The sequence below is a fragment of the Lycorma delicatula genome, chromosome 2 (assembly GCF_047948215.1).
Source record: "Lycorma delicatula isolate Av1 chromosome 2, ASM4794821v1, whole genome shotgun sequence".
NCBI lineage: Eukaryota > Metazoa > Arthropoda > Insecta > Hemiptera > Fulgoridae > Lycorma > Lycorma delicatula.
In genome coordinates, this window is record NC_134456.1 from 27714931 (window position 1) to 27787019 (window position 72089).

At 28.3% G+C, this 72089-nt stretch overlaps 1 protein-coding gene across 1 annotated transcript; it reads left to right on the forward strand.

Moving 5' to 3' along the window:
* Positions 1-652: 652 nt before the first annotated feature.
* On the forward strand, positions 653-57598 carry LOC142319854 (uncharacterized). Its single transcript, XM_075357527.1, has 3 exons — positions 653-776; positions 36823-36995; positions 57044-57598. Exons 1-3 carry the CDS (start codon positions 653-655, stop codon positions 57596-57598), a joined length of 852 nt encoding a protein of 283 aa, XP_075213642.1.
* Positions 57599-72089: the final 14491 nt, after the last annotated feature.

Here is a 72089-nt window from a genome sequence, read left to right on the forward strand (position 1 = left end):
CCATCGATTGTATTTACTCGACTTTGAATCTGTATACTATGCTCTACTGATTGTGTTTTGCTCGGTCCTACAATCTCATTTATTTTGTATTTATTGATTGTAGTTATTCAACATTAGGTCGTTATATTGAGGACTGTTGAATGTGTTTTGTATCCCATTTATTTTGTGATTTCTTTTATTATTGGTTATTTTTTTATTTATTTTGTTGGATATTGTTGTATTATTATAATTTCTTAATATATTGTTCCAGAAAAGTAATACATACTATTGTTATTTGTATTCTTCGAGGAGTATCATTGGATACTTCTCCTCTTTCATGTAATTATTTATTATACGATTTAGTTATGGTTTCATTATTTGAGGAACCATTGCAAATAAAACGTTGAAGCAAAAAAAATATATATATATAAATAAAATAACATAAATACAGGATGGGATTATATATATATATACTAATTTGAATCTTTATTATTTAAAATAACAGATGAGTTAGTTATAAATATTGCATTTATGAGAAATGTAAACATAAGAAATGAAAGTTTGAAAAAGATATCTTGTGTAGTTATAGACATATTGTAGAGTATCTATCTATATTGGTGTTATTAGATACTAATGGTTTTATATCTATTTAAATTTCAGCCTGGCGACTGGGATGGCTAGCAGCTATCTCAAGGGCCCGGCAGCAATGCAACCAGTATTGCCCTCTCATCAGTTTCACGCACCAGTGCCATTTGCCTTACCGCATCATCTCGATTCTCCAGTAGGATACCCCCAAGGTAAGAAAACCATTTTTCTATAAATCATTATTTATCTTCTCAAACAGATATTGTTTATATCTAATTTAATTATAAGAAATAAATTTGACTTAACCATAAAAAATCTGACTGATCTACACAACTCACGATTTTCAAAATAAATCTTAGAGGACGTTTACAAATAACAATAGCTACATTATAAAAATACTTACGTTGAATCCATCATCCAACAATTATGCTTAAAAATTTAAAACAATGATTTTACAAAAATTAGTAATGGTTTTATTAAAAAAAAGTGCGTAATTGAAAAATTAAATTTGTTAAATAAATATCCTACAATGTTGACTATTTATTGTTAAATAACGATCTACTGTCCGATTAAATAATATTTTTTCAAGTTTAAGGATAAATATTTTGGAAATGAACTGTGAAATTATGATAAAGTAATTGCATAAAAATTCATACCTTTTTATTTTAATTGTATTGATTGCCTATACAAATTTTTGAGTTGTTTTTTTATGAAAAAAATATAAAAAAAATAAAGTTGTTTTGTTTATAAGTATAAAAAAGTATAAAAGTCTATAATTTAGTAGAGCCAGTTAAATAAAAGACTATGACGGTTTAGAATTTTTATAAAAATTTGAAACAAACTGGTCACGCATTTTACGATTTTTTACCCAAATTAAGATTCTGAATAAGAGCTATAAAAACAGGTCTTCGTATGGATTTACCTAAAAAATGTTCTCTAATAAAGTATACACATTTTTTTAAAAGACTAACTCAGTAGCTGGTCTAATGGTAAAACTCGTCGAAAATCAGCTCATTTCGAAATCGAGAGTTTTCAGGTTTGCAACCTAATAAAGATATTTTTAATCAGATTTGAATATTAGATCGTGGATACCGGTGTTCTTTGAGTGGTTGGGTTTCGATTAACCACACCTCTCGGAACGGAACGGAAAGTAAGGATAGAAGGAGTTTTTATATTCCTACTAATCACAGATCCTGGACGAATGCCCCTTGATGCTGTCTGTGTCTTTCGTTTAACGGGCGGGTCATTATTTATTTATTAGCGGTTATAGTTATTTTGCTTTATTTAAGGACAGAGTTGTTATTTTTGTTTCGGTCCTTTAGACCAATCAGGTTCTTTAGACCACACGTCTTAGGTATGATCATCCTTAATCTGTACAAAACTACACCTTACTGACACGTCATGAAAAAGGAACTCGGCTCCCTACACATCCCGAATCCAGAAAAAAAAAATTGTCCACGTTCATAATTGACCAAAGTTACAAAAAGTATTTTATTCAAAAATAAAATTTAAAATTTTAAAATAATAATTAAAAAATTATTATTATTAATTATTATTATTTTAATTTTAAAATAATAATTTTAAATTAAATTTAACTTTTTTTTTGTCTCGATAAATTAAAACTTGGGTATAGCTTACAATAATAATAATTTTAACTCTATCACTTTTCAAAAACCCATTAGTCTTATAATAATATTATAGCTTCATTAATACATAATACTCACGAATAATAATTATAAATTAATGGATTATCTTCAAAACCTGAAAAAAATGTTTAAACCGAATAAAACTAATTTTTTTGCGTATAAAAATGTTCAAATATATTTAAGAATAATCTTTTAATGAACAGTCAGTCATTTATTACTACTTAAATATATTATATTAATATATTATAAAAACTATATAAATATATTATATAGTATATTAATGTAGAATGAAATTAAAAGTGTAGTGCAGAACAGTATTAAGAATTAAATAAATATATTAATTTTAATACTAATGTATTTCGTAACAAAAAATTACCCTTGAAAATTATTCATTGTTAAGTCTGATACATTTCTCAATTCTTTTTTTTTTTTGATAACAATAAGAATACTCGTATTTAGTAGGCTACCCGACCGATACTGTTGGGGGGTTCCTGGGGCTAATCCAGTTTGCATCTCTAAAGAAGCCCTACCGTGTTCTTCCCCACTGCATCGGCTTCCGCATTGATCCGGCTTTCAAGTCATCGTCCTCTGGAATGTAAAACTCCTTCGTGCTGTGGTTACTTTATTTATAACTAGGTTTACATTACTGTGTTGCACGCTTTTCTACTCCTATAATAACATATTAACTCCTTTTCTTAATAGATTGTACGATTGTTATTTGAAATTAACTGTAGATTTTATCAAAAAGGGAATAAATTTTGACAAGTTAAAAGGATTTTAAACGATTATCGTGAATTTATAAAAAAATTGAGTTACAGCAGATAAATAAATCGTTTATAATTTTATTAATAGTATTTTTAGTGTTTCTTATTTATACATATAAATGCTAGATATAGAATAAATCTTTACTTAAATGTTCCTTGTTGTGAAAATTTTTGTTTACTTTTCTGGCTATTTCCGGTAAAATTATATATCGTACATTTTCGGTAAATTTATAATGCAGAGTTAATTTAAATCCAGAATTTAAGGTGGTAATAATTTTTTTTTAAATTCATCCAATAAAGTTAAAACAATAATAATTACGTAATAAATTTATATGGAAAGAAGCTTTTTAGAATACATCGTCAGTTCAATTAGCTTACGCATTAATAATTCATCGAATATAATAATGATTTTACAATTAAAATTCCTACGTTACACGAAAAGAACTTGTGATAATTTAAGAATGCTAAAAATGTGATAAATCTTAAGTTATCAAAAAACTAAGCGTTGTATTGGACACTAGGTAGCCTCGGATTAATTAATTTAGATTTCAATGGAATATTACGTTAGTATTATGTGTGATGACCGCGTTTCCATAATTCGCTTAATAGTGAGATGGGTGCCTTGTTAGTTGAGTGTTAATTTATATCATATTTTAGCAAGTCTTCAGATATCTACTTACAGTTTTGCTGATTCAGGGCTGGCAGTTGTGTCCTTTGTTAATTTGATTATTCTACTATTTTAATAACATGTAGCTAATTCATCTTTAGATCTTCAGACTAGGATGAGTTGTAATCCAATTATAAAAAGATAATTAATCATTAGATATTATTAAAGCGATAAAATAAAACTGGTCCAGCCGGTCCTAAAATCCTGTAGATTCAGCTTATCTCCTATACGAGATGACACTTACTAAATTTCTACTCCATTCTGAAGTGATTTGGAAGAAAAATACTCGTATTAATGTTTAACCAAAATAAGCTAATAAAAAATTGAGTAGGTACAAATGTCTACCGACTTGAGTCGATAGCATTCCGATTAAAGCTGTGTGAGCTGATGTGTGTAACAAACATTCAGCAAATGGTGAATCTTATATACAACTTCTTGTTTAGCCCTTCAGAACTTCTAATAATCGCTAGAAAATTGGTGGCTGTATTCCTGTCATCGAATACCATTTCCATTTCTAACCTTAAAATTTTGAATTAACATTGTTTAAAACCGATCGAAGATAATAGTGTAGTATTGGAAATTTCCATCATGATAATAAAATGTTTATTTTCATTTTGATAAAAATGAATACACATATCGCGATTTAAGATGGAAAAAATATTGTCATTCCTGATATCGATGTTGAGTATTTAAAAATAATAGTGACTGTTCGTTAGTTTTACATTTAATTTTTAAATAATGAACATGTTAACAAAATATACTTTCAATAAGAAAAAAAAATTGTGTAATTTTATTTTGTATTGATGAAATACGCAAATTACGGACTATGAATAGCAGTTTTTAGATTAATATTCCACGTGTTTTGAATGCAGTACGTACGGCACCAGACTTCAGCAGTATGGTAGATAGTAACTGTGTTTAATATAATATTATCTATAATAATGCACTGTATAATATAATTGTAAGCTACTTATTTCTATTCTTGAATGTACGACTTTAATAGATATTATGCAGGTAGGTCTATAAGTCGTTTGAAGGATTTCTCGTTTTAGATCATTATTTACCGATAAATATCTAGTTGCATTCCTGTTCTTTTATAGTTTTATTTTTGTCGTTTTGTATTAAACATTAGTTTATTCCTCTGTCATTCAGATGCATAGATCAACCGTGTGAGAGAGTAGATGTATAAAAAAAGATATGTGGTACAGTCAAGTCCTACTCGTTATTATTACTAACAGGTTATTCAGAATTTTGTAAGACGGTATTTGGGGATTTAAACCTGTCACTCCTTTGTAAAAGAGAGAAGCACAAAGTTTTCATAATCGTTAATTATAATTTAGTAGATAAATTTAATAATATACAAACCCTCTAAATTATTAACAATTTGTAACTCTCAAACAATAATTAAAAGTAAGGATACTAAAGTATCATTTGCGTAGTCAAAATAATATCATTTTTATAATAAAATTTCAACATTTTTATGTTAATCCAACACGTTACGAATTTTAATATAAAAAGGTAGTTAAATTAGAAAAAATCATCAATAAATTTGTATCATTTTACAATTTGTAACAATGTAATATATATATATATATATATATATATATATATATATATATATATATTAAATAAGATTGTTGGATAAAGGGAATTGGGGATTTATATTTTTTTTATATAAAATTAAAAATTAAAGTTAAATTAATTTTTAAAATTAATATAATTCTGTGATTGATTGCATAAGCGAGTAAAAAATGCACCACTACACTTTCAATATAACCTCAAATTGAGATTATGTTGTCTGTTGGCGACCTTAAATTGAGCGTAAGTAAAGAACGACTCACCAATCTTCTTCAAAATTTCACATACATTACTTCAGATACACTGTAACAGCACATCTAAATTTCAGTGAAATTGATTTCTTAGTTTTGGAGATTTTCAAGCCACAAGATTTTATACATAAGGATATACATATATATATATAAATATATAAGGAAATTACATTTTAAGTGAATATATATTATCATACTCATACCTCAAAACGAAAACCAGATTCAATTTCACCCCCTAATTCCACTGGGCGACCGAACGTAATACCGTACTTCTTCGAAAAGTCGGTAAAAAATTATTATGAAAATAATTATTTTTTATGTATGTAAATATAGATCACATATATAACAGTTTTTCTAAAATAATACATAAAATAAGATAATACACAATAAATAAGTTCCGGAAAGTTAAAATGTTAAGTGTAATCTCTACTAATATTAATTGTTATAATCTTGCTAATATAAACATCGTCTGAGCACTGTTTAAGAAAAAAATATAATTTATGAACTATGTTTTACTCCAAACACAAAGTAACTTTACCGGCTCTTAATAAATATTTATAAACCAAAACTCCGGAGCAAAAGTTCGTTAAATTTTACTTTGCAATGTATTTAAAAAAAAAAAGGATCCTGTTTGATATGACATAAAATAACAAGAGATATTCGTTTTTGTTCGTGATTACTAAACAGTAACAATCTATAGTAATGAAATTTATTTTATTTTTAGGGCATTTATGATTATAAAAGATACATTTTGCTTATTTATTAGTGTTTCTATAAAAATATTTAATTTTGCGCTCTCGTGTCTGTCTGTGTGTGTGTGTGTGTGTGTGTGTGTGTGTGTGTGTGTGTGCTTTATAAAAATCGTAACACCAATTTTATTTCCCTATTGAGTAAGGAAGCAATACAAGTTACCAAACGTAACCTTATTGCATAACTTCTTCAACCCTTATATACTATTGTTTCTAAATATCGAACGCATCTACTTATCAATTCCTAAAATTCAACTACATGTAATCTTACTTTAAAATTCTCTCATTTTCTCAATTCCTATTAATTAACTAGTCAACAAAATATTTTTCTGTGGTAAAATTTTGAGTTTAACTTTTGGGATTTAATAAAATTTCAGTCAAACATTAGTTAAACTTATTAAACTACTAGCTTTGCTCGCCCAACCGGCCCTTGGACAGCTCGCTTCGCACGCTATTACCGTCTAGCCAGGGGTTCCGTCCTCTGGACCTCTTCACTGTTCCTTACCATCATGGTTGTGAGAATAGTACTGATAAATAGCAATTACTCAGGTTTTATAGAGAGCCGAAAAAGAAATTAAATTACCAAAAACAGAATAGTAGTAACTAAACTATTAGTACACACATCTTTGACGAGGAAAACTTTACAAATTATTTCTGTTGTCGTGTTGTCAGAAATATAACAATGAAGTAAAAAGATTAATTTTTTTCTTTAATGAATATCTTTAATTGAAAACTTCATCCCTAAGGGGGCTAGAGGGCTCGACCTATTTCTTAAAGCTTTCCCTGGAATAATATGAATGTCTTCTATAAATTTCAAAGCAATAGGTCGGTTGTTTCTCGCGTGATGCGAGAAAAGATTAAAGTCAAACTTAAGTTAAGAGTGTGGGATAAATTGTTTTTTTTTCTTTTTTTTTTGAGGAATACTTCTTGAAAGATTTCAAACTAATTTTAAGTGTAATAAAAAGAACTCCATTAAATTACACTTGTTTACTGTTCACCTTATAAGTGGTTCAAGAATTCGGTAAAAGAAAGATAAAGGATAAAAGGAATGCTATACAGAACATTTTGAATCGATTGATACATACCGAGAGATACAGATGAACACAATGATGTGTTTCGGCATTATTTATAGGGGAGAAAATTCTAGTTCATACCTTAGGCTATATTTGTTGATTTCAGTGATGACCGTTTGGCAAGATGAAGAAAAGGTCTGATCGACCCTTGTCTGCCTGCTTCTTGATTTTTATTTCAGCAAACGAGGCTACTCAGATATCTGACACCCTTGAGACACGCAGGCTAACAAGAAAGTATCATATCTAAGATCTCATCTAACCTGCCAGCTAAGACCACATTCTCTGTTTACCTGTTCAATCTATTCTACAAGCATTTACAATTTACATCTATTATCTGTCATGCTGCGTCATCAAAATCAGATATATGTCCTTTAAAAGTGATTCATGAGATCTTATAAGTTCCTTTCAGTTTAATCTAAAAAAAAAAATTGTTAAGGTAATTTTTTTATTTATATGTTTTTTCTTTACAAACAAGTCTATGGATCCAAATTTCAATTCTAATGATTATTACGTTATATTTTAATCTACTTATACCATACAGTTAACATCATATGTTGTCATTTTACATGATTTTTTTAGACTGTTTAAAGTTTTACTAATTACAATTAATAAATGCAAATTATATAGTATTTATATCGGCATCAATTTTACGGTTCATGCCACCACCAATCTTTTTTCATTAAATAGTATGAGACTAAATAAAGACTAGACTGAAATATTTTCATATTGTTTGAAAACTTTAAATCTGTTTCAAATTATCTATTACTGGTGATTTTCATGCTCATTTTTAGTATTCTCATACTGAAACATTACTATAAGATTATTGCGTGTTATTTATCTGTTAAAAAAATTAAAGCGGTTTTCTTCTTACGAAACATTACTCTTCGTGTTCTTTGGCTAAAACCAAAAGATGATTAATTGTGGCACAAAATTATAATGTTGTTAAAGTGAATATACTGACGAATATATTATTTCAAAGAAGGCTATTTCTGTTATTTCGATATTAAATATTGAGAACATTGAAAGGCACTTTATAGTAAATTAAGAACATTATTAATATTCCATAGTGTATATTGCAGTAAGTATTATTTTATAATTAATTAGGAATTTATCTGACATTTTGATAAATGGTTTGTAGGTATAAATAGATTTAACAAGGTATAATAAGGTTTATAAGTTAATCGGTACGCATATTATTTATAATATATTTTTTAATAAAACGGAGAGATCTACAGTATAGAATTTATGACTACATCAAATATAAATTGTAATTTAGAGACAAATAATTTATTTTCTCTCTATAGACAAATTATTTTATTCCCTGACGTTATTTCTGTAACTAATCAGAGGCTGAAATGAAGATGTCAGTAATAATTTAAAGAAATTTTTTCATTGGTGTTCAGTAAATTGGTACTCTCATGTACAATAAACAGAAATTAAGAAAAAAATATTTCAGACCTGAAATTATAATCAAGTAAATTGAATTATATTCATATTCTTTTTCGTTGGTAACGTTTATAGCTGGTGAAAATACATTGAAGATGTTATGAAAAGCTACGCAACTCCTGCTTTTCAAAATCTTTTTTCTTTGGAGGCTCTGAAAGCAAACTGTTATCATTATTTATAACGCTGTTTTGAAATTAGAGTATTTTCAAGACAAATAATTTTCAAAATACAAAAGAATTGTAAGTCATAACAGTATATGTTTTATTTAATGCAAGCCTTCATTTTAAAAGACTGGTTTTCTACCTCTTCTAAGGTTGTGTGTGAAAAAAAACCTTATTTTTTTTATAATTAGTAAATTTAACTAGTAAAATTACTAAGGTTCGGATAATCATAACTATCAAATACAAGGATATATTTTTTTTGTTAAAACAAAGGTTTGCTCTTTATGAAACTGAGCCATTTTATACAGAATGATTCACGTAGTGTTACCGGCGCTTTCTGAGCTCATTTTATTAACAAACATAATGAAAAAACATCCTATAAACACGAGTCTGGAAACGCTCCGTTAGTGAGTTACGGCTAGCGAACGATTTCGCCTGATTCCAGGAAAAACAGTGAAATAAAAACCATACTGAAATTCTAGGAACTCAGACTAAGGGATAAACTTGATGTTTTCTTATAGTTTTTGACCTGAAAAAATAAAAAAAAAAAAACAAATAATAAAAATAGGTTCCAGAACCGTACCTCCAGTAGTTTTTACAATATCTGACGTAAAATAGAAATATCTTTTGACTAAAAATATTTTTTTTTTACGGTTGTAATACAAAAACTTTCTTAAATGACTAATAAATACGTAAAATTTATTATTACAACTTGTGCAGAATTTAATTTTGAGAAAATTGATATAAAATAGCTCAATAAGAAACAGATAAAAGTTCAAGAATCTTGATTTTATTATTGTATGAGTGTAATGCTGTTTAATTCATAAGATGTCTTTAAAACTACTTGACCTCAATTCTTAAAAACAGTTAAAAGGTTTTTTATTTAATAATTATCTCACTTTGTAAGGGAATTTTCAGAATTAATCATATTTTAAAAATAATTTGGGACCTGTTGGATTTCTTTGTGTGGTTTAAGTTTTAATGTGTATTAAATTAAGGTTTACTATGGTTGGTCTGTAGTTTTTGTTTACGGTCCCCGATTTTAATTAACGTATGTTTTAAAACAATTATGTTTTTATTTAAATTTGTTGTTTGATTTCTTTTTTGAGAATTCTTAATATGTTTAGTAAAAATATGCCTTTGTATGTTAAATCTATAGAGTAGTATTTAAAAAGTAAATATAATGATAACATATGACATAACATTTCTGTAATATTAATTTTTAGTGTAATCACTTTCCTAATTCAGTATTATATAATTAATGTAATATTAACATAAAAACTAATGAATTCAAAAAAATTTATTGAAAAAGTAAAAATAAAAAAAACTTAATTAAGCTTATCTTATAAAATACTTCATTAACTAATGATTAAAAGATCTTAATATGTGTTTTAATCACGATAAAGCCGATTGCTATATGAAGTGGTTTAATTTTAATGAAGTGTCTTATTTAATTTACCAGGTAAAAATAAAATATTTTTTAGTAAATGATTTTTTTTCACAACTAGTTTTTTTACAATCTGTTCCTAAAGTGGGAACCATAAATAGATCGTTTAATAATAATTAAATGATCTGTGGTTCTTAGTTAATTCCCGTCATTCAATCAATACTTATGGTAAAAAAAAAACAAAAACAAAAAAAAAACTAAAGTTATCAATAAGCTAAGTTCTTAAGTACAAGAATATATTTACATTCCGTGGTTTGCAAAAATAAATAAGTAAATAATCAATAAAAATGAACAAACATCCCAATAAATAAGAACAAAGACTTATGTATGTACACTCATACATAAATAAGTAAGCTCAATAAATCCCGTTTGTGAGACGATAGACAAATAAAAATATAGATAGTAACGAAAATAATGTATCAAGTAACTTTTATCAAAAGAAATCTATTTAATAGTAAATAGTTTTTTTTTTTTTAACGAGATAGAATTTTTTAATACCGATTCTTTTTGAATATGGTCATTTTATTGTTTATAGATTTATGGACGCTTGGATGTGCGTGAGAATATACAGATAAATATTTATTTCATTAGTAGGAATAAAATTGTCACTTAAAAGAAAATTTATAGTTATTGTATTTTTATGTTATAAAAATTAGTACAATTGAACAGATTCTCAGAAAGTATCAGAAAAGATTCATAATCTGTATTTTACCGGTATATACATGTAAATCAAAGTCAAATATTTAACTCAGAATTAAAAAAAAAAAAAATGAGATTATTATTAGATCTGCCTGTAGCAGAATTAGTTATAAATTAACAGCTGAACGAACAATTCTTGTTGATGTTTAGGTGTACTTTCTAAATTGATTGACTTATTATTATCTCAAAAAGTAGTTATTGAGATAGTAACAACTTAATGGGTGGATTGAGAAGTTAATAGGCTTCAACATGAAACGCCCATCCATACAGGTTATATATAACTATTTCAAATGCCAAGTTTTTACTTTTAATAAAACATCGTTTAAACTAAAACAGTTCAATAAACTGAAAACATTTTTTGAAAAAGTAAGTTGGTTAATAAATTATAAAATTAACACAATTTTATTCAGGATGGCTTCCTACTACTAATCAATAAACTTTTGCCAATTTTAGTTCGCCCTTGCCTTGTTTCAGACTGATTATGGCTGAGACAATACTGACATTATTGATCCCTACCGTAAATTTACACCGATAATAATTTTGTTTGGTTTCAGTTAAATTTAAATATACTTCTTTATCGAGTTTAAAGCTAGGTCCTGTAATATCACAAGAAAACTTCAATGTGCTAAGAAAACTTCAAATTTACTCAATAGGGCAATGGTTGCGTGTGAAACAAATGTTTCACATATTTAGTATACGAAAAGCCCCATCTTACAATTCCAGCAACATTTTTGTCATCCCTTGCCGTAAGGGTTGGTCATATCAAAACTTTTTTCAGACAAAAGTTTTAGGCAATGTTTGGAGGACTAACGACCACCTTAAACCGACTCGATACTGTGCCTATTAAGGAAGGTATGGTTTTTTTGTCTTCGGAACTTCATTTTCTTCACCCTCTGGAGCAATGGTTGGTTATATCAAAAACCTTTACTTAGATAAGTTTTAGGTTCTTATCTAAAGAATAGTAAGAACTTTAAAATTTTACTTAATAAGAAAGAGTTATAGCTATAGCTAAGAGTTATAGTTATTTTTTTGAAAAAGCCACCCCATTTCTACTGTTAACAAACTCGACCGAGATTTTGGGTCGAGTTATTTTTAGGGAACAAATTGAAAATGATTGGCGCAAAATTACGCAACCATTGTCGTATTGAGTAAATTTGAACTTTTCTTAGCACCGATGAAATCTACCTCCGCCTTCCGGCGTGCCGAAAGGGATTTTTTTTTTTAATATTATTTTGTCAGTTGTTTATTTTGTGATATTACAGGACCTAGCTTTAAACTCAATAAAGAAGTATATTTAAATTTAACTGAATCCGAATAAAATTATTATCGGTGTAACTTAATGGTAGGGATCAATAATCAGTATTGTCTCAGCCATAATCAGCCTGAAACAAGGCAAGGCTGAACCGTCAGCTCAAACGGTTATATATATATATATATATATAAATAAACGTTTGAACTGACGGTTGTTTTGGGGTCTGGGGGATGTGAAACGGGAACATATGTCGAAATTTTCCGAAAGTCGAATCATGGTACCCATTACAATAGGTAGCTTTTTTATGAAATCTACCTAAAAATCATTCAATCAATAATAGATTGATTCAAATTCAAAATATTTCTTATAAAAAGTTTACTATCGGGACACATAATTTAGAAGTGTACAACCTATATCGAATTGAGGCTGAGATTGAACATGAAACCAGAGTTTTTTCATGATGTAGAGAATGAAAAAAAAGTGAACGAACACCCGCTCGCTTTTTAAGGGAAAAAGCATAGATAAGAAAAAGTTTAGTTGCTTTTTATGAACTATTATATTTTCTGTTATTTTTTATTTGTCTGTCATCTGAGCTGTATAATGCCCTTTAAATCTTTTGCAGCGGTATTTTAGACAGTTTTATGTTTTTTTATTCTTTTATTAACGAGTTTATATGAAGTCCTTTACACCTCATGCAATCAGATATTAGTTTTTTCGAAATGGCTGTGTTATCTATGTGTTGGGGTGGTCCGTCATGACATAAGATCTCTACATCATACGCAGTGATACAAAAGTTAACTTTTTAGTTTTAGGTTTTTAATTATTTTATTAAAGATACTGTTTACACTTTACACTTTCTGCATCGATTTCGTGGTAAATTTTAAAATGAGCATTTTATTCTAAAATGTGAGAAATCGTGAGTACGCGCGTGGAAGTATGTGGGTAGTATTCTATGTGTATAAATTATGTCAACAACATGGTTCCAAAAATAATAGTTCAAGCTAATGCAGTTCACAGCAGCCGAAGCCTTTTAAAGGATTAAAAAAAATAATACTAAAAGTTAAATTATAGAAATAGTCAAAGAATTCAGATATATAGATCTTGAAAAATGATCAATACATAGTGTTTCAAAACTATAAAAAAAAACCATATAAATAATCAGAATATATACAATAAAAAATGCTTTAAAAACCTAAGAATCAGACATAATACAGTAAAAAAATTAGAAAATTAATGTAGTTCATGTACATGTGCTTAAATATGAACAAAAATACTAAAAATACTATTCATAAAATCTTAGGAATTGTATAAAATAGCATACAGATTATTTTTTCCAGGTATTAAAACCAATTTTATTTTATTTTTGATAAATAATTTAATTTAAAAGATATTAACTGAGAAAATCTTTCATCTTTATTAAATTATCCCTCGCTCACTTTCATATAATTCGTAATTATTATTTTCCTGTTACCTTTTATTTTTCTTTTTAATAAAAGATATTTAAACAAAACTAAATGAGAATATAACTAAACACAGTGAAAAGTGGCTGTTCTTAATAATAATACTTCAGTTTAAGCGTTGTATGTTTAAGGTTGTTTTTTGATTTAGTCTAGTGTAAACGAATGTGTATGTTAAACGATAAGAGTATGCGTGGAATTTCGCAAGAGGGTTTGCTGAGCACAAAGGAATGAATAGTCTACTTGCCGGTCCACTTGATTTCACGTTTTAGTGGTAAAGTTTGATCGTATTGTGTTGCTCTGTATCGTGAAGTATCGTGATGAATAATGGACCTAGTACAAACAACGCTTTGTATAAACTTCGCTCTCAATTTTACTAATGAACGTTTCACCTGTTTTCTCAACAAAACATTTCAACTAAACAAAAATAAAAGTATCACAAACAGTAGACCCCAGCCGTGTATTATAGGGTGAACAGTTTAACATTATGTAGTCAACCGTACTACAAATTTGAGAGTCTATTTTCAAACTAAAACAGAAAATTATGTATCCTCCGTTTTACAATTCAGGTCTTCATACTAAAACCAAAATTTTATATGTATTAAATAAATAGTATTTAATAGGTTTACACAAATAATATTTTTAATTTGCTACAAAAATATTAAATAATGTCGATAAAGGATTTTCTTATACATTTGGTACCGATATTGATTTATATGTTACCTTACAACCAAGGTTATAAAGTTTTTATTCTTATAGCATAAAGATATAAAATTAAATATTTTCGAGAATATAGATAAATTATTATTCAGGCGACTATAAAAGAGAACAAGATTTATTGTTTGTGTAAAATTATTAAAATTTATAAAAATAATGTAACATTTCTCATATAGTAACAGAATATGATGATAAGCCTGACAAACGCATTTGCAAGCTTAGATACACACTTATGTACTGAGTAAATACTTGTGTAAACGGGAGGGGAATTGTTAGCATTATGTCGGTAGTGATCTATTAATTACTTTTTTGAAAAATATTTTTATGTTTGGGCCTTTTATTTTCTTTTTAGTTTTGAAATACCTAGTACCTTTTCCTTACAGAATTAAAAACAAAATTGGCAAAAATTTAATAGGTCATTGTAATACTACGTTCTAATTTGTTCTGTGCGCGCGCGCGCGCGTGTGGGTGTAAGCATGCGCGAACGTGTCGTATGATAAACTACAAACATCTGTTAGGTTATTGTTTTAAATGGATTTTTTTCGTGATATAATTATCCTATCGTAGAAGAAACCGAAATTTATTTAAGCCTTTTCCGTTTAGTTGAACACTGAATTATTATGAGTATATATTAGTTTAAAAAAATCAACATTTTCGCTAAAACCAAAACTTTAGACAATAAGTTTTTTTAAATTATAATTGTATATTGTTTATTCAGTCTGTATATTTACTCGTTCTTGCGTATTAAAGTTGATTTAATCGCGTATTTACCACGTTTTTGTAGAAAGAATAATTTACGATGCTTCATAAAGTACAAATAGCGTACAGAAAAATTTGATTTTTTTTTTAATCAAAGTTTGATATCTTATTAGAATCGTTTATTAAAAGTTTTTCTGGTAAAATATAATCGAATTTATGTTTTGATAATTAGCCTGTTTATATTTTTAAAAAAAAGTATATTTTAAAATAATATATTATTATATTAATTATATATATATTAATTAATAATACATATATAATTATTATATTATTTATTGTTATTATATTTATATTATTTTATAATATAATAAAAACATTTAAAATATTAAAAAAATAAAATCTAGAAGGAAATTTTATAGATTGAAACACTGTGACACATTAAATAATTTTTATCGCCGATATTAAGAATTCTTAATTCAAGAATTCGTTGGAAAAAAAGACAAAATATATTGGGTTGTTTTTACAAAATAATTCTCAGATGGTACGTAATTAAGAAATAATGACCAAAGAGTAAGTTAATGTAATATCCGTTACATGGCACACTTAACGGCTCAATTATTATTTATGGCACAATTAGCGATTTCCAAGACTGTTGAAAACAAACAGTTTATAGCATGTCTTCTCAGTTATTTAATTGTTGTGGTTAAATGTATGGAAATGGCAAAATGGATAAAATCGAAATTCGAGCAGTAATAAAATATTTCATTGCGAAAGGTTTAAACCCGACAGATATAAAAAAGGAGTTAGATTCAACATTTTATAAATCTTCTTCATCGTTTTCGACGTTAAAATAGTGGGAAGCTGAATTTAAACGCGGTCGAATCTCCATCATTCATGATGAGCGTTCAGGACGCCCTGCAACCGCCACGACCGATGAAAACATCGCAAAAATCCACAATGGGTTATTAAAAGATCAACGATTGAAGATACACGAGCTTGGAGAGATTGTAAAAATATCAGTAGACCATACTCACATCATCTTACGCGAGCATTTGGGTATGAGAAAGTATCAGCGCAATGGGTGCCGCGTTTGTTAACGGTTGACCAGAAATGCACTCGAATGAATATTTCTCAGCAGTGTTTGGACACGTTAAACCGTAATTCAACTAAATTTTTTCGACATTTCATTAGTGCTGATGAAACGTGGGTCCATTATTACAGCCTTGAGACGAAGCAACAGTCCAAACAGTGTCGAAACCGGTGGAAGCGTTCCAAAAAGTGTCAGCGGGAAAAGTCATGACCACTGTTTTTTGGTATGTTTGTAATATAGTGATCATAGACTATCTGGAAAAAGGAAAAACCATCACCGGAGAATATTACGCAGCATTTTTTGAGCAATTGAAAGAGGCCATTAAAACCAAACGTCCATATTTAGGAAAGAAAAAAGTGCTTTTCATCATGACAATGCACCCGCACATATGTCTTTTGTTTTCGCTGCTAAAATTCACTAACTGCGCTTCGAATTACTTCCACATGCATCATATTCGCCAGATTTGCTGCGAGTGATTATTTCCTTTTCCCGAATCTGAAGAAATGGCTTGGCGGGCCAAGATTTGCCTCAAATGATGAAATCGTAGCTGAGATAGACGCCTATTTTGCAGAAATTGAGATATCGTATTTTACTGAAGGAATAAATAAGCAGGAAAAGCGATGGACTAAATGTATTACTTTAAAAGGTGACTATGTTGAAAAAAAAAATTGGCAAGAAATTTTGTGTTTTGTTTCTTTCCAAGGTGCCCTCGTATACATTTAGAATTTAAAGAAAAACCCTTATTATCTATCGATTTATTGTTTTATACTAGTAAGATAATTCAATTTCACAATAACCAGTCTAAACTTTTAATAACTTTAATAGTTTTACTTTTAATAACAGTGAATTTGTAATAAATAATAGGGGTTTGATATATAATAATCTAGCCATAAAATTTACAAAAAATATGTTTAATTTCATTAAACATATAACATTCGTTATACATTTAGAATTTAAAGAAAAACCCTTATTATCTATCGATTTATTGTTTTATACTAGTAAGATAATTCAATTTCACAATAACCAGTCTAAACTTTTAATAACTTTAATAGTTTTACTTTTAATAACAGTGAATTTGTAATAAATAATAGGGGTTTAATATATAATAATCTAGCCATAAAATTTACAAAAAATATGTTTAATTTCAATATTTGGCAATTTCTTTATATTTTCCTGCTAATTTTATTTAAATCTTACCTTTACTTTTTCTTTCCAATTTAATCAATGTTTTGGTAGCCTAATTACATTTTCTTGTGATTTAAAGTTTAAATTAATAACAAAAGTATACTCGAAGTAATTCTGATCTCTTTTATAAGTTAGGTAGATAAAAAGTATAATTATTAGAATGATCTGTATCGTTCAATATGAGACTGGCTTTATTTAAATTTTAATCAACCAAATTTCATAATTAAAATGAGTGTTAGAACCAGAAATTTTTAAATTACATCTACAATTGCACTTGAATGTATATAATTCTAATAAACAAAGTTGAGCTAGTTTTTTTTTTTTAATTTTATAATAAACCAATTTCTAGTATTTAGATTAAATTGCTACAAATTTTGAGTTTATATAATTTTAGTTCTTTTGACGGTTAAACTGAGCCGGATGAATAGTTTTCTGAAAGGAAAAGTGTTCAAATTCTACAATCTGATGGGTTAATTTTTTTTTGCTCAGTTAATTAATTCACTACATACGCTTCATGAAAATTGTCTTGCCTAACCGAGATGCAAATCCGACACCGAATGAAAGGTAGAGGGCTACCATTCCAACCTGGAGATCGGCAAACTACAAGTAAATAAGAAATAACCGATAAAACACTGCTCAAACACATTTGGACATTAAGCATATATCACAAAACTGTATTACGTTACAGTATGCTTTCAAGATTCCAATCAAAAGTGCTTCAAATCATCAACATCTCACTATGATAGTCACCAAAATATACAGAGATGATGAATACTTCCATAATTTGCAGGCGATTAAACATTTTAACGTGAATGCAAACAAGAAAACCACGAAAACTTAGAACCTGCTAAAGTTTTTTGACAGTAATGGAACAATTAGAAGACTGAACAATTATACACTAAGGTTTATTGCAACAAATTATTCTACAGAACCATATTTAATTGATACTTACATTTAAGGGAGTATTTCTGTGTATAAATTAAATATCTGGCACATCTATTTATTGTTTTAAAATTATATTATAGTGCTAAAAATGTAATTAAAAAAAATAGGAAATACGTAAAAATTAAATAATTAATATCTTATGGTTTAAACTTTGATTGTCTTTAAAATTACGTAGTGAAAATTGGTTTGGGATATTAATTTATAGTTATCTATTACCATCGTTGGCTCAGTATCAACATTTATACTTTCGAAAATAATTAAACTTTTTCTATAGTTCATAGACGATACGGGTTAATAAAATAACACTCGATGAAGCCGGTGTCGGCGAGTGTGAGGATCGTACGTTGAAAGTTAAAACTACTCGTTCCCCTTTGTATATACACATACACGCTCTAGGCAGAATTTGAAAAGAAAACAGAGTGGCCTCGAAAGGAACCAACAAGTGGGGATGAAACAATTACCCCGATCCCCTCGGAAGTGCAAAGTGTTGTCAACATCCGTTCTAATCATGAAGACGTGACGCTATGGACCCTCGATTGATAACATTACTCAGGCGCGTCATTCTATTTACATTTAGCTACTACTGCACCACGCCATGCCGTTCTCATTGATTTCCATTTAGTGCCTTTCGCTTCGATGATGATAACGACGCGCTCTACTCGCTTTCAGATTCGATTCAATATTTTATAATGGTATCAATTTTCCAGAGATTTAACCGATTTTCCCATATATAGGGTATACATTTTTTCTAATTTCTCTGAAACGGAATTTATCATTGAAACACAGTGATTGTCAATAAAGCAAATAAAAATTCGGGGAAAAAATAAAAATGGGCAATAAAAATCTGTACCCGATTAATTCTTTGAAGTGTTTATATATTTGATTTTTTCAGCTGTAATTTAAATTAAAAAAATTCAATTTCTTTTTTATCTGAATCATAATTTTGACTGCTAAAATTCTTCAGAGTTTTTTAACGAAACTATAATCATAGACTGTACCGATCGGGAAGAGCGAACGAAATAAGTCCTTCTCGTCTAGCTAAGGGATTTGCCCCCTGGACCCCCCTGTGTTCATTAAACTGATGTTTGTGAGAATAATAATGATAAATAAAAGTTAAAGCCTATTCAACTTCTAAAAATTATCATTTATTCTAATTTCTTCAGAGCAACACTTTGGTCAGTAAAAGACCCACTTACTGGTTTTTTGATTTTCCATGCCGGCTCACAAAATACATAATCACACTTACAAAGTTAAATCACCATCGCAATGTTACCAAATATCATAAGATATATTAGCGGCAGGATAAAACGGCAAAATGTAAAAGCAATTTATGTTTATCCCTTAAAATATTAAAATTCAGGTTTTTAGATATTTATGTGAAAAGTATTTGCAAGCCCAAATCGAGTGAATATCTCGTTTAGTATAGTCAGAAATGGGGAAAATTTGCAATCATTGTTCGAATTGGTTTATCTTTCTATGCCCCCTTCAAGGTCGAATTTCAAAAATCTACAAACCTTTTTTATATATTCACATGAAGATTATACACACCAAAAGTCAAATTGATATCTTCATTTGTTACCAAGGAAAAAAATTTCATTGTACTCCATTTTAACCGCTTAAATTCGGAATTTCAAAAATCCTTTTTTTAGTATGTACTTACACCGCAAAAAGAACGCGTATAAACATTTTAATCAATTTATTTTCAGTAGCTTTTGTTGAGCATTTGATTATCACTCAGACATGTTTTTTTATAATATATATATACAATATTTAATGTCTCTATTGTAACACTGTTTTCACAGTGTTCTCTTGGAATAACATTTATATTTATGAATTGTTTGGAAAAGTTTTCATAGCGACAAATAATCTTTGGCGGAGTGGTGGCGTCTCTTTCTTTATCCAGAGGTCCCAGTTTACAATCCTAATCATGTATGGCATTTTTTATAATCTACAATTTCCCGTTTTCATATTCCCATGCACATACTTCTTGTAAATTTCTGTGGTGAATAATTTCATCACTCAAATATTGTAAAAGAATTTGCAAAGAAAGTCTTACTAAGTGATATTATGTTGAGATAGATTTAAGAATATTATCGAAAAGATCATTTAATTTGTAAAAGGAAACCACAGGATACCTACCAATTTAATAGTACCTTTTCAGGTTTGCATGTATCTTAAAAGTGATATAGCGTAAATTTTATGGACAGATTTATCCGTTGTGTGTTTTCCTACGAGAAAATCGTTTTTTTATTATTGTTTAGTATATGTTTTAATAAAATGGCATATAAAAAATACGGTCAGTAATATATTTAATCCTAGGTATAGTTAATTTAATAATGAAAGTGTAGGAGGTATATATACTCATAGGAGGTTAGAATACTCGTATATAAAAAAAATGTTTAAGTATGTCAGATGAAACAAATGCATTGAAAATAAAAGATTAGCAAATAGTAGAAATATTTCACAGCGTAGAAAAATGTCATTTGTCTTCTGATTTTTTTCCCCATTATATCTTGTACTAGTAGTTAGATTAAATTTACCGACCGCAATGTGATGATAGTTTAATATTATTTAATAATCTTGGGTTTCTGATTTTAATACCAATGTTTATAATTAATAACATGCAAAAGGAGATAAATGTGTAACAATAACGTTACAATTTCAGCACATATATAATAATGATGTTAACAATAGAATTGCCTTTTACATTCATGGATTGTTTGACGATAGAGAAACATGAGAGAATTGAAATGAGTTGTTTTGCTGAATGTAATACAGCTGCATGTAAAATTAATTATTGAATTAAAATTGCGACTAGCAGAGAGTTACATAAAGCAAATACTTTCATTCTCTCGTCGAATGTGATGTTAACGGGATATTTACATTACAATAGTAATTTTAATACAATTATAAAAGCGTAAATATGTACAACTATAAACAGATTGTTTATAGATTAATGTTAAGATGGCCAGAATTATTAAAAAAAGTTAATGAAAGGTGATAATGAGTAATGATGACTGGGTAAAGTTTTAAAGAAACACCGAATTCTAATTTTGTCGGACATGTTTTAAAGTGAAACGTTCATTTATTTGTCCTACTAAAACAGGCTGATAACCAATTATAGTTGCCGATCAATGGCAATCAATTTTAAAAAAGCCATTTTTGATCAAGACTTAAACTAGAACCTCCGGATGAAAGGCGGTGATATACTATTTAAAGAAAACTCATTCTTTAATGAGCTTTTTCTTATATTGTTACTTTAAAGATGAAAGTATGTTTACCGATCTCAGCAACATTAACATATATTTAAAACTATTCATTTATCGTTTTGTTTATATTTTCGTGAACCGCATTCGTTTGATTTGAATAAAAAAAGCAAAAAACAGCGGTAAATTTAAATTTACTTTAAATTAATATGTAATTAAATAATTTTTATTTTTAGATTAACATGGTTGTTGAAACCACAATAATACTGAGAGAACTCATGAACGAATACTGATGTTATGATAACTTTAGCGAAAACCTTTATTTTATTATTATTATTATGATCATCATCAATCATCATCATCATCATCATCTGACATATTAATTCACATTAACGAAAGGCAAAATATATTATATTAAATATTTTACGATTTTTAAGTCATAGTAATTGTTATAAAATATTAATTTGCAGTATTGATGGAAAATGTAGTTACAACTGTGGAAATCCATCTCATAATTTTAATTGTAATTTATACTTTCATCAGTTTTACTCTATTATTTCGCTTTTATTTAGTGATCTTGATATTTAATGAACATCCCTTAATGTACTGAAACAATATATATGTTGCCGTGAAAGACGAATGTCTGGCAAATTTTGATATTCTCCGGTGAATGTCAACATATACTAAATACGTCTGTGAAAGACCGAAATATTTGCTTATATTATTATACATTCGAACCTTCTCCGGTATATGTCGACAAACACATAAGCAAAACGCATAAGCTGTGGTGAAGGTCGCAACGATAACTATAAATTAAAAGAAAAAAATCACCCAATACCAATCTCTAAGGTAAATAGATTACGGGGAACCCTCGTAAAAAAGGAAGTTTAAATTTAAGCCAAACATAACCTACGCATCGCTCTAATTAATATTAAATATACAAATTATATTTGTTATTCTTCTACATTAGAGGCGATTAATCAGATTCACAACATTTATAAAAAAATTTAATCAAATTTTCAGCATTTTTTAAATTGAAAGAGCCAATCAGGATATACAGAATATGCTTAACTGCATGTATGAACAATAAAGATACAAATAAATGTTCAGATGGTATGCCCTTTGTTCAGTTTTTTATAAAAAATATTTTTATTCTACTTTCACCATCAGTGCATGCTGAAGGCAGTGAATTTGATTAATCGCCTCCAATGTTGGAGAATAATATATGGTACCTTATGGGGTCTGCGCTTATGGACAGCAAGCTAGTAAAAACTATTCACAGTGACATATATATATATATATATATATATAAATTGTATATTTAACGTTAAATAGACGAGGTTAGCGAACGAAGCAAGTGCAAGTTTGGTTTAAATTGAAACTTTCTTTTTTTTACGAGGGTTTCTCGTAATTTATTTACCTTAGAGATTGGAATTGGGTGATTTTTTTTTTAATTTCTAGTTATCGTTTTGACCTCCTCTAGAGTTTATTTGTGTGTGTCGACAAACACCGGCGAAGATCCGATTGTATAATAGTATAAGCAACTATTTCGGTCTTTCACCGACCTATTTGGTATGTCTCGATATTCACCTGAGAATACTGACATTCTCTAATTTCGATCTTTCACAGTAATACCTTATTTTTCAAATGCTATAATTTGGGCAAAAAAGGAGAATTGCAACAATGATACTGTGAAATCAATAGAGCTTTCCGTAATCTACAGGATTAATTTTTGGCCAGATTTTATTTTACCCGTGAAAGTTTTTTCAATGAATCATAAAAAATATAATAAAAGAATAACATGTGAAACTACCGAATAATAAATAATTAATATTTTTGTTTATTTTAAACGGTAGTAATTTTACGCTCATATTTTATTCTATACGATTACAATATCACAGGGTGGATGTGAGAATTAAAGGTCGGCCGATTTCTGTTTGGAGATTGATAATGACATTAGTAGAGGGGCAATCCATGAATGATTTATAGATGGAGGTAAATGAATAGGGCGTGTTTGTTATTAGACCGGGGCGTTAAGTAGGCTATCAATTTTCACCCCCGAGCAAACACGCCGAGGAGGAGGATTCGCGGCCAGCTGTACTTTTAGCCCCATCTTGTTGGCCTACGATATGTACTCGTCCTCACGCTCTCCGGCATCTATACAACAGCACGTAATAAATCATTCACATAAATTTTAATCTTATATCCTTACAGTTAGTTGTAAAAGGCAATTTTGTGTTACTACTGCGGTCGAATAATAAATGATATTGTTAAAATGAAATAAAAATATTTGTCTCGTTGATTATTTCAATACATACCCGTTCTATAATTTTGACATATACGATTTTAATTTCATTTAAATTAAAAAAAGCACACTTTTAAAGATAAATTTAACCGATGTATTAAAACGTTTAGTATGTTAAAATAATTTATTATGTATAATTTTAAACTGATAATATGTACAGAAACAAAATAATTCGCATCCAGTTCAAAGAAAATATTCATAATTCACCCTGGTTATGTGTATCCATTTTCAATTGAAAGTTCAAAACCAATACCTAAACAACTTACTTTAATTTTTCTTGTATTCTCTAAAAATCACTGGGTTGCAATATTTTTCCAATTTATAGCAAGGAAAACGCTAAAAAAAAAGTTGTACCAAATTCTAAATATTTGGCACGAAATTAATTTCGTATTATGGTTGTTGTATTAGAAATCGATTTTAAATAAATCTTACCGATATGACGAATAGCAGCAGTGTTCGTAAAAATTCTCCCGGCCAGAAATAAAACTCGACACACTTTTTAAAATTAGCACACCGAGTACAGATTAGAAAAAAATTAGTATTCTAGGATCACAGTTGTACTCGTATAATCCAGGTTGACTTACACGTAACTATCATCCAGATTTTTAACAAAGAAAAACTTTTTCACGACTGTAAGTTGAAACAATCAATAAGTAAAAAAATCTGATGTGGACAGCACATGACTTCCTTGTACGCCTATTAAATTACACTTACATATTTTTTTTAAACGAAAAGTACAAAAAATGTTATTCCACCTATAACTTCTAATTTCTCTTTTTTTTGTTAATGAATTATTATTTATTTTAAAACTTTTTGTTTTAATAAGAGGTTAATTAATAAATCAATATATTTAAATTAAAAAAAAGTTAAAAAAAAAAAGAAATCTGATTCGAACCGATGTGTCTTCGCCTTGTAATATCCAAATATTTCATTTAATTAAAATTTTATTTGGCTATAACTCTGGAACCAATAAAAACCAGTTATGACATATCGTTGAAAAGCTCTCAATGAGGGCTTATTACTGCAGTTAATAAAAAGTCCAAAATCCAGATATTTTGGATTTTGGGCTTTTTGGACACTTGGTACAGTCAATTGATACAAAGGGGAGGTGCACAACTAGATATTACAACAGTCCAAAAACAGTACAAAAATCCAAAACTTCAACATCTTACGGCTAATCATTTTTGAGTTATGCGAGATACATATGTACGTACGCAGAAACTATTCAAAATGGATTTAGGGATGGTCAAAATGGATATTTCCGTTACAAACTGAAAACGGGCACGGCAAGCAAGACAGATGTTGAAATCATACAGCGGTTCAGAACAAACTAGCGAGGTGTATAGCTGAGGCGCCGTTATTTGCTAAAAACAGTGAAATTCACGAATATTTGGATCTACAGTACGTGAAGGAAGACATACACAGTCTCAGTTTGAAATATAAACTTCGGCTAAACGGCCACGTTAACTACTTTGGTCGTGAACTTTCTGAACAACGGTGAGGATGTTAAAAGACTTAAGCGGCTACACGTTCTGGACGATAGTAACTATAATCTAATTACACCCGCTGAGAGTCCATTAATTAATCACTCATTCAGTCCGTTCCTCTCTATTTCTGTTTCACGTTTGTTTTTAACCTTTTCGGTTTCTTTATTTCTTTTTCATTAATCTACCATTTTTGTGATTTTGTTTTTGTTATTGTTTTTTCTATTCTACCATGCTCAGAAGTTCTAGACTAGTATGCAATTTTTGAGGGATCTCAATGGCGGATCCTTTTAATATGAATATATGTGATATAATTTACTGTCGGTCCCAACAAAAACTTAACCGATTGTAAAATAAAAAAAAAAAAATTGAATAATATTCAAGTAATAATAGATAATAAGTAATTACAGATTGTACATTTTATGTGTTTTATGAAGTAATAGTAAATTAGATTAGACTGCTAAAATTAGCAGTATTATCTCTAAGGAATAGAATAATACCATACACTAAGGTTAATATTGGTAAAGTTTCATGAAAACCTTTACGGGGATTTTTAAGCGATGTCGTTATTTTAAAATTTTATTTATGGGTATTTAAACGCATATATATTCAGCTTGTGACACTAAACCTTCTTAAATTTAATATTGGTCATAGTTTCCAAATATTCGTATTTTATTTCTTTCGAAATATAAGTTTAAAAGTCCCAAAATTAATTTTTATTACATAAAAATCTAGCATTTTATGATTTATTATAATAAAATTAGTTAATTTAAAATTAAAATATCCTATTTAACCGTTTACCTTTTATTTTTAAGAAGTAAATCCGTTTAATCATTGTTATACAGTAAGAAGTGATATTTTTAAATGTAAAAAAATGGAGAAGTGGTATATTAAGTAGTATGGCTAAAAATAATAGATAAAAATGGTTAAATATAATTTTTTTCTTAAATATCAAACAAATTCAGCTTAAAAAAAATTTTAATATATTTAATAAATTTTAACACTTCTATGTAGAGAAATTTGTAATAAATTGCCTGCTTGTAAATAATACAAAATATCTGACATATTTTATTTTGAATTATACATACGAAAATTTTAAATTAATAAATTAATTATGACAAAGTAAATAAATATTTAAAACATATTTAAAATTAAAACACTAGTTAGTGCTCTATGGCACGGAAGACATGGGTTAGAGGGAAACCAGAAAAACAAGAACAGATTTTAAAATGTACCAGTGATTGTTGAAAAATTATGTCCACTGAAGCAGCATTTTCAAGCAGTTTTTAAGATAAATTAGAGAAGAGAAATATTTATAAGAGTCTTAAAAAAAAGTTATATCTTGGAGTACCTTGGAGACACCCAGTTTATTAAATTAGTTTCTAGAAGGAAAAAAATATACGGTAAACACAAGAAAAAAAATGTTTGTATTTCGGATTAGTATATTACGAATCGATAATTGAGAATTTAGGATGTAAGTGATAAGTTTAGACTGGAGATTGAACAGTATAAAAAGGAACTTTTCCGTTCCTTTAAGATGGATGCGTCAAACGATTCAAAGGAATATAGGGAATAAAAGTATTTTTTTACCTATAAAACAAAATATTATTAAGAAATATAAAAGAATCGGATCGGTTCAGATCAAGAACCCATAATTTTTGTTAATTTCTGTAACTGCTTTAAATTAATCGTTTGAGAATTTCGAAGAAAGAGAGATTAAAGCTAGAAAGCTATGTTTTGGATTGTAAGAATTTAACTGATACGTACAATGAAGATTCGGTTAAATGAAGCATTAGGTTGTTAAAAACCAGTGGAATTTTTTATGAACCTAAAAATCTTTGATTATCAAAAAAATAAGGCTTCATTATGCGTATTTTATTCTGTCGACATAGATCTCAATATTATTTTTTATGTGTACAGTTACTACATTAAATAATTATTTTGGATGAAGAAGTGTTTTTTTTCATTTCAGTCGATATTGACGGCATTTTTCGATTTGAAAAATATTATAATAAAATACACGATTTTATTATTATAAACCAATATGTAGAATAAAGTATAGTAAACGTGACGTTCGTTTATACTGAAATGAATTATGAGAAAATAATTACACGTATTATCACAAGAGAGAAATTTTTATAGACAAACATTTATTTATCTTCTTAGAAAGTAGAGTATTACGTAATTTTTTATGGCTGATGTGAAACGTAATTGGCCAACCGAAATCAAAAGGAGAGGTAAAAAGAAATGTTTCGCTTTTACAATTCCCCTCTTTTACGGTGCTCTGTTGAGATTTGACAGACGGCGTTGAGCAATTTGCCTGTGATTCCCAAATGTTTGGGGAGCGGTCGTGTCGTGAAGGGGGAAAACGACGGGGCGTGCAGCTGGTTAGTCCCACGGGATGGCGGATTAAATCCCCCTACACTTTATATTGTCTGCATAAGATTATACAATGTGCTAGTAGGTACTAGGTGATGTAGGTATCACACCACACTGTGCTGACTACATTGTACTAGGCCTATCGCTCCAAAAATAATGCTAATTTCCAATATACCACAGTTCTCTGTTATACAAATAACAATACTTCCATTGATGAATTTGTGTAAAATATAGTTGCTTTTTTGTTATTATTAGACATATACTATAAATCCCTTTTTTTCTAGTTTGAAATAATACTAATATTATAATTTACGAAATTCTTTTACCTACTATAAAATACGAAGAAATAATTTTTTTTTTTAATTTTTGTTTCAACTTTTCATACTTACTGCTGGTATAAAATTATATGTTATTACTTCCTTGTACGAGGAAGTATTGTGATCGCAAAAAATGTCGGTTTTCAGATTTTAACGGAAATATCCATTTTGACCATCACTAAATCCATCTTGACTAGTTTCGGCGTAAGTACGTACGTACGTATGTATCTGGCACAACTCAAAAACGATTAACCGTAGGATGTTGAAATCTTAGATTTAGAACTGTTATAATATCTAGTTGTGTACCTCCCTTTTTGATTTAAATTGAGTAGACCAAAAGTATAAAAAAAAACCCAAAACTCAAAATATTTGGATTTTGTTCTTTTTCTTAACTGCAGTAATCAACCCTCATTGAGAGCTTTTCAACGATATATCGTAAGTGGTGCTTATTTTCCTTGGTTCCAGAGTTATAGTCGAATGAAATTTTAATTAATGAATTATTTGGATGGTGCATTGGGAAGGCACATAATTTTGAATCCGATTTTCTTTACTTTTCTTTTTTTGTAACTTTTTTTAAATTTAAATATATTGATTTATTAATAATTATTAATCTCTGATTGTAAAACAAAAATGTGTAATTTAATAGGCGTAGAAGGAAGTTATGGGGTGTTCACATAGATTTTTTTTTAATTGTCTATCCAGAAAATTCACCAACATTGGTTAATTTTTATATCAGCTTAATTATTCAATTTAATTTGTTTAATTTAATACGATTTAACAATTATAATTTTTTCCATATCATGGAATGATAGATCAATTTAAAAAATAAATTTACTATAATTTTAAATCGAAATAAATTTTTTTTTTGTTAAAATAACAGATTTTTCAATAAATTTATTTACAGTACAAAAACTAGCAGCAAATTTGAAATTGTATGATTTTTATGGGACACCAAAAATGTGCTTCACAAACTCACATATTAAATCACTTAATTCCGATGATGTTTGTGTGTTATGAAATGATGGCCAACGGTTAGTTTTATTTGAAATTAAAGAGTAAATTATAAATTTTGTACCCTTTAATCTATAAATGAATTTGTTGTTATATATGAAGGTAATTACCATACGATTTTAATGAGCATCTAAATTTAAGAGGTATTTTTACTTCTTCAGTCAATTTTATTTTATTATTGGGTTTTTAAAACAACCATGGAGTATTTTGTCTGGGACATGCCATGGGGTACTGGTAAGAATTTTCAAACAGATTTACTTACAACATCGAAGTATTTAAATTTGATCTGGCGGCCGCTTCTTAAAGCTATGTATCCTGTACAAAAAATATTATAATATTTAATTTATTGAGTACACCTTAATACAATTTTTTGTATAAGAGTTTTGTTTTGTTTCTCCTTAAACTAAATGTACTGTTCAGACTTATATTCAATGATAAAGATTAACCTTTAATTTAATAATCGGATGTTATTTGAGGTGAAATTGTAAGTTTTCAAAGGATAAAGTCGGTGATACATCTGTTACTACTATTTCACCCACGAAAATCTTCGTCATTATTGATTGACTGATTAATGTTATGTTAGGTTGACAGTATGAAGTATGTATAAAAAAGAGACTTTATATACCACCTTCAAGAACGCCAGAATCTATACTTACAAAAAATTTATAAAGTTCTTTAGCATACTTAATTAGAGATTAATGATTTGGAAAAAAAGATAAGATTATATAATACGAATAACTTTATTCCAATCCCTGTTATTTTAAATGATACACCTAGGCATCTAGATAGACTTAGATTCTAAACCTTTTCGTAAAACCTGGTTAACGTCTAAGATTTCATCTGATGTCTTATAATAAATATCTTACAAAAAAAGTGTTATTCTTTAAAATTTTAGCAGCTGCATGCTGATGGCTTTTAAAAGAATAAGCTTTACGTAAATTAAATTCTATAACAAGAAGTAATCGTAACAACTTTTGTTAAACTTGTAAAGTTAAATAAGTTACACTCGACAATAAATCCTATCAGAGACGAATATATTTTGTTGTTAGTTACCCTCTACAAACGAGGGAAAGCTTTTTGCGAAAATTCTCGGTATAAAAGGGGAGGCATATATGTTTTATGCATATTGTTTGTTTTACTGATAATAATGAAATCGGCGTTAGTACTTGAATTTTCGTTCAGATTAAGTTGAAAATAAACTTTTCCAAGAAATCTTCTTATTTTAATTAACAATAAAATTATTATTTTTTCATTAAAAAGTTCTTTTAATCATTAATTATTTTTATTTATAGTCTGTTTTTAAATTGAAAGCCCTTATAAACCTTTCGATTTTTTTCAAGTAGTAATTATTACAAAATAAATATGAAACAAGTAACATTGGCATAAAAGCTGCTTTTGAAATTTATTAATAAGTAAACGACGTAGTTTAATAATACTTAAACAAAAAGAATAAATAAATACTAATAAAAATAATAGAACAATGTCGATATCTTAAAATAACAATATCTATAAAATAATAAAGGGACTGCAAAAGAATCTTATTGTGTTATCATTTAAATATTCTATGACTAAGAAGTTAATTATATTTTTTCAGTTAATATTATAGCATTGAAAGAAAATAAAAATTACTGAAAATTTTTAACGATATGTTGCTTTTACTTATAATGAAAGTTCCTTAGTTTAAGACGTAAAAGAAACATGTTCCCTTACTAGCTTTGAGATTTCATTTACAATTTAGCATGAAATAATAAATAACCTGAATTTTAAATTAGATGCAAAAAATAATAAATATCTAACTTTACTATATTGCATTTTTTCGTCTATGTAAATTTGTTAGTTATGATGGTAAAGTGTTTATTTTCTAAAGTATATGTGAATGAATAAATAAAGAATTCAGTAAAAAGTAATAAATAAAACATTAACAAATGACAAAAAAATAAAATAAATAAATAAAAAATTCGTTAATATTTCTTTGTCTTGAAGAAGAGATTATGTTAATAAAAACAACGATAAAAATATTCGATTATCAGGATGAACTGTCCTTTGGCTAAATTCCTCCCGGATTGTTACAATAATTGTGCACCACTTCTAATTATAATTATGCACCTTATCAGCCAATCTGTGGTATTATTCTATCGATTTTTTATGGTTAGTATGGTAGATTTTGTTACATGTACCTCTTATTGCACGAAAACCTTTCAGGTCTTTTCTCGTAACAAGAGTTAAGACGTATAGTCAGGACTTTTATTACATATATAAGGTTTGCAATTATTTTTCCTTACTATTTTGTCACATCTATAACCTGTTATTTTTGCATTTTTTAAAGAACTGTTTAACGATGTCCTGAGCAGTATTAATGCATTTTTTGAATTCTTAGGTTCATGGTAGAGACATTTTAGTTATCAAATTTACGTGTAATTCTTGTTTTACTCTAAATATCTTTTTCTTTGAAATAAATACGAATAATTATGATAATTCTAATAAAGATAAAAAAAAAAAACTAGAATACAAATCATGCGGGTTTTTAAATACTAATACCTGATTTCAAATCAGGGAAAACTGACTTTTCAACAAAATGTCTATTAGAGGTAATTAATCTTATATACCTCTTACAGAAAAAGAAAGAAATTGTTAATAACCATAAAAAAAAATATCGAAATACGTTTCTGGATCATATCATGCAGAATAACGCACCACTGAATAAAATAAAAAAAAAATTAAGCTTGATTGTAATTTATTGCAATTATTAAAAATAAAACAAATTACGAAATATGAGGTTATAATAACTCATTTATTGGTAAAATAACACATTCCACTTTTATTTGAATTACCGAATTATTTTAATAATCAAATTAAAATTATTTCTGTAGCTCTAACATCAAATTATCAATTAACATCAATCATTGCACTAAGTATAGTATTTACTGAACTAACTGGCTAATGTTATTTAATTAGGTGTTGATGATTCAAGTGTAGCAAAGGTAGAAAAAAAATAACTCGCTAATTTTTTGATTATTTATAATTTTTTGTTAAAAAAGTTATTGTTTAATATTTATAAAAATTTCTGTAGTTTTTATCGCTGTTGTGTAACACTACTGGATGTTACTTTTATCATTTTGAATGTATCTTAAAACGTTGACATTAACTGTAGATTTATTATAAATACTTTTCCAATTTTTCGTTACCAATTTGGCATAATTAATATATTAGAAAAATAATAATATTAAACAAATAATAATAATAATATTAATTTAATTAATATATTAAACAAATGCCAATTTGGCATTTATATATTATCTGCATATGGTTGTAATGAATCAATGATTATGAATAAAAATTAGCAACTAATTCATTAATCTATTTAATAAAAAATTATAATGAGGAAGTAATTATAAATATAATAATGATAAAATTAATATTCACAATTTTCTTTTCTTGAAATAAAATTATTAATTAAGAAATACTTTATCCTAAAAAGTTGTTTGACTGGTTATATAAAAAATAATAAATAGATTAAGAATAACAGTACAAAACACTTTTATTTTATTTATGAGACAATTAAACTCGAATTTTAGGAATTTAGATTTTTCTAGTTTTATTTTTATTTCAACTTCGTTAATTAGGATTACAGACTTGTTTCTTCTGTTTTGTTTGATGCCAGTAACTCAAGATATATATATATATATTTATAAAAAAACTGTCTGTCTTAGCAGAGTTAGCGCAATAACCGGATGGGATAATCCACTAGGATACAACACTTTCAATGCCAGAGAGAAAGTGTAAATTGTTAATAATGTGTTTATTTGGCAAAATTTACTGTTCTTTTTTTTTTTTTGGCAAATAAAAAATAAATATATTATGAAAAAAATGTTAAAATATATTATGTTTAAGAAATGCTATCACAAATGTTTATTTAACTGTATAAAATGGTTACATATTAAAGCACATTATATAGTAATTCATAAAATACAATATAGAAATTAAAATGAAAAATATTTAGAAGAGTTTAATAAAACAAAAATTTTATATTTGTAAAAAGTATGAAACGAATCATGTGATGGCTTATGGCCGTTTTCTGTTCTCTTATAATAAAAAATTATACATTAAAATAATTTTTTTAAGTAAAATATATTATTTCAGAAAAATCATACGACACGAAAAATATATATTTTTTTTTGTTTTAATATTGTAAGGTAAATAAAAATTCTTGAATATTAAATATATAAAAAAATCAACAATAGTCAATCTTAAAATAGTTGTCGTTATTATTTAATGCAAACGTAATTGAAAGTTTTAGCGTAGATGGTGATAAATATATTATACCCTTACAGCATGAAATTATTTTTAAATTTAAACTAGTTTCATGCGAAACTAAGATATTCGAATATTAGAGAATTACATTTAACGTTAGATTCCCTAGAGTCATCTCATGCTAGGTAGCAGTCATTTTTATCAACACTCAGATTTTTAAACTTTATATTTCATTATAAAATAAAAATAAAGCTAAAAAACGTGAAATAAAATAAAGTTAAAAGAATTAAAATCTTACTAGATTTTAAACGATTCTTCTTTAAAGTTCAATTTTTAACGCGGACACCAAATTAAGGGTTACCAAGTTGTTAGTTGTATTAAATTCAATTTTGGAAAAGTATTTTACTTCCTAGAGAGCTTTTTTGTGTTTTATTTATTTTTTGAAAAGTTGTGTATATTATTTATGCAGGAATGTATTCATCGATAGTTTAAGCCGTAAGGATAAAATAACTAATTAGTTTACGTTAAGAAATTAGCATAACAACTGTTTCTGCGAACACGATTAAACAATGTGCGCACTCATTCGTACAAACCCGCGTGCAAATGAGCGAGAGATCAACACCATTACTTAAACAGCTTCAAATTTTTATTTATCTATAATTTAAGTCATTCACTAGTCGAAGATACACCGGAACTGTGTGACTATTGCCATGATACCTACAGATTTTGGTTAGATTGTAATGAATTAGATACCGCCTGTTAATATTGCTTAAATATTTGTATTAAAAATTTTTATTTGGTCGGTGTCTCAGATTTAAATAAGATGTCTTGAAATTGAAGAATTGTGTCAATTAAGGCTTAAAAGTCTTAAGGCTTTTAAATTGTACGTTTAAAAGCCTACAAATTATGGGTTAAATAATAAAATACATGATAGTAAGAATCATTGACATTTTTTATTTTTTTATTTAACCTCCGGAATCACCGTTACGTTTTACTTCAGAAGATGAGATGAATTATTTGTAGTCTGTGTGAAAATGCCAAGTCTGACTGGGATTCGAACCCCGGACTTCCGGATGAAAGGCCGAGACGCTACCATTTGCGCTACGGAGGCCGGCGACATATTATATTTGTTTTGTTTTATAGTTCTATACAGTTTTATATCAGACATTCGATTCAATTAAAACTCTTTAATAATTGGTTTTAGAATATATAGTATATATTCATTAAATTTATTACAGTAAGCCTTTTCTTAAAGATGTTTATTTTTGATATTCTATCAACAAATTTTTCAAATTCTTATGTTGACTAATTTTTTTTTTGCCTGGATAAACGGTTCCAAAAATTAAAATGCTACCTGTCTACAAAATGTAAGTTCTAGTAAGACGCTCATATTTGTTGTAGTTTTGCATTTATAATGTTTTGTTTCTCTGTCAATAAAATATATTCATTGCGGTTAGATTGTAGCTCTATTCTACTTCATAAATATTTATAAATTAAAAATGTGGTTAGTTCGTGTTTATAACTTAATTAATTTTATAAGTCTCATAACTATGAAAAAGAACATTTAAGATGATTTTTTTTTAAGTTCTTTCAAGTCTGCCGGTTTATTAAAAGATTTAAATACCAATTGAATTGTTTTTTTGGGGAGGAAGAGACGAATGAAGTTATATCTAATTATAACAATAATTTTCAGATAAGTCTTGACATTTAATATCAAATATTTTAAGTTATTATTTTTCGTAATACAACAGTAATTAATTCGTAGGTTTTTTATTTGTGTAATACCACGTAACAAACCCATATTTTATGTTTCTAGGTTTTAAAATGTTAAACGTATATAATTTTGATTAATAATCGCTTACACTAGTAACATTTAATTTAAATCAATTATATCAATTAATATTATATATGAAGAGAAGATAATTAATTTCAGCAATCTGGATTACATTTGTCTTGGGACGGTACAAGTGCGGGGAGAATTTTGTATCGGACTGTCCGGGCTCCATCAGAAGGAGACTTTAAGCCGGATTAGGCACAAGACTAAAAGGGCGGGGGTCCGGCCCTATCAGGGCCCCACAGTCCTGTATTGTTGCGCTATGTACTCACGCTTTCTCTCTCTCGCTTTATTTCTCTCTTCCTCACCCGCCAGATAAAATATTTATTCCCCAGCAGGCAGACTGTACCACCTAACGGTAGCAATACGACCAGGAATCAGAATGGAGTTCGGTGTCGCTCAGTCCATTACCGACTGAATACATATAGGGTAGGGCCTGTATCACACCTATGAAAAATGTATGAAAAATAATAGTCTTTAAAGCTTTCCATATATATGAGTATAAAGAAAGAAAAAATGAAGGAATGACAAGGAAATATTGAAAGTGTCTTTATGTTAACCTTTTTGCAAAGAAAATAAAATGTTTTTCGTAAAAATACAAAATAAATTGTTTTATCTTTTTTCTCCAGGAATCAATCTTTCAAAAGATTTATTCAAACCATCTTCCTGAAATACGAATAACGTGTGTTTTACACGTTTCAATATAAAAGATTCTTCGAAATATCCATATTTTAAAATAAAATTGTAACAGATTCTAACCAAACAACAAAATGATTAATTCACAGAAATTATATTTTCATATCATCACAGATAAAAAATAAAAAATTGTTGAGCTTTCTATTAAATTTTGCAGACGTTAATAAGGTAATGGTGTTTCTTATTATACATTTTTTTCATTAAAAGTTGCTAAACAGAAACAACATTATCATAACTTGTTTGAAATTTTGAAACCTACATCAAAATCTATTTTTTCCATAAATAAAAACTGATTAATTTAAAAAAAAAAGATCTATACTGGAAACGCACGCACGTACAGACTGGCGTAAAAATATATATGTATTCTTTAACTACTTATTTTTATTTTTAACGCTCAATCTGTCTAATCGTCCTTACAATTAATTAATATGAGTGAAGTAAACGAAGCTACGTTATTGTCATTAACAAATTTGAAATTAAGTTGATATAAGTTGTTTGATTTACTGCAACAATCAACTGATTTATATTTTGATAATAAATTAATTAATATCTGTAATTGTTCAACAGAATAAGTTTGTATTCTGTACGATATAGTGAGCTTTCAATTGCTTAAATATGATCACCTCATATTTCAACAACATAAAGTTATACTTAATAATCGGTTATGAATATAAAATTATAAATCAATATTTAAAACGATATATTATGTATAAAAGTTTACAGCTCAGTTTTGTTTTTTAATCTACGTTAAAAATACTTTAGATTTTTGAATTTAAAAAAAATCAAACAATATTTTATAATTGTTAACGCTACATGCCAGGTAACTTTAATGAATATTAAAGTTTATATAATATAAATTTTTATCATATGTTTATATAAAAATCGTAAACTGTATGATTAATTTTACGTATCAATAATGATTTTAGTGTAGTTCGAATTAAACTTACAGAAAGTTGGTGGTCTGCAGGAGTGAATCCAAGAAAGCAGCGGAGGGAAAGAACAACATTCACCCGTGCCCAGCTGGATGTCTTGGAAGCTCTTTTTGCGAAGACAAGGTATCCGGACATCTTCATGAGAGAAGAAGTAGCGTTGAAAATTAATCTTCCCGAATCAAGAGTTCAGGTAATAAATATCAAAATTGTAAAGACAATTTTATTTTTATTTGATTTCTATTTCTTAGGTAATTAAAATAATATTGAACTTAAAATCTAAGGAGGCTAAAGTTTATATTTATTACTATATTTAATTTAAATTCCCAGAAAAAATAAACAATATTTTACAGACCTTTCTTTGTAATTTTTATTATAGTCAATTATATCGAATTTCGCGACTTGTGTAAAGAAGAGTAAAAAGTGAATAACTATCATAATTTGTATTAAATACGATTTACCAAAGCATAATGCTGAGGGTATTACGTCTGGCGACCGTTTAGTTATCTTCTATTCTACATTAAATTTGAGTGGTTTTATTATGATTTTTTTTTATCCAAACCATTTTTATTATGAAATTAATTTTAATAGGGAATGCGACTACTATTGGGGGACAATTTAAGGTCATTGAAGGAATATTATATTGCAAGTATTTGCTTTTTATTTGATATTTAGTAATATTATTTTATAATCTAAGAGTGTGACTTGCATTTGAAAATGACCATCCATAACATATAGATGAATATTAAAAACTAGTAGTTCATATTAATTTAGTGTGTTTAATGAATTTTTACGTATAGTATTTATTGTAACCAATGATTTTGTAGGATGTAAATAAATTATTGTTGTAAGTTAGCAAATGTAACCGTGTTATAATAGGTCAATAATTTTTGTTGCATTAATTTCTTGCTTCTGCAACCTGTTTCACAAATTTTTTTTTTGTCGTCAGTCATTTGACTGGTTTGATGCAGCTCTACAAGATTCCCTATCTAGTGCTAGTCGTTTCATTTCAGTATACCCTCTACATCCTACATCCCTAACAATTTGTTTTACATATTCCAAACGCGGCCAGCCTACATAATTTTTTCCTTCTACCTGTCCTTCCAATATTAAAGCGACTATTCCAGGATGACTTAGTATGTGGCCTATTTGTTTCACAAATATATTATTTATAATAATTTGAATTTTTATTCGTTCAAAAAATTGTAACTGATATTTTTTCTTATTGTAATAATTGTTTACTTGGATCATAGACAAAGTTGTTTTAATAAAAACTAATTAACTGCAAGCAACGAAGAAAACAGAAAATAATTTTAAAAATGAAAAAGTATTCAATCTAATAAAATATGGTATTTATTGATTTTTAAAGTTTAATTAGTTATTTATCTTATAGTTAATTTTCTTGTTCAACGTCAAACATGTTAACCTAGTGGAAAGTTGAAGAGTACGTAAAAATCTCATAGTGATTTCGTATTGATAATAAATTCATACCAAAAGAATTATTAAATGTAGATTTTTGGAAAATTTACTGTAATTCATTAATATTAATTTAGAATATAAGTTTATTTATTTAATAAAATAATTAATTATAAACAAACAAAACACTTGTCTACTAATTGTACACATCTATCAAGAATAATTATGAAAAACAGATAAAAAATCGTTAAACAAGTTTCTCATTCTTTTTTTATGCCATTTTTTCAATATACATTAAGTTAGACTGCGATGTGAAATTTAATATTACTTCTATATTTTATGCTGCAACCGGGTGCCTGTTAGTCTTAACAAATTGTAGGTCATTAAAATAATCATCTCGTATAGGTCTTAGCGTTTTTAATTGTTTCCGTAACTTTATATTTAATACTCGTCTACTAATCATTTAGATACGATACTGGCATAGTGCTTATTTTTTTTTTTTTTTTAGAAACGTTTTGCTATTTAAATAAAAATACATCAGAATAGAAATAGAATACAAATCATTGATCATAAAGTTATAACAGGTACAGATATGGCGCACAGGCTCAGACTTGTCTTATTCCATCATTAACAGCAATGCAATGCAAGAGAAACTGGCAACTTATAGCTCGAAAGCGGACGCTAGCCGCGATGCTTCCTGCTTCTTTTTGCTGAGCACATTTTTCGCTTTTTTTTTTAGAACGATGAATTTAAAAAAAAAGATCATAAGAGGCAAAAGGTGTTTCTTTTTTATCGTTTTATAAAATACAATCGTTAGAAATAAAAATAGCGTAATTTAATTCTGTTTCCCACAAATTTACCCTCCACATTCTAGATAAGATAATTTAAGATAGCCTATCTTACTTCCAGACCGAAGACCCGTTACTACCCAGAAATTGGTTGTATTTGGTTGGATCTGAGAATTTACAGAAGGGAACAAACAAACCAACAAACAATGTATGTATGCAGTTAAATACATTACCCCTCCTTCAATGTTCATAGTCTGGTATAAACGAGATAATTTACACAAAAATTAACCTGCTGTTATTCTGAGCTTTTCATAGTACGGTCGATTAAATTCACTTTAGCCACTCCTGAATGAAAAAAAAATATTATCATAGTAAATTTTTTTTTATCAACCAAATTTTCTAGATTAATTTGTATTGAAACAAACTTCCTTCCAAGTTTTATGAAAAATTCCCGTAAATTTTTCTTATTATTAATAAAAATAGAAACCAACGTTAAATGACATAAGATTCTATTCTTTTGTTAAATATAAGAAAGATTCAAGTTCCAATACGAGTTAAATATACAAAAAAAAAAAGTTATTTAGTTTTGCACAACTGAAAGGAAAAATGTATAATTAAAATATTTTTTTTTACTGTAAAATTTATTTCACGAATGATTTACTCATTCATCAAATTACAATTTTAATTTATCTAATTATCAAACAGCTGCCGACATTCAATTCAAACAATTCTCATTAACAATTTGTTGTGATTTTAAGGCGAGTAGGGGAAGCTTACACTAGTGTTATCGGATAATGGGCATTGTTGTAGGCACAGTCAATTGTGTGTACTAATAGGAAGAGGATATCAAGTAAGTAGTATAACTGATTGAGGAGTGGAAGTGAGACAAAGATATCGTAGGGGAATAGAAGAGAATGAAGCGTGTCCGATGTTATCTCTAGCCTCTTGCAAGAGATAATTGAATTGAATTCACTCTTCAGGTAGTGCAACTATCAAACTCCCTCTTATAAAATTTATCCCTCCCACATAACCCTAGCTATTAAAACGATCTTTACCCATTAGTTCTTATTATAAAATAAATAAAAAAAATCAATAGACTTTTCAGCTTTTATTCTTGTGCATACAACTAGACTAGTTAATCCAATTATGTCTAATTGTTTGAAATAAAATAATAGGTATTAATTTAATCGATTTGTATAGAATATAAAGGGTTAACTTTTTAATTCTCAGTAGTTTTTATAAAATAATTAAACCTATCAGCACTATTAGTGATTGTTTTACTTATCAATCTAATCTACTACATAAAAAAAGAAGTTAAAAAATTATCCAAAAACAGAAAAACAAAAATTGTAATGTATAAAGTAACATTTACACTTGTTTGGATTCAGTTGCTAGTAAATCTTTGCTAATAATTTGCATATTACCTATTTAACAAAGCTATTTTAGCCAAACATAAAATAGTGTGTTTTTCGAAATCAGTCTTTTGTCTTTTCCCCCAGATTTTTGAAAACTACTAAAAATACAATTCTTGGACTTATTTTTTTTCAGTTTTTCAAGTGAGATTTTATGTAAAACCACTAACTCACCCCTTAATTTGGGTCAATAGAATTACAGTTATTTTTAACGAAGGCGCAGAAATGAGGGCGAAATCTTTCGCCAGCAACACTTCCTAATGAAGCGTTTACGAACCTGTATTTATATGAACTTCTACATTTTCACTAGTGGAATATGATCTGAAAGTTGTTACATTCCTTGTGAATCACTCTGACTATTAATTAAAAATTTTTTTAGCTATAAATTATCTGGTGTTTATTATGACAAAATGAACTATTTTAGAATAACTTTGCAACATTTTTAATAAATGTATTTTTCAAAAATGGTTTGTAACATTTTCATAAATTGTATAATTTATTTTTGTATAGTATACTTTCACGTAAATTTATAACACTTGCTAGCAATTTTAACATACTTAACGAATGAAGTTTTTTATTTCATTAATAAATAAAAAATCATTATTTACAAATTAATTTTTTATATCTTTGTCATCGGTCTTCATAGAATGTTGATAGAAGCAACCGTATATTAATATAATGTTAAATTTTTATTAAGATAATTCGTTTCCTTTAAATTATCGAAACTGATTTAAAATTATTACCACACGAAGCAGTCTGACTACACTCATCTGTATCAATCAGACTCTGTGTGTAATACCGAAAAGAGATTTCGGATCATTGAAACGTACATCTTAATCATATCTATATAGGAAAACAAAAAAATTAAGTCCTAGTCAACATAGTTAAAACGAATTAAAACGAAGAGGACTAGTAACATTGCTATTAGCGGCCCTATATTGCAAGCTAAGGCAAACGATTTTCCTGAAAAATTCGGAAATTAAATTATTTCTGAAATTCGGAAATTTCTGAAATATTTAAATTATTGTTATTATTTTTAATAATTATTATTACTGTAATACAATACCCTGTGTAGATGGCATATTAAAGTAGTACCACTAAGCTACCTAAACATCGGTTATTGTGACTAGCGGTTATAATGACCTAAAATCGACGGTCCCTTGGAGGTCACTATAAACGATGTTAATGTATATAAAAGAACTCGTTGTGAGTGATTCATAATCAACGCCCAGCTAAACCTACTGAAGATAAATTGATAAAAATTTTTATACACATTCTTCTTACGGTGTAAGTGTACACTAAGAAAGGATTTTTTTTGAAATTCCAAGTTTAATGGGTTAAAACGGAGTAACAATGAAATTTACTATTTTTTAAATTTTTCGGTAACAAATAAAGATATCAACTTCATTTCTAGTGTGTATCTTTATGTGAACATCTCAAAAGCAATTTCTAGGATTTTTGAAATCCCGAGATTAAAGGATTAAAATGGATTTTTGAAACCGGGTTACTTTTTTAATTCCTCAGTAACAAACGAATATATCAACTTGATTATTGGTGTGTTTATGTAAAAATAAATTTCTAGATTTTTGAAATTTCACCTTGAAACTGGAGAAAAAGATAACAAATATTGAACAATGGTTGCAAATTTTCCCCTTTTCCGACTAAAATAAACAAGATATTCACTCGATTTGGGCTTGAAATTACTTTTCAGATAAATATCTAAAAACTATTCCGGTTTTTTTTCAATTTTTAAATGTTAAGGGTAAAAAATAAATTGTTTTTTGCATTTTTACCGTTTTGGGCTGTCACTATTAAATCAATTTTATGAGGTTTGGTGATCTTGTGATCGTAATTTACGTTTAAAATTCTGATTATATTATTTTTGATTATATATTTTGCAGTAAAGCTGCGACGGGAAATCTAAAGACCAATTAGTGAATCTTGTACTGAACAAACTGTTGCTCTGAAGAAATTACAACATACTGGTATTCTTTATAAATTGAACAGGCTTTAATTTTTATTTATAATTTTTTTCCTCATAAACATGAGTATAATGAACTCAGGGGCGTACAGGGGGCAGAACCCTACCAAATATCGCCGGCGAAGCCGCGACGGGGATGTTAGTGTATACATAAATTCATAGCTTTTAAGAAAGTCTATTTTTATAGGTTAAACGATTACAAGACACTCCTCTTATTTACCGTTATTGTCCTATTGTCCGTGTTTAGTAATTCATTATACAGCGAACGAAGGTTACCGTAAACTCTTTTTTACGGGTGATTATAAATCAAATTATGAATTTTACGGTTAAATAGAAAATAATCTTTTCTTTTCACTGATACATAAAAATCAAATAATTATTTTTTAATGTCTTATAATTAAGGAGTGTAATTTTTTATCTAAAATCCGTCAGATGGCACGAATTTTTTGACTAAATACAACTGAATACTTTTTACTAATGTATGAAGAATAATAATATTTTTAATTTGTTACAAAAACTATGTATTAAGTAATTTCTTATAAAATTTATTAAAAATATACCCGTTACGTCTAATAATATAAATTAGCTATCAGTTATTTTTGATTTACCAACTTGAAACGAGAAACATCAATAAAATTCTAAAACTGCCCAGGCATTTTCAAAAGTAAAAATATTTCATGACAGGCTTACAAAGGAAATTTAAAATGTTATATTAATTTTCTTGTTACAAGTCTTTATAATAAGCCCAATATACAGTTTCACTTCAGCTTGCCAAGCTTACCAAAATGTAGGTAATACCCTTACAAATGGAATCATCATCCTGTTGACAGTAGCTGGTTGTTTTATGAACGTCATTACTCTCAGAGAAATCAACGTTGACAAATATCCGATTAAATATTTTATGAGGGGTCAATATATTAATATATTGTATGCGGGTATAAATATTTTGTCAAAGTTGAAAAATATCTTAGTGCTTCGAACTTTTATAATGGGAACTATTCCACTCTATGAAAATCGAACTTCAGAATTTAAATATCTCAGAAATTTCTCAATATTTGAGATATTTATTCTTAACTTCACCGCAGATAATAAGCCCCTTTTAGGCATTGTATTACGAAGCCGCTTGCTCTTTTTTACGCTGACAGCTAAAGAAATATTGGAACAAATAGTGTAAAGCAAAAAATTAATGATCCCTCTATTAGAAATACCGTAAAACTATATAGCTTATTTAAACTCTTCATAATCTATTAAAAGCGTTCTTCATTAAGAATATTTTTAAAGTAAAAATTTTATGTTTTTGGTAGAGATCGATAAAAGAGTTACATTTATAAATTCTTTGTTTATTCAGTAAATCATAAAAAATTTACTTTCATTTATCATAGATATTTCTGTTCATTTCATATAAAAAAGATTTTATTTTTTTTATCATCATCTTTTCCACATCTGAATTAATTTATTTTTCAAATCTGAATTAATTTTCTCTTTATATTTCTTATTTATTACATTTTATATGTAAATAATTAGATAGTTATATCACAAAAAATTTACTTCTGCAGAAAAAATATATTTGTTCAACTAAATTAGCGTGTACTAACCGTATAGTGTAATTTAAAATCCGACTTGAACGATACTTTGGATTAATATTTTTCTATCGAAATTATATTTATTTTTTACGCAAAACCTTCCTGTACAGCTAAGTCGCACAATGTCTACATATATACGCACTTACCTTAGTAAGTAAAAAAAAATAAGTGTATGCTTAAATTTAGAGTATTCATAAATAAAATACTAAATCCTACAAACTTTGAAGAATTTCTTGCTATTCAATTGTTCATCATTGGAATTTGCTTATTGAGATATTCGATGATATAAATTTGATCAAAAATCTTTTTAAAAAAATGTGGGTACATTTGACAGAAAATGGTCGATTTGTTGAAAGTAATAATTGGTAATGTTCTTACATATGTATATATATATATATATATACAGAGTGTCCCATATAAAACGCAACCCATCAATCACTCATCCATGAAATTTCAAAAGTCAAGCTTACTCCCCTACTCGTTACTGAAATGGAATCGTCCAACATCTGAACATCGCGGCGACGCAGTTGAACACTACCGATAGTAACAACAATGCAATCATAACGTTCAGTGTATTGCTAGAGACAAGATGGTGTTTTCGCTAGATGAACGTGTTTTCATTGTCGAGTCGTACTTCAGTACGAAATCAGTGGTTGCAGTCCAAGATTTGTTTCGCCATGAGAACCCAGATAAACCAGCTCCTAACAAAACATCAGTGTTAAAATTAGTCGCAAAATTTAGAGAGACCGGATCTGTTAATCACAAGGAACACAAAATATCTGCGTCAGTGTTGAATACAGATACAGTCGCTGAAATCAAAGACCGATTACTCGCCTCGCCAAATAAATCGATCAGACGTTTGTCTGCTGAAATTAATTTGTCTAAATCGACTGTTCATCGGGCGACCAAACGATTACAATTACGACCTTATCGCATTCAAATGGTTCATGGACTTCTTGAGCCCGACAAAGAAAAACGGCTACAATATTGTCAACGGTCCCTTCAATTTCTGCGTGAGGGAATTAATGTTATGGATTCGTTATTTTTCACAGATGAAGCACGGTTTCATTCGGATGGCTACGTAAACAGCCAAAACAGTAGAATTTGGAGCTCTGAAAATCCCCACGTTTATCACGAAAAACAATTACACCCGCAGAAGTCGGGCGTGTGGTGCGCGATATCGCGGAAGAAAATAATCAGTCCTATATTTTTCGAGTACACCATTAATGCAGAACGCTATCAGAATCTTTTATTTCGGTTCATCGCACTCTTGGAAGAGCAAGACAGACACTGCTGGTTACAACATGACGGTGCGACATCGCACTACGCTTCTGATTTCGTCGAGGAATTCTTTGGTAATCGTGTTATCGGTCGAGGCTTGTGGCCTCCAAGATCTCCAGATTTGACTGCGGCGGATTTTTTTCTACGGGGTTACCTCAAAGAAAAAGCCTACAGCAACAAACCACGAACACTTGAACGATTGAAAGTCAATATTGAACAAGCTGTATTAAATATCCAGCCTCAAACTTTGAAAAAAGTTGCAAGAAACGCTGTAAAAAAAATTGAAGCTTGTATTCAAGAAGATGGCGTCCACTTCCAACATTTACTCTAAATGTAAGGTAATGGATGGTAATAATAAAAAATTACATTTACATTTACACATGCCTTTTTATTATTTCAATACCTACCAATGTAAGGTTCGGTTGCGTTTTATATGGGACACTCTGTATATCCAAACATATATCATATTCACATTATGACTGTTGGTACAGATATTATTAACAGCGATTCATGAATTTTCAGCAGGGTATAATTTAAAGGTTCTATTAAATAAATTCAAAAGGATAATAAATTCGAATTTATAAAAAAAAAAAATAATAATTTCCCGGTTCTTTAGTTATTTTTTGTGTTGATTTAAAACTAAATCTTGCATTTACTTCAAAATTGTACTTCATAATTTCAGGATAAGAAAATTATTTTCTAAAAGTCAAAAGAAATAGAACAAAACCAGGTAAATTTTTTCCCCTAAAAGTCCAAATGTTGATGACTATTTTGAAAAATTAAACAATTTTGAAAAAATAGTTCATAGAAAAAGACTAAGTTATTAATTTATTTCGTCAAATTTTTAATGAAGTTATTTAGGTTCTTTGGTGATTGAGTTTCAATTGACCACACCTCTCAGGAACGGTCGACTTGAGTCTGTAAAAGACTACACTTCATTCACCGAATTCATCCTGTAAAGTAATATCTTACCGTGATTCTGGAGGCTAAACATAAAAGAAAGGTCTTCTCATGTTACATGTGTTTAAAATTGCCATCTGAAATCTGTCAAAACATCTGTTTAAAATTAATTTTATCTGATAAAGTGTAAATTTTATTAGGTCAATAAATTCTTGAATCTTAATTTCTAAAACTATCATTGGAATAATTTTTTTATGTGATTGTAAAAGTTTTCTGCCCGCATATACGAATTTTTTTATAATGTTTAATCTATAATTTAATTAATTACAGATATTTGTTAGGTAACTGTCACTTAAGAATATTCTTTTGATTTAACAGTTCAACAATTCTATCTTTAGTTAAAAATTCTTATTTTAGACATCAATTTTTCTATTCAAAGATTTGTAAAAAAGGACATTTCAACTCAGCATGTTGTATTGTATACATGTGAGGTATACATAAGCAAACTGACAAGGTTGAAGATTAAAAAAGTATAAGGTTTAAGCAATCAGGTTGTAGGCAATCTGAAGAAACTAGTTGTTTAAAAAAAATTACAAGAATAACAAGCATACCAAGCCAGGATTACTAATAAATGTGAAAAGGGGAGTAATTTTTAGCTGCCTAATTTCTGAACTAAATACTCGTATATTAAACACACCGTAATTCAGGATAAGTTCAGTCCTTTTAAAGACGATCTGTTAAACATAGTGAATGTCTGAATTATTAATATCATTACTCTTAGAGAGAGTAATATTCTGACAAGTTCAAAGCATGAGTAGTATTCAGTCAAATGTATTTGACTGCGACATACAATAAGCCGAAAATTATGACCAATTGTTATTGTAGAATACAATGTGCTATACCCATTGCTTCCATTCGGTACGGTTTTTAAAATCTGTAAATTATTTGTATTTGGTATTAAATAACAATGTTTATAACTTGTATGTAAAGATATTAAATAAATTCTATTAATTATTATTATTATTATTATTAATTACAATAAGGAAGTAGGTAAATGATAATGTGTATGACTTTAATGTAAAGGAAAGGTACGATTCTGTATTTAAAGGATACTAGTCTGTATTGTTGACAATTTCCCCACAAATCAAATACATTGCAAATAATTCCCAATTATATGTTATATCATATTCCCAATATGTTATATTCACGCTAAATTTTCAAAGAAAAGGCTATAAATAAATTTATAATTTTTTTTTTTTATTAGAGAATTTTTCAAAGGTTTGTGCTATTTAACAAGAAAAAAATCAAACATTAAAGTACTGTAATAAAATTTCAAATATGAAATTTTTTTTGATATCTACGTAGTTAAATATATTGATATACGATATTTTTAAAGTTAAAATTATTCCAAAGGGTTACATTTTAATATTCTTATGTCGTTTTTACATATTTCATGAAAATAAAATAAAATAATTTTCCTCTGATAAAATCCTTCGCATAGAGCATATTTTTATATTTTTAGAATTACTTTTTTTTAACTTTTCACAGCGTAAAATAAAAGTTTATATGAACTTTTTGTGCTCGATACAGGCTATTAATTAAATGCTACAAAGTAAACTTTACGACTTCAGCATAAGTTTGTCATATGTGAATATGAAAACCGAATGCTTATTTCATATTATTATCTCTTTTCATTCTCTGTAAACATCAAAAGCTACAATAAATTACTCGACATATTTCTCAATAAAATAAATTCTCGCCTTTGAAGTACTCTTGTCTCTAATTAACAAGGAGTAATCTCCAAGCAAATATTCTCAACGCTCTTCTACACTCGTTAGCTGAACGATAAGCCCTCAAAGAAACCAAACATCGCGTTGCCTTTTATTAATGTTTCAACGATGAGTCAGCTACTCCTAAAACATATCTGTGCAGTTCAGCGTTTTGATTATACAGAAAGATCGTAACGCTACTGAAGGAGTGATCGTTTGTTTGATTATTCGACTTATTTTTGTTTCTCTGCGGTAAAGTCTAAAAGAATGTTTGAAAATCTTTATGCACAATAAATTTCCTTTTTCATAATTTTACTTTTGAAATAAATTGACACTCTTAAGAAAATGTTGGTCCTGTTTGTAAGAAACTTTTATATGAAAAATTATTGTGAATCTGATCTAGGTTAAAAAAATAGTTTAATAAATATTCATTACAACAATAAATGTATCAAAAGTACATGATCTTTAAGGATTTCTTATGGTTCTTTGTTCGTAATTAAAAATTGTCATGAATCTGTTATGTTTTTAATCACTTATAGAATGATATTTTGAACGTATGAATGCAAAATGTTACTAAATGATTAATTAACATCCGATTCTACTATTTTCTAACAATTACAGTATGGAGAAAAAAATTCAATATTAAAATTAAATCGGCTACTTGCGTATAGGCTTATTTAACAAAATCTTCTTTTTTTGCCACTCCCAGAGCGTCCGGTACAGCCTTAAAGCATTACCTCAATCGCTCCGGAGTGTTGTGGCAGCAGATTGCCCCACCCTGACTTGGCCCCCTCAGAGGCTCTCATCGGGGTCTTTCCTGGATCATAGGTACAGCCGGACTTCCGCTTCTGGATAGCCGAGATAACTCTCCCCAGGAGAGCTGCCTTTCCCGACCCTAACCTATTAGGTTCCAGGCATGCATTTCGCACGCCCTTTGCCTCAACACGCCCTCTCATAGCATCAGGGTCCTCCCTGCTATCATCGGAAGCACCTCGATTTCCCCGCTCTTGTGTGCGTGCGAGCCAAGGTGTTCTAGGCAAGGAAGCTGCCTACCTGGCCCTAGACGTCGCCACGTTTCGTTCCGACTTTCTTTATTTTTTGAAGTCACAAACAAATACATCAAATATAAAACAAGACAAAAAACAACGTAATAACTTGAACAATTACAATTCAGAATGTCCTAATTAATAAGAACCTTAATCTAATAACTAAGCTTATTACGCTTAAGGCCGCGTGCAGCTCCAACCTTGGTAGAATGGGTATCCCTATTCCAGAACTGCTTTGTTCTTTCCAACATATGACTCTACGCCCCAGAGTGCTTCTTTCCTGCTTTTAGTCTGCAGTATTTGTTAGGCCAGTAACGCAACTTCAGTCCACTGCCTCCGACTCTGGAGCATGTATCTGACCAAAGTGTCTGGAGTCAACCAGCTAAGTCCCTTCAGCCATTTGACCCCCTCCCATCTTCTACATTGAAAGAATACATGCTTCGCTGTATTCGCTTCTTCGCAATAGATACAGGTCGGAGTGTCCTGTATTACTTCTCCAAATTCCCTTCGAAGCCAGGGTTTGAGGCACGGTATGAGCCTCTTCGTCCAGGCACCGTTCGTTGACGCCTCCCGTTGCGTTGTCGTCTGGCCTCCGCCTTTGCAGTTCCAACAAACACTCTTTTCATCTCCAGCGCCCGGAGATGGATTGGTAGTACTCCAGCTATCAACTCCGCCGCTACTCCCGATATGATTCTATACGCAGAGATAATCCTTACATTGGCCCTTATATTTAACAGAATCTTACTTTTTTAAAGTCGTAATATGTTTAAATTTATGAAGAGGAAAAGAGAAAAATATAATAATTTTCATCTGAAGAAACATGAAATTTCTTTACGATTGATAAAAACTCCTTAGAAATTGTAACTTTACATATTAAACTAACAAAAGAATGTTTTACTCCAACTAAACTTAAAATAATATTAATTCATGAATTAAAACACATTTATTTATATTCTTATGATTGTTTCCGGAATTCTCCAGATATCCCATGCAGCTCTCTGGATTCGGGTCATGTAGGCAGTCGTTTGACTTGTAGTCTTGCACACTTAGGCCGACCAAACATGAAACATGTGGTTAATTGAGACCCAACCACCAAAAATCACCGGGATCCACGATCTAATATTCAAAATTCGAATAAAAGCAACTATCTCCATTTGGATTAGAACCCGAGAATTATCGACTTCGAAATAAGCTGATTTACGACGACGAGTTTTACCATTATGCCAACCCGGCGGTTTATTGAAATTTATAAAATAAAATATAAATGTTTAAATTTGTTTTTTTCTTCTCCCCGGGCCGGATCCTGCAGTTAGTATTACACAGCCCAGGGGAGTGTCCTTTACTCTAACGGGCCTCCACGTCTCGGCCCGCCGGTCGGATCTCACTTTTTGCCCCCCCCCCAAACCGCCAGCGTAGGATCCACCACGCCCGGCTATGCCGTCCCTGGGTCCCCACTCCGGGAGCCGAGACTCGGTCTTTATGCCAGTCCCTAACGGTGTTCGGCAAGTTTTGGTTCCACCTCGCAGCTGATGATCTGTGCGTTTGTGGGGAGGTCCAGTCAAATGAACACCTGATGTTTGACTGCCCTGCTCTAGGTGAGGCCAGAGACCGAGCCACTCTGGAATTTAGAGGACAAGGTGAAAATTGGCCACACAAGCGTCCAGTCAAAGTGGCGAGAGCACCATTTTCGGACCGTGTGGTAGTTTCTAGATGCGGTTGCTTTGTTCAACAAGCATCCGTAGTTTGCTTAAGGGAAAGACTCTTACCGCATTGTCGTGGGAAGCTAACCCTGAGTATGGTTGACCACCAATCAGTTATTATGGCTCTAAGAGCTATAAAACGGTGGACAGGTACTTGCTGGCATTCAGCGACCTGGGCGTGGCAGCGAATTGCTGACTAGACGAAATAAATTTTATTATGAATGTAATATGTATTTTTAGTAGTTGACGGGGTGCGTAAACCCATTTTAGCAAATATATGACGAATGAGCGGTTGGGACACGTAAGCCGATTGTGTATGGCACGACGCTTCGTCCGCTCACGCTGTTAGTAAAGCTCTAGGAGATATGTTAGGATATTGGTCGCTAAACTGTTCGAAGCTCAGTAGTCGTTTGTGGTACAAACGTTCGGTCTTATGCTTTAGAGGGACCGATTGGGGTGGAAACGAGAGAAATGCCAAGCAAACCAATTATGCCAATGCCTCTAACGGGGAAACCCCGAGTGGAGCATCCCCGCCGGGACTCGGTCTTTATTGCTCGTAGGTGCGAGATTTTAGTGGGAAATGCCCTTTTGAAATAAATTTATTATTATTAGATATACCTTACATTACGGCGAATTCATAAAATAAAAATGAGGTAATATTTCCATTAAAACTTTTTCAAAGATTTTTTTAAATATAATTTAAATTTAAAAATCTTATTTCTTTGTTGATAATCAATCTTATATTTTTAGTTCACTAAAATTTGCACAGTAAGTTGCAGAGTGCTTTTATTTTCATAATAGTTGAATACTTAACTGTATGTTTTAAAATTAGGTCTAAATTAAAGATTTATGTAACCCTTTTTTTAAAAATTAACAAGAGAAGTTTTAACATTCTTGGATAATAACTGTTGACATTTTCTCAGCCACGGTTTTCCACTTTTGAGAATTCAAACTACATAAAATGTGTGTGTGTGTATGTATGTATGTATATATATATATATATACATTTATATAAATTTGCCAAGGTCGGAAAATAATTATTTGCCGGCCTTCGTGGCGCGAGTGGTAGCATCTCTGCCTTTCATCCGGAGGTCTCGGGTTCGAATCCCGGTCAAGCAGGGCATTTTTCATACGCAACATTTCCATATCCCACGCACAAGGTTCAAGCTTATGTGGCAATATCATCGAGCCAAAAAAAAGGACCATTCTTCATATAGGTTTTCTTTTTGGTTGAAAACAAATTTCAGTTACCTATTTATCAGCTACTTTATAATTTTTCTAACATACAATTTTATTATAAATATTTTCCATAGATCAGCCGATGCAGGCACCTAAAAAAAATTATTTTTTTGCGGAAATTTGAGGTTTATACCTGCCATATTTAATCTAAACTATGTTTTATAAAGAAAGATATATTTGATAAATGATCTTAACATAAAATGCTGTAAGAATAATTACGATGAAATCTGATTATAATAGCTCTTATTAGTTTTGAGATATCAGAAAATAAAATTACAAAAATACAAAAATCCATGAAAGGAATAAAACTAAGAAAAACATTTGTATAAACGTTTTTTTTTTACTTTATTCCAATGGCATCAGATTACATTCTATCATACACTAATATTTATTACGTTATAGTTAACAACTTAAATATTATTCAATTTATCATTCAGTAATTTAGCAAACATTTACAAAATAACAGATACATTGTAACAGTATTTTAAAATTAAATAACTAGTATTTTAAAATTAAATAACTAGTATTTTAAAATTAAATACTGTTGAAGATCATCTGATATTTATTTGAAGCAATACAAGAGAATTGGAAGGTTACTTTCTTTAATAAATATTATAGTTTCTGATAAATAATTAATTTTGCTTGAAAAAAATATCATTTTAGCGTATGAAAAATGCCAATTCTGACCCGGATTCGAACTCGGGACCTCCGGATGAAAAGCCGAGTCGCTACCATTCTTCCAAGCAGATGGTGTTATACCTTAATCATTTCAGTGATTACTGATGAAATTTATTATAGTGGTTATTAGTATATTTATTCTGTTTAATTTAAAAGAAATATTTTTTTTAGAAAATACCGCTATAAAAAATTCTTTTCATTTAAATTCACTATCAATTAAAATGGAATCTGCTGTAATAAACGGTAGCTTACGAATGACAGTAGTCGGTCTAGAAAAAAACAGAGAAGTAAATCTTTGAAATAAAGAATTTTTCATATTTCCACTTAAGATAATTAAACGAATTTCTCAGTGTTTTTGTAGAATTATTTATTTTATTTCAAAACATGTTTGGCTTGTTAATTTTAGGCTAACATACATTTAATGCTATTTTAATTTATTTTGGGAATTAACACGTGCAGACAACTTTATGAAAAATTTAGTGAAAAAGGTGTTTGTACATAGAAATCATTAAGTTTTTATGTTTAAATTAATTTAATGAATGTATTAATTTAATTAAAACAATTAGTAATGGTCCCAAAGCCAGGTAAACCTCCTCATGATATTACTCAGACAGACCTATAAGTTTTCTACGGATACTATCCAAGTTGTTTGAAAAACTGTTCCCCGGAGGTGTTGACCTATCTTGGCGTTAGAGGAGATTATACCACTTCATCAATTTGGCTTCAGGAATGGGTACTCTACCAATAAACAGACTCATAGAGTTGCTACCATCATAACCAGATGCTTCAGGAAAATTGCTGATCATCAGCGTTTTGAATGTTCAGCAGGCCTTAGATAAGGTCTGGCTGACTGGTCAGTTATTTTACTAGTCCTACGGATTTACCTTGATGGGCGCTTTTTCCAGGTTAAGTTTAATCAGAAATTATCTGGGTTATTTGATACGAAATGGGAAGTTCCTCAGGGCTCTGTTCTGGGACCTGTTCTGTATTTGACTTTCACATCAGACCTTCCTGCTCGGGATTGCGTCACTGTCTCGTCGTTTGCAGACGACTCGGCAATCTTAGCTGATAATGAAAATCTGAACAGAGTCTCTCCTAAACTGCGATTAGAGTTAGAGAAATAGGCGCATGACTTACAAAATGAAAGTTGAAGGTCAATCAGAACAAATCGAGCCATGTAACATTTACAATGAGAAAGGGTAATTGTCCATGAGTCCACCTAATTGGCGTTTTACTCCCTCATACGGATCGCGTACAATACCTGCAACTACACTTGATTTGTAGCCTGACATGGAAGGAGCACATTGTAGAAAAAAGAAAACATCTTAACGTTATGTATAGGAAACTAAACTGGTTGCTGGACAGAGAATCACAGTTATAGTTATCTAATAAAGTGTTAATCAACAGAGTAATTTTTAAACTCTCTGGACATATGGGATCGAGCTCTGGGGAACGACGAGTTACAGAAATATTAAAATAATTCAAAGGTTCCAAAATAAATTGGTGATGACTATAACAGAGCGCTGCGGTTTGCTAGACGTAGAGAAATTTATGATTATCTAGCAAGACAATCTGTTTACGAAGAAATCCAAAAATTTATCTCGCAATACAAAGAGAGGTTAGACAAACATGTAAATTATATGGGAAAAAATCTATTGGACTACAGCAATGACATCAGGCGACTAAAACTTCTCCATCTGTTGGACTTCGGAGATGTAACCAGAAGAGTGACCGGGAGAAGGAACCTAGCCAGCGCTAACACTAGATGAGTGTATCACTGTGCAGTGAACATCACTTTGATAATGTACAAATTACAGCTATTTCTATTATCGACAAATATTTGTTTTATTTATGATATTGTCATTGATAATATTTTTATTTTTTTTATTTTCTACCTGTGATTTATTTCTCGTGCTAGGTTAAGTGTTGAACTTTACTTGAAACAATTATAGCATAATTGTTTCAATAGCATAAGTTTCAAAAAGCACTTATAGCATAAGTGCTTTTTCTATATATAAGGTGTTGAATTTTTGCATGCTTTAATGAGGGACTTCGTTGGGAATCTCTCTTCACATGATTGTCATTAAGAAAATTTACTTATGATCCCCTATGAGGTACCGATAGTAAATGATAACTGATATACAAAAAAAATTAATTAATTAATTAAATCTGATCAGAAAATTTTAATTTAGCATAAAAATACCTGTTAGACATCAAAGTTTTTTAACTACCATTGAAAGCTGAAATTGGAATGTTAAATACGTTAAGATAAGAACAGTTTAACTTATTTTTGTTCAAAAGAGTTAAATTCGATGTAAATTGAACTTATCCCATAAAACTTGTTACAGTAATATTTTAAAATCAGATAAATAGTATGGGGGAAAAACAAAAGTAAACAAACGCTCTTTCCATCTGTCAGTCCTTGTTATATAATCCATTTTTCAAATTCAGTAAATCATTTATACATCAAGTTTTTTTATTTCTTCTTTTTAACCCTTTTTCCTTCCCTTACATTAATATCCTTTCATACTTTCTTTTTATATATGTTATATATAATATTCCATACATTCATGGTCAAGGATAACTTTTATAATCTTCGTTTTTTTTACCTAAAAAAAGTGTTTTATTTACAAATTTGTTAGTAGTTAAGCAAACTGAGGTTATCAGGCTAACTGTACGGCATCAACTACTGATATCGTTTCAACCCATGTATAACAAAATATTTCTTTCCTCATTAATATTATTATATTTTTAGATCAAGAAATTAATTATATTAAATAGTCATTTATGTATCTGCCCGAGTTTATGTTAAATAACGAGGAATCTACAGAAGATTATTTTAGAATCAATTATTCATTTTAAACAAATATACTGGCTTCTAACAAATCAACGTAACCAGTTATACATTAAACATGATGGATCCTAATATATGAAAACTATTCCTTCTTGTTAAGGTTAAAAATGAAATGTTTAGAAGTATTTATCTTAAAAATGTATATACATATATATATATATATATATATATTACGTAGATTAGAATATAACTAATTTTTCATTTAAATCATAAATAATATGTTAGGTGAACGTTATTTAATAAAACACATCATATTTTGACAATACTAGAGAAATTTATTTTTAAGAAATATAATTATGAAATAAATTTAAATTTAAACATGCAAATTAATTGGCTATGTATGAAATTAATAACTTTGCAGTATCTAGTAGCGTTATTTCAAATACAGATATCAGTAGCTGATATGATAGTGTTTACAATTCTTGACAGACATAAATTAGCATGGACACAACGATAGATGTTTCCTTAAGCATGCATTGCTTTATCAATTATCATCTATAGATGACAGACACTACCAGTCTTCTGAAAATATCTTATATGGTCCAAAAACTAAAAACATTAAATTTTTCGTCTGGCTTACAGAAGTGGTAATGTACCAAAAAATTATTTTTTAATCCAATTTGATAGACAATGTTTTCAGTCGTCCCTAATCCGAAGTCTATTATCTTGATAGATGCTTCTATCACTAAATTATCTGTCATTGAATTGTCTAACGCAAAAAAAAATAGTAGTGCTTTATTTATCCAACATTTTTCTTTCTTCTAACAGGATACATTCGGTAATATCTCTTTTTTATTTATTCTTTCATTAAGTTATCCTCCCAAAATCTAAATCTTGATGTTAAATTACATGCTGTATCCTGTCCTATTTCATTCACAGCTCAGTTCTTCAATTTTATGGTATGAATCAATCAACACAATGTATACATAATTTCCTTTTTCGTATTCTTAGATTTTCCAGTTATTTTCTTCTGTTTCTTATTCTCTTACGCATCAGTATTTTTCAGATCATCCTTTCAATCTATTTATTTTTGTTAGCCTCTGGAACCACCTTTAGGTATTGCTTCAGAGGATGAGATGGATGATTTGTATCGCGTCTGAAAATTCCATGCCTAGCCGGAATTCGAACCCGGGACCTCCGGATGAAAGGCCGAGACGCAACCACTCGCGCCACTTGAGGCCGGCTCAATCTATTTACTTATGTACATTTATCTTTACCAGATCCATAATTCTGAAAACTATCATTTTTAATCCTCTTTTTCATAAAGTCCTTTTGCAGCATTATTCACTGTTCCGTTTTAAATTTCAAACAACAATTCACTGATTATTTCTTTGTTTGACCAAAATATTGTTTGTTAACAAAGTATTTTTTTACAGTCTGTTATTAGCTTGAACGATAAGAATTTGCATAAATATTATTGTTTTTAAGTTAGAATGCGTGCAAGCACATCGCTATTATAAAGTATTTTATTAACGAGATCGACAAAAAATAGTTTTAATTATAGCCTTATTATTTACCAGCGTAAGATAAAAAGTAAATATTAAAAACAAAAAAATTATGAAATGGAAATTAAAAAAAAATTCTATGTTCACAGGTATGGTTCAAAAATCGACGCGCCAAATGCAGGCAACAACTGCAACAACAGCAACAACAACAAGGAGGTGGATCTTTAGGTTCACCGGGAAAACGTGGCCCCGCACCCGGCAGCAAATCACTCAAAGCACCTCCTGGAAAATCACCCGAATTGAAAACAGAACCGTCACCGGTAGATTTGAAACCCGTATTATTGAGCAGCAGTAAAGCGTGCTCGTCACCGGCAGGAGCTACCCCGAGTCCACCGTTAACTCCGGGAAATTATCAACACGACCTCACTTCTTCCTACAATGCCTTCTGCTGGGGATCGACCGGTCAAAATCATACGCAGAACTACTCGCCCTATTATTCACCCAACGTTCATGATTATTTCCCTCCTCCGGCCGGTTCGCACCAACCGTCAAGCAATCCGAATTTTCACCATTATTATTCAAGCGGCTCATACGACGGACATTATCATCAAAGTTCACATTATACTTCGTCGTCTCACCACATGCGACTTCAGGACTGCGCTAATCAAGACTACATAACGCCCGACAAATACCATCTGGTGTAGTGAATGTACATTTACAAGACGGTAATATTCGCTTTATTATGTATTAAAACAGATATTATTCTGTGTTTCGTATCTAAATACTACTAGGACGTATACTGTTGAATAGAATAATGGTATAAAGAAACGTGAATTTATAATGCAATGTTCATTATATCTTGTGCGCACGCGCAAGCGCTCGAAGTTATATATACGCATTTTATTACATAAATCACGCCGAATGCAATATATATTTTATTTTACAGTTTCATTAAGCTGAAATAGACTTTCAGCAAAAAAATGTTTACTTATTTTCAAACAATTATTTGTATTTAAATTAATAAAATTACTATAAAATAGGATATAATTAGTTGTAGACTACGTGTAAAGTATGCGTAAACAGCTGACTTATTAATTTTTAATACAAAAAAAAATCTTTAAAAAAATTTAAAAAAAATTTAGTTTATATTAAAATAAAATTAATCTTAAAAAAAATAATAAAAAAATAATCTGGATAAAAAAAAAAATCACTTTTTTATTTTGTAACAATAACCATTAATTTATCAATAGGTTTATACATTTTTTAAAAATATAATTTAAAACGAAAATTACTGCTGAGTTTTATTATTACAAGAGAGCAATGTAGGCTTACACCGTTACTTAAAGCTGTTACTATAATTTAAAATAAAATAAGTTTATTTTACCACTGAAAGAAATGACGCATAAACAAAAAGCTTATAAATAAAATTTATTTGGGTACCCGAGAAGAAAAATCAGATAATCCTCTTCATAACCACAAACAAAAATACAACCTATAAATTTATGTTTTATTTACTATAACTTTTTTTCTCATTTTAACTATGTTGTATAGTTTATCGCAACGAATTAATAAATGAAATTAATTTAATTTTTAGCTATATTTTTAAAATTTATATTCTTATTATGTAGGGATAAAATAACATTTCACATCGATTTAAAATATATACCTTTTAGGAATACAAATCGAAGGATTTATTGTTATTATTTTATTTTAGTAAGTTAGTTAATCGAATGATTATTAATTTTTTTTTTATAAAATAAGTAATTTATTCATAATTGTATTTTGTGTTACTGCTTTTTTTAAAATGTGCTCGTGTATTGGTGTAAAATAATATTTTATAATTTGTATTTCTAAAAATATTTTATTGATATAATGGTTTAATTAACGTAACACTACATGTAACAAGCTGATGAAAGAAAAAATATCTTGCGAATTGTGATGACAGGGGTATACTTTTGGAAAATAAGAAGATTCGGCATTTCCTTTCCCACATAATAAAATTAATATTTCAAATTATTCTAAACAAGAAGTATATTAAAAAAATTAAAGACCTTATTTAATTTTTAATACAATTTTTTTCATTAAAGATCTTTTCATTTGTATATTTATATACATATAAAAACATTATAAAAGTAACTAATTGCAAACGCTGTAAATTAAGTTCCTGTACTCGACAAATATGTTTTAAACAAAACATATTTTAAAGTTTTAAAGGTTTTTTAGAAGTTTTAAAAACTTTTCTCTTTATTAAATGATCATTTTTAATGAAAGAAGTTGGTGGTATGGAGTAGATGGTGTTCAACGGAATTATCAAGGTCCATACTGGACCTTGAAGGTCCAAACGAAGTACCTGTTTTCTGTGTTTATATGAAATCAAGATGATTGAATAAATAATTGAAAAAGCTAGTAGAGATTTCCTATACGTCCTGATCACATACCTCTATCAGTTCTGATCACATTTTTTAGGAAATTAGAGGAAACAGACTGATATTAGGTCTTGCGCAAGATATTACAATATAGCGTTAAGATATTTTTATATCTAACGAAGTTTATTTATTTTTGTTCTGTTATTAATGTCTTAATTATAAGTTCAAAAACTACATAAAAATAAATAAAAATGTATACGTAGATATACAGTACGACCAGCTATAACGCGGCCATCCGGAGAAAACTGTCATACTCGCGTTATTTCGAAGGGAAAGTGATAAATGAAAAAAAAAAAAAACGCCGGCATTCTGTTTAATTTATTACTAAATACGCGTATGTAGGTAAAATAAATTTCTATATACGTACTAAAATGAGGATTTTTTTTATGTCTGATTACAGTTCTTTTTTGGCGGGGGGGGGGGACATCCTTTTATCCGCGTTATAACTGTGCTATAGTGAGGTCGTACTGTATATATATATACATATATATATATATATATATATATGTATATATATATATAAATTACTTTTAAAAATGTAAGATAATACACAAAATAAAAATTTGTTTTTAACAGTTTTTAAAAAGGAAATTAAATTTTTTAATAGAAATTAATTATCAAGAAATAGTATTTGGTATATACTGATTTACTTTTCTTTTTAATTTAAAAAAAAAGTGAAATTAATTACAAATTTATTTTAAATATTTAAATTTATTTTTGCTTTTTTTACGCTTTATAATTTTTAAGTGAATATGTCAAAGTAATATTAGCTATACAAATTTGCTGTAGTTGTTACATTATTACGTTACACAACATGTAATCTATAAGTTGACAATGTAGATATCTGTTTTTGATTGAGATTTTAGTACATGCTAATAATAACTTGGATTAGGCTAAATTAATGATTTTCTGGGCTACTAGTTATAGTGTATGTCATTAAAATGTGGATGATCTATTGAAGATTTATTATTATTTGATTACAACAGAGAAGTTAATATTATTGTTATTATTTCTCAAACATTAAAAGTTATGAATTGAAATTATCTCTCTGTATATAATACACTAAGGAAAGAATACAGTTGTGAACCAATCATAAGGCACCATCAACAAAATACTTCTATAAATGTGATATTGCTAAATAAGGAATTACCACCCGGGTTGCATAAAATAGAATTAAGACGAAAAAGAAAGTGAATAATATTTAGAATACAAAAAGTTAGTCAAAATTCAATTTGTTTCACTGGCTCATTGATGCGTTCAATCGCCACACTATATGTATATTTGAATAATTTAAATCTGTATTTTTCATATTGGGAAATTTTCGCATAGCTCTGGTTGTATTTATTTCTTAATCTATTTTTTTTAATATTACTGAAAAAATATATTAATATATTTATTTTCTTATTAATATGATTTTTTTTATTGTTGTACATTAAATATTAAATAGTTTTGCTCAATCCATAACAGATATTTAAACATTAATAATTGTAAAAATCGGTTTTTGTAGCCGAATATATATATTTTTAATTATGTAATAGTATTTTATAGATTAACACAATTTATAAAAATGTTTTCTAAGTTTCAAACAATTTTACTACGTAATTGTAAAATAATTTATAATATTTATTAAAAGTGGAAAAATGAAGTGAATAATAATATTAATAAATTATATTGAAAAATTATAAGTTAATTATAGTATATGAATAAGTGTAGTTATGTTAATTAATAGTTTTATTTATTCATTAATTAAGTTTCTTTTTGTGGTTATAGCTTAGTAGATAAAGAAAAAACTCAAATGAAAAGTAACAATGAAAGTAAAAGGCCTAAGTATGATTTATGTACAAAAGAGTTTATTGAAAATTAGATGCGTAAGAAATATAGTCTTACTTATTTACAACGACTATCTGAAGGTAAAAATTATTGTTCATTTATTAAGAAAAAATAATTTAATTACATTTCCTGCTCTAAGAATAATTTAAATAGCTATAAAAAAAAAACAAAAGAGGCCTACACCAGAAAGAAAAGGTTGATGTACTTAAGGAAAATCGTAAATTTTCTTATAGGATTCCGAATTTTTAGATGTTTTTATGATATATATATATATATATAAAATTACGTCTATTCTCTAAAATATTTGCCTGATAGCGGCAAATATTGACTCGAATATTATTTCTTAGACGGGGATACTGAAATGTAGAATGCACACGAAAATGTATTAATTTTTCTATCTACCCTATCGCCACACTAAATTTCTTGAAGAGATGGAAGCTTTATAACTCAATAATAATGGTAGAAAATCAAGGGGAATTTAAAATTATTCGTAATTAGTTTTCTATTAACCACAATAGAATTATATATCTGTAATTTATGTTTTAAAATTTATGGAGAAAAACTAAAGAACGTGGATTGAAAACTAATCCTTATAATAAAATATTATAAATTAATACTCTTCATTATTTTTTCCTCACCCTACCCCTCGGGCCGGATCCACAACAAAGCAAAGCACAGCCTGAGCTGTGCTTTGCTTTATTTGCTTTGCAACAGTTTGCTTTGGGGGTTTCCCGACCTCCGGTCATAAGTCTAGCCCGACAGGTCAGCCCGCCGGTTAGATCTTTTCATTGCCTTCCTCTAACCCCTAGGGTATGGTATTCAAGCCTTACTATATCGTTCTTAGACTCCAACGCAGAAGCCGGGACTCGGTCTTGATGCCAATGCCTCTAGTGAGAGCATTCTGTACAGGGCACTCACACCGGGTCTCGGTTTTTTCGCGAAGGGATGAGAGAGTTCCAGTATCCAATCACTGTCGCCCATCCATGCAAGCACAGACGAACGGCAGCTCCGCAGAGGGCTGTCCCTCAACCCCTCGTAGCCTCATGTTCCCGGCTTTGTGGTGGAGTATCCGCGTCACAAAGTCAGTTACCGCACGAAAACTCTCTCTGCCCCTGATAACATACGGTATATGATTATGTCAACTGTAAGGGGCCCAGTCATCAACTCACAGGAGCGACGTTCAGTAACCCACGTCTGGCAGTCGAACACGACGTGTTCCGGTGTGTCGAGCTCTCCGCAAGAAAGGCAAAAGGGGTCGTCAGCTCTCCTTCTGGCATGTAAGTACACCCGCAACACGCCGTGGCCAGATAAAAATTGGGTCAACCGGTAGGTGATTTCACCAAAGCTGCGGTTGACCCAAGGCTCAATCTGCCGGATCAGACGTGTGTCCATCGCCCCGTGGAGAACAGGTCCCAGCAGACCTACCAATCTCGGAACAACCACCTGTACATATCACTCCTGTCTGCTCCTGCAATAATCCCAATCCTCATCCCGGCTAGTAGTTTAAATCGGGGGATACCCGCAATGACTAACACTGCCTCAGTCGAAACTGACGAGTACTCTGAAACGATGCGGAGGGCAAATCTGCCTCTGCACACCCGCCAGCACCCGCCGATTTTGATCGCATCCTAGAACTTTCGACCAAACAATGATCCCATACAGCAGAACAGAATTGATCACATGGCCGTACAACTTCCTTTTGGGTGTCTGGGAGCCGGCCTCGTTGCCGAGGGGCCTACTCAGTGTCCGCAGTATCGCTCCTGCACGATCAGATGTCTCTCGCACATGTACGGAAAACGCACGCTTTAAAAGTCTTCATTAAACGATTTTAACCTAACCCAACTTTATGTCTAAGTGGATTGCCTAATAACAATTCTGAGTGTACAAACTATTTATTGCCATCAACCAATTTGAGAGTTTTACTACTACCGATTTTCCGATAATCAGTCAATTTATAAGTAATGTCTGTTTTTCTTGCTAATAGTTATTTCTAAAAATTAAAAAAAAGTAATTGTATATTTGATTTAATTTACTGCATAAAAACTGTTTAATTAAATATTAAAAGCGACCGTTATAACAAAGAAGTTTAAATGGTACTTGGAAAATTATTTTCATAAAATAATGGCTAAATTAACTATTGCGTGAAGGAAAGAGTAGTTACAATTACTTAATAAGCGAAACACTATTGCGGACTTTTGTTTGTACGATAAGGAAGAAGTTGAACCATTTTTTGCGTATGTTTTTTAAGCACATTTTTTTTAAATTAGCAGTTCATTCACGAAAGTAATATTACTTATTTTTTATTGTTATTTATAACAAAAAAATTGTTATTTAAACAAATTAAAAGCATATGCCAGTTTTTTAATATGAAAAATAACAATTACTGCTTGAAATAGCTATTATTAGAAAAATTTAAGATAACTGAAATAATTTCTCTAAGAAAATTGCTCAGACTGCATGGTGAAAGAGAGGAAATGTTAGCTATTTCTTATTAGGCTGTTAATGAAGAACAATATTTGGAAGTAAATTTGAGGTAGGTTAAAAAGTAAGTTGAGGCGAATTATAAGAAAAAGGATTATTATATATATTTTCATTTATTTGGAGAAAATTTTGAATAATGATATGAATTTTACAGGTTAAAAAAATTTGAATGTGGAATAAAATAAGAAAAATATTAAATTTTTTAAAGTTAATATGAAACTAGTTATTAAGCTTCAAACTTATCCCAAAGGATGTTCAACACAAGTGTAGAAATGTGTTTTTGTTTTATCATAAATATATATATATACAACTACATATGATTTATTGAGTAATTCTATTTTGCCACGGGTACCAGAAAATACATTTGTATTTTGTATTTAGTGATTATAAACTCAATCAGTAAGGAGAACATTAAAGTGTTTAATTTTGTTTTTATTATTTTTTTTTATAACGTGGCTGCAACTATATTTATGCATTAAAAAATAAATGAACAATTTCTTAAAAGAACCTGAAAATAGCAATCCTTGAAACTGAAAATAATGATACCTTAATAAAAAGCAAACAAAACGTAAAGTACATAAAAAAAATTGTAATGAACAAACATAAATAATGTTGGCAGGCGCTGTTGCAGATTTACTCACTCAGGTGTTATTAACATCAATTTTAAATTACTTATTAGCTTTATATATAAGTTTATGAGATATTCAAGTTGTCATACTAATTTTTTTTAAAATTATTAATCAAGAAAATACCTTTATATAAGTATACTTTTAGATTTTTTTTTTTTTAATTTAGATTTTATTAAACTCCAACAAATATAGAAATGTTTGAGTAAAAATTAATAAAATAAACTTTCTTTTGTAAATACAAAAATATATTCCATCAAATTACAATTAAAAAAATTTGAAAAATAAAACTAACAAAATCATACACATTGCATTTATATCTTTACATATATCTTTTATAGTTTCGCAGAAATCAAAAATTACCCAAATTAACAAGTAATGTATAAATTATGCAAGTCCCCTTAACATGTATGATTATAGAAAAAAATAAACATCAATTATTTTATTGATACCTTGATTAAATTTAAAAATTCATCGATGGCATAATCTTTATACGCTATGGATAATGTTACAATCTGTAATAAGTTAATTAAAACTTAAGTAGATGAATTAACCTCATTTTAATATCTGAAATTAAACCTTTGTTACAGCTGTTAACATTGTATTGTGTCATAAAAAAAAGAAGAAAACTATTTCATAATTAACCTGTACTTTATCAAACTTCTTTTTTTAACTTCCGGGACAAATGATATGAATGACAATTTTTGTAGCGTATGAAAATGCCATGCCTGACCGGGACCTAAAGTTGAAAGGGCGAGACGCTAAACTTGCGCCATGGAGGCCGGCGTACGTTAATAAACTTGAGTTGGCAATAGATATTCATGTTAATCAACAGGAATGAAAAGGATTTACGCTGACATTCACCTAATCAAATTCATGAAAACCTTGGTTAAAACTAATTTATGCATCAAATAAGCATCACAAAAGATGAAATGAATTTTTTTTTTTTTAAGTAAATTCAGTTCATATGATAACAAGAAAATAAGATTTATATGAAATTATAGGTATAAGAAAATAAATAAATTTTCTGTAAAATATTATAGAAAAATCTGAAAGTGTTAATTAAAAAATTTTTGAAATATTAATAACGAAAAATGTAAATTTTAAGAACGCAAAAAACAGGTTCAGCTTATAAGTGAAGTGGTGTTTAAAAACTTATTAAAAGCACAGAAATGTGTTTTTAATTTATAACAGGAAATGGTTAATTAAATAAATAGGTCGGTAAATTTTTTAGATACTCTATTATTTATTAAAATTTCAACAAGAAAGTCGTGTCAATCGGATGTCGAATTATCTTTCTACGTAAAACGATTTATCATTTACTTTATAAGAAATAAATGATTTGTTTTATTATTTTTAGAAGAAACAATCCAGATGCGTTTATGAATATATAATCTCATGGAAATATTAGAGTTATTTTGTACCACGAAAACTGAAAGCACGTTCCCATTGATATCATGCTTTACTTTCTAAAATACGAAGCAAAAAATTGAGTAATAAACTCATAATATAAACTTATTATTACTATATACAATATATATATATATATATAACCCACATATATATATATATATATATATATATATAACCCACAAACACAGTGTTTGTGGGTTTCCAGCAATTTTCAAATATTAATTTGTAGCATGCATTTTATAAATATTACATGTAATGATTTAAAATTGATTTTTATTTAATATTAATAGTTTGTTTATTAATAAAACGAGACTATAAAAATCAAAATCAAATTAAAAAGTATATATCAATAGATTAATATAAATTATATTATAATTAAAAATAAAATAAAATACAGTCAAATAAATTTACTGCCATATACAAATCATTTAATGAGACGTATGAAAAAAAATTTCTTATATTATTTTGTAAACATGTCATAATAAATAAATATATCTAGTTAGTATAAACTTTTAACTATAACAATTTATTTATAAGCTGCTAGCAACAAGCCGACAGAGTGATCAGCTGCTATGTGATTACCCGATTGAATTTAGAAAGTATATCACCCAGAAAATGCATTCTTCATTTACTGATTTCGTTTAAACTTTTAATTTAGATCTCAAGATTCATGATATTTTTATAATAAAATTTTTATTTTCAATAATACAATTTAATATTTACATTTTATTATTTTTTTAAAATTCGTAGTACGGTATTTATTTTCACATATTTTATCATCTTAATCCAATTGATAAAAATAAGCTTCTTTTTACACAAATTTAAAAATCCACTAATTATCGAATTATTAAAATTAAAAAAAATTCTGTTATAAAAACAGTATTATTACGCTGTTCATGAGCTTTTAAAATATTTAAACCTGAATATCTTGAATAAATAAATGCAATTAAAGAAATTATTAACTTTTTATTCTGTTTGTTTTTCAGATATCTCTACTCCATCGATATACGTTGAATGACAAAGTATTCTTTAGGAAATCTAATTGACTTCTCTTTTTAATTATTTAAATGATAATGAAATATTTAAACCAACTTCAACTCATGGTATCATTGTAATAGAAATATATCACCTGTTCTATTTTATAATAAATTTTTTTCTAAAAGAAATTCTTATTTCATGTATTATCTAATCGATTATGTTCATTTTTATTCACAGGTTTGTGGATATTCAAAAAATAACGTATCAATATCAGTTTATAAAAATTTAGCTATCAAATAAATAATACAAAATATATTTATAAGTGCAGGAAATACATTTCAACCTTTGTTTACCAAGCAGGAGTATCATTAAAATATTGAATAGTTTTCTAATATTACTTACAATGTAACAGTAAAATAATTTGATAAATAATACAAATTTTAATCACTGCAAATATGTCTTTTGTTAAACAAAAAAAAAAAAAAAAAACAATATTTCTCAGTTTTTTAATAATCTGTAACCCAAAGTGTTTTATCAATTCTTACTATTTAATCTTTTATTTATTTGCATTTAATAATTTCGTATTTAATTATTATGTTTTATTTAATAAAAACAATATTAAAATGTGAAGTGTACGGAGTTTTTAACACAACATGAGCAACTTATACATTTGTGTAATATCTAATTAATTCGATGTAATTTAACAAAGTATTTTAATGTAAACCAATCACTCATTAACTCACCACGAATTACCAATTAACTTACCAGTTATCAATTAACTTATTACGACTACATAAATCTAGTTTTTTGTTTCAATAAATGTTAATAAGATCAATTATTTTTTCATTGATGTAAATTTTCCAAATAAAAACTATCAACATCCGATTAGAAAAAAAAAAACCATTGAATCTAGTTTGTGTACAACTGTCTTTACTTAAAGCCCAACATACTATTACCAAAAATGGCTCAGTGCGCCAACAAATGTAAATAACTCGATTAATATTCTTTATCGATTTTAATTACTTTTATCCAGTATTTTTTTTTTTTTTTTAATGAAAATCACGATAGATAATTTTTTCAATAGTTGCATTCCAGTATAATTATCATTTTATATTAATCGAAAATTATACTGAGCAGTTAAAAGTTTTGAAGTTATGTTTTACTTTTCTTGATGTTTACTTTCGCTTTATTTATTTTTTTGTGATCTTATTTGGTACATTGTGCAGTCAAAAGTTATGTTATATTACATAAACAAATTTTTTTTTCTTCATGTTAATACAAAAAGGTTAAATAGATATTTAAAATAATATTAGTAATAGATATTAACAACAGCGTTATACTATTACGGTCTATTATCATTTTTGTTTAAAAATAAGTAAAAACAATTTTTATTTTGTTTGTAAAAAACCTTATAGGAAAAACTAGTTTGATAAGCCTGATTAAAACATCTTAGTCTACTTAAATTAATTATAGCACGAAGCGAATAGTGGAAAATAAGAGAACACATATTAGACAACAGTACATAAAGGAATGCAGAAAATATGATATTTACTTAGTACATAAGGGAAAAATATACCTAAAAGAAGGATAAATACTTTATTTTATGTTTGTGTTTTTTTTATTTTTCGTACAATTTAGTTAATATTACCTAAATATAAGTGAACCGTAAAACGAAATTTTGTGGAGGAATAAAATGCAATTTTTTTTAATATATTTTTATTTTTTCTCACACAGAAATTCGGAAAGAAGGGTTTTTCATTAATATTTTAACTTGGTTTAACTAGGTTTTTTCAACTTTAATATTTTTTATCTCTTGTTATAAAAATATAACATTAGTCTCAAAAATGTAGCTTAATCTCTACTGTAGCAGTAGTGTCTAGCAGATATAAAATAGAATAGAAAAAATAATAAATGTAATTTTTTAATAAAAATTATTTTACTTTTTATCTTAATACAGGAGTTTAAAATAATTTAATCAATCTACAATTTAGCATTGCTACAGTAAGAAAAAAAATCGATTCTTAATTGTCTTTAGTTTTTTATTTGTAAACTGGACATAGTATTTTTTACTCGATTAAAACTAAAATAAACGTCATAGAATAGTAATTATTATTAATATACTTCATGAATAACCAATACTTAGCAAAAATAGCCTTGTGCCGAGGTCGATAAATTGGATGTAGTGTAAAACGATCAGTGAAATTTGTGTATTATACAAAATTGTATCTCTGACGTTAAATTTTAGGCTAAATACTAAATAAAAAGTCTTTGTACGAAGATTAATGTTATATTTTTATAACAAGTTATAAAAAAAAAATTAAAGTTGTAATAGTTTTAAATGATAAAACCTTTCCGAATTTCTGTGTGAGAAAAAATAAAAATATGTTAAAAAAATTGCATTTCATTCTTTCACAAAATTTCGTTTTATAGTTCACTTATATTTATATAATATTAACTAAATTGTATGAAAAATAAAAAAAAAAAAAACGTATAAATTAAAGTATTTATCTTTTTTTAGGTATGTTATTCGCTTATGTACTATGTAAATATATTTTCTGCACTCCTTAATATAATGTATTCATACGTTTTTTCTCTTATTTTCCACAATTCGCTTCCTGCTGTAATTAATTTAAATAGACGAAGATGCTTTAATACGGCCTATCAAATTAGTTTTTTCTATAAGTTTTTTACAAACAAAATGGAAAACGTTTTAACTTATTTAAAAAAAAAAAATGATATATTAGGATTTATTATCATTTTTAAAGTATTAATATGAAATAGAAATCAATCTTCAATCAATACATGTAATAGTTATAAAATGCATTCTACAAATTAGTATTTCAAAATTGCTGGAAACACACACACACACTTTTTTGCTTAGTATTTTCGAAAGTAAATTATGCTATCAATGGGACTTCATTAAGAACGTGTTTTCAGTTTTCGTGGTACAAAATAACTTTTAATATTTCCATGACATTATCTATTCATAAACGCATCTGGGTTAATATCTTTGCTAAAAATAACAAAATAATAAAACAATTTATTTCATATAAAGTAAATGATAATAGTAAGAATTATTTTATCGAAGCAGTAAAAACTGTTTTCGTTTTACGTAGAAAGATAATTTGACATCCGATTGAGAGACTTTCTTGTTGAAATTTTAATAAATTATAGAGAATCTAAAAAATTTACCAATCGATTTATTTAATTAACCATTTCCTGTTATAAATTAAAAACACATTTTTGTGCTTTTAAGAAGTTTTTAAACACCACTTCACTTATAAGCTGAACCTGTTTTTCGCGTTCTTAAAATTTACATTTTTCGTTATTAATATTTCAAACATTTTTTAATTAACACTTACAGATTTTTCTATAATATTTTACAGTAAATTTATTTATTTTCTTATACTTATAATATCGCTATAGTTTCATATAAATCTTATTTTCTCGTTATCATATGAATTGAATTTACTTTTTTTAAACAAAAATAATTCATTTCATCTTTGTGATGCATAACCAAGGTTGGATTTAACCAAGGTTTTCATGAATTTGATTAGGTGAATGTCAGCGTAAATCCTTTTCATTCCTGTTGAATAACATGAATATCTATTTCAAACTTAAGTTTATTAACGTACGCCTTCTTCCATGGCGCAAGTGGTAGCGTCTCGGCCTTTCAACTGCAGGTCCCGGTTCGAATCCCAGTCAGGCATGGCATTTTCATATGCTAAAATATTGTTATTCATATTATTCTTTGAAGTAATACCTAACGGTGGTCCCGGAGGTTAAAAAAAAGAAGTTTGATAAAGTACAGGTTAATTATGAAATAATTTTCTTCTTATGATATAATACAATATTAACAGCTATACTAAAGGATTAATCTCAGAAATTAAATTGAGGTTAGTTCAGCTACTTAAGATTAATTAACTTATTATAGATTTTAACATAATCCACTGCGTAGCGTATATCTATAAAGATTATGCTATCGATGAATTCTAAAATTTAATTAAGGTATCAGTAAAATAATTAGTGTTTATTTTTTTCTATAATCATAGATGTTAAGGGGACTTGCATAGTTTATACATTACTTGTTAATTTGGGTAATTTTTTATACACTTTTCTGCGAAACCATAAAAGATATATATCTATTTATATATGTGTGTGAGTTATGTTTCTTCTATTTTTCAGATATTTTAATTCCAATTTGATGGAATTTATTTTTTCCATTTACAAAAGAAAATTTATTTTTTTAATTTTTACGAAATATATTCTATACTTATTGGAGTTTATAAAATCTAAATTAAAAGAAAAAAAAACATTAATATGACAACTTGAATAATAACTTTTAAACTTGTATATAAAGCTAATAAGTAATTTAATTGATGTTAATAACACCTGAGTGAGTAAATCTACATCTGAGCCTGCCAACATTGTTTATGTTGGTTCATTACAATTTTTTATGTACTTTTAATTTTTTTGCTTTTTAATAAGGTATCATTATTTTAAGTTTCAAGCATTGCTTTTTTCATGTTCTTTCAAAAAATTGTTAATTTTTTTAAATTCATAAATTAGTTGCAGCCAAGTTATATAAAAAAGAAATTAAACTCACTAAATTTCATTGCATCCTTACAACAAATATACTGTAATAAAGTAATAAATATACTATAAATATATCTGTAGCAAAATAGGATTATTCAATCATTTGTGGCTGTGTATATATATATATATATATATATAAATTTTCTATCGAAAACTGGTCGAAATTAAAAATATATAAAACCAAAAATCAATTTTTTAACTTTTTCACCGTGTAAGTTCCCTTAAATACATGAACATATAAAAAATGATTCATATAAAAAACTTATTTTTTTTTTCATTGTAAAAAATACATTGCCATTTTTCTACTGCAAGCAAATTGATGATTAAAATTTCATCTGATTAAAATATAAATAAATTATTATTTATGCTTAAAAAAATAATCGTGCATTATAAATTCTGTAACAAATAAATCAATAAATTACTAGATGTTTATATGTAAATATTTTATTATAAATACTACTTTAGAAAAATAATAATACATTACTGTAATAGTTTAAGCTTGATAATATTTATTATTTTTTTGTAATTATTCAAACGAATAGAAAATATTTAATTACTATTTCGTTATTTAATTATTTACCACAAGTAAAAAAAAATTCCGTTTAGCTTTAAGAATAAAAATTGCGAACAGTACCACGTGCCATGATATTGTATATACTTTAATATATAAATAAAATAATATATATGCATATATATGCATATATATATATAAATATATATGCATATATATATATATATATATATATATATATATATATATATATATATATATATATATATATATATATATACATAACATAAAGTATGATATTGCACAATAACTAACCATGGTATTTATGTACAGA

Coding starts and splice junctions, on each gene's coding strand:
- LOC142319854 (XM_075357527.1), top strand. CDS start 653: ATGGCTAGCAGCTATCTCAAGGGCCCGGCAGCAATGCAACCAGTATTG. Junction 777..36,822: donor TCCAGTAGGATACCCCCAAG/GTAAGAAAACCA, acceptor TTAAACTTACAG/AAAGTTGGTGGTCTGCAGGA. Junction 36,996..57,043: donor TTCCCGAATCAAGAGTTCAG/GTAATAAATATC, acceptor CTATGTTCACAG/GTATGGTTCAAAAATCGACG.